General features: G+C 41.4%; 1 protein-coding gene across 1 annotated transcript; it reads right to left on the bottom strand.

Moving 5' to 3' along the window:
* Window positions 1–42,795: 42,795 nt before the first annotated feature.
* On the bottom strand, window positions 42,796–62,257 carry LOC147881404 (26S proteasome regulatory subunit 4 homolog A). The gene is made up of 6 exons (XM_087402266.1): window positions 61,692–62,257; window positions 61,338–61,583; window positions 60,381–60,550; window positions 59,929–60,145; window positions 59,613–59,753; window positions 42,796–42,999 (listed from the first exon to the last, which is right to left on the bottom strand). The coding sequence occupies exons 1-6, from the start codon at window positions 62,163–62,165 to the stop codon at window positions 42,916–42,918; spliced, it is 1,332 nt and encodes a 443-aa protein (XP_087258392.1). The 5' UTR covers window positions 62,166–62,257; the 3' UTR covers window positions 42,796–42,915.
* Between the last annotated feature and the right edge of the window lie 9,832 nt (window positions 62,258–72,089).

The raw sequence follows: 72,089 nt of genomic DNA, 5'->3' as shown, positions 1-72,089 counted from the left end.
GTCCCTATGGGCTCCATGTGAGGAGACTCTTGACTTTCTCAATATTTTAAGAGTCTTGAGCATCTTGTGATGGGACACATGGCAAGAGTAGCCAAAAAGGACATGGATGGTGACATACATGCTTATGTGATTGATGGGGAAAGGAACCTACAGGCAGCAATGGTAAATGGGTGAAGGAGGGTAACAAAATCTCTATAAAAGAAGCCCTCCTCTCCCTTGTTCATCAATCTCTTCCACCATTAGGCCTCATGTTTCTGTAGCTCTAGTCTCCCCAAGCATCTTCCATGAGCCTTCTCTCCCTCTTGTAGATATTCTCTTATGTAGACTCTTGAGTCCATCTCTCTCTAGTTTATTCTCTCTCTATGAGTAGTCTTGGAGCTTCCGCTCCCTCTTGTTTGTATGAAACCTCTTCTTCTCCCTTGTGTTTATAGTGTTGGAGTGGATTCTCACTTTATTTGTGAGGAAGGTCACTTCAGGTTCTCTCTCTTTTGAGTGTCTCTTCCCTTTTCTTTCTTTCAAAGCCTTAAAAGTTCTTTCTATTCGGCTGCTCACTGTGCACACATGGTCCATCTGTTCCTTGAGCAACCATGCAAACTTTTTCCCCTCTTCTAGGCAAAATCTATGAGGAGTGGATCATAGATGAAGGTAGATTCTTGAGGGAGCATCCTGCTCAGGCGAAATTAGCATGGGTGGAGGGTAGTTTTCATGATAGTTTGACCCCTTGTTAGTATTTTGCTCATAACTTTCTACTCGATAGTCCAATTTTAATTAAATTTATATCAGCACAAAGCTCTCTTTAAGGCGCATGTTTGTATGTGATCAGATCTTGAATCAAATACTACTGAAAAAAGTTATGATTTTTTGTGTCTGACAGTCTGTTTTTATGACAGTTTTTACCCCCGTCTAGTAAACTATCCATAACTTTTTGGCCGCTTCTTTGTTTCTTATGAAACATGTATCAGCGTGAAGCTCTCTTTAAGGCACATCTCTTTGTGTGCTTGAATCTTTGATATCATGTCTTTACTAAAAGTTATAGGCCTCTGTGTCTAATGACAGTTTGTAGAGTGTTTTGAGCTAAGTGTAAAGGTGTCTATGAAGGAGGTACAATGTTTCCTCAAAATCTACCCATCCGACCTAATCAGCCCCTTCAAACTCCTTGATATATATCAATTCATGTCATGTTGAGCCGCAAGATCTTCTTTCAACAACGTATCGCTCTTCTCTTTGGCACAGATCGGCTCACTGAGATTATGGCCTCTACTGATCCTTTCCTTCTCCCTATGCTTGATTACAACATCACTTGGGATGTTACCATCTTCATTCTTATCTGAGGGAGGAAAGTATGGTGTGGTATCTTGGCATAAAAGCTTCTTTCTAATGTCCCATTCTCAATGATAAATATCTTTGTCAGTCAGTTTGAAAGTAGCAGGAAGTGAAGAGGTGCGTGAAGTTTATTACCCCCAACTTCATGTCACATCTTTTGGTGGAGATGCCGGGTACGTTTGGTATTGGATTCATCCCACATTACTAAATGGTCTCGGGTGTACTTGATTGCATGTTATGCCTAGAAGAGGCATGTGTTTTGATGAGATAAAGAAGATGCCTGGAAGAACTCCGTTAGAAGAGATTGCAACCCGTTTAAAAGAACTTGAAGATTGTGAAGGTGATGCTCAAGCTATTCACACAGTCACCATGATCATATCTTTTATGTTTGCACTGTTGAATATGTTGGTGAATCAACAACACCGGCAGCAGGCACAATGATAGATTGGGGATTGTTCCATGCACTGGCAGCTTGGTGTGAGGAAGAGTTGAGTCTTTGGGTAGTTATCGACTATAATAGTGGAGTGGTGATTCTTAATGCTTTCAACTTCTTTTGCTATGCAAATGATGAAGAGTACAATATCTTGAAGCTTTTATGTGCACTTCCTATTGTGAGAAGGGTGATTCTAGAATGCATGTATACACAATGTTTTCATGGTGCTAGTTGGTCACTTATTTTTGAAGATTTTGTTGAGGATCACATTGTGGAGGGTTTTCAACAAGTGGTTATGCATAATAAGTTGGTCTTGGTATACTAAAGCTCTATGGGATCTTGTTCGGATCTTGTTTGGGATATTATTTGGATCTTGGTGTTTCCTTTTTGTGTTTCATCATGGTGAAGATTCCAGTGTTTCGAGGGACCCAAGGGGAAGACCCGGAGTCTTATCTTCAGGATTTTGTTCGAGGATGCCATATTTCTGGATGGTCCATGAAGGATCGGGCGGAGATTTTGCTTGATTTTCTTGAAGGTGTAGCCTTGAGTTGGCATGAGACCTTGCCGCACTCTACCAAGGAGGACTGGGATCACGTGGTGGTAGCAATGAAGTAGAGATTTGGGGCAGTGGAGTCACCAAATGCTTTGATGTTGTAGTTGGACTGGTTCTATCAAGGAGAGGGTGACTTGGTCTCTGTGTTGGCAATCCGATATGAAACTTTATGGACAAAGTATGAAAGGGCAGCTTTGCGAGCTGTGGCATCTACATCATCGGCCCCTCAAAGTCTCTCAGGGATGGAGCACTTAAAGATGAGCAAATTTGTTATGGGTTTGGAGCCTCGTCTTCGCTCAAAAGTAATGAGTAAAGATCCAATAACATACGTGGAGGCACTTTGCATTGCAACCAAGAAAGAAGCTTCTCTAAAGATCGAATCCTCTTTTGTGTCTTCAATAGCTTCAACTTCTCAACTTCTAAGGTGGAGGTAATGGGCACTCCTCAAGTACCAAAGTCCTCTGAGTTAGATCATATATCTCCCAATCGATGGTAGAGTTTGCTGATTTGAAATTGCATTTGGTTAATGCACGACAACCTAGAGCACCAAAGAGTGAAGATAGACCTCGAGATAGGAGTGGGGTCACTTGCTATGAATGTAATGAAAAAGGTCACTATCGCCCCGAGTGTCCTAGATTGAGAAAGAAAGAAGAAAAACAAGTATCCTTATTAGAAGCTTCTTCAAGGGATGAGGAAAGAGAGGTAATGATGGCTAAACGGGGGCATGGTAAAGCAAAAGAAGAAGAAGAAAGCAAGGAAGAAGTAGATGAGGAACATCAGGAAGAGAAACACCGTAGTAAGAAAAAGAAGGCATCTAGAAGGAGAATTAGCCAATCAAACTTTCCTTTAGGACAAGGAATTGGAAGCTATGACTTGTTGTCCGACCTTAAAGAAAAGGAAGCTCATATCACCTTTGGTCAATTACTTGCTTTGTTTCCAAAACTACGGAAGGAATGGGGAAAACTAGCAAGCACAAGAGTGTCAAAGAAGAAAAAGAAGAAAAGTGCCATTCCTATTGTTCAAAAGGTAGATATAGATGGTGATGATGTACCAGTGGTCGATGTGATCATTGATGGTCAAGTGATTTCTAATGTGTACATTGATGGAGGTGCATCAATTCATGTCATGAGTGAGGAGACCATGATAGATGCTGATTTAAAATACTCTAGTACTACCTCTCCTTATTGCATCACATCGGCTGACAACACTAGGGTTAAGACCTTGGGAGTTGTGAAGAATCTAGAAGTGGATGTATGTGGAATTTCTGTGCCGACTACTTTTCAAGTGATCCCTACCAAGCCAGATGCACGTGCCTATCCATTGATTTTGGGAAGGCCTTGGCTATGCAAGGTGAAGGCTGTTCAAAAGTGGGATACTGGAGAATTGATTTTGTAGGGAAATGATAAGAAGGTGCACTACAACATCAAAAGCCGCAAAAAGGAAGTTGGCAAGGAGGAGTCTTCAACATCAGAGAGTTCAAGCTCTGACTTAACCGATGAAGAAGAAGAGACAGGGTGTAGCTCTGAGGCATCCAACTCAGAGGGTGAGGTGGAAGGAGTGGCCTTTGGTCTTTGTCTTGGTGCTAATCGGGATGAGTTGGGAAGGAACAAGGTGGTGGTGCAAGAAGATCTTGTAGAGACACTTCATGTGGAGGATGTGGAGCACACTAGACGATGCCAATGCAATGAAGAGCTTCTTGGCAATTCTCTATCAGGTAGTGAGAAGCTCCAGTACTTGGATATGCTAGATGATTTTCCATGTCTCTTTGCAACAAGCTATTCACAGGTTCGACAAGTCTCTCTTGTGGAGCACAAGATTGAGTTGAAGACAGAAAGCAAGCCATTTGTGCAATGCTTAAGGTGGTTGGGGGTGATCCAAGCTAAGGCACTAAAGAAAGAGGTAACACAACTACTTGAGGTGGGATTCATCTTTCCTGTTGATGATTCAGAATGGATATCTCTTGTAGTTGTCACACCAAAGAAAGGAAACAAGTGACGAGTTTGTGTGGACTTTCGTCCTTTGAATGCATGCACTAAGAGGGATCATTTTCCTTTGCCATTCCAAGATGAAATACTAGACCAAGTAGTAGGGCATGAGATGTATTCTGTATGTGATGCGTATTCTGGGTACTTTCAAATTTGTATTCAGGAGGAAGATCAAAAGAAAACATCATTTGTCACACCTTGGGGAGTTTTTGCTTACAGAGTGATGCCTTTTGGGTTGACCAATGCACCAGCTACATTTCAAAGGTTCATGAGTCAAGTCCTGGAGCCTTACTTGGGAAAGTTCATACGGGTGTTTTTGGATTATTTTTGCATTTATTCTCGGTGCATAGATCACATGGAGAAGTTAAAGATGGCCTTAGCTAGGATTGATGAAGCAAAAGGGTGTCTAAATCCTAGCAAGTGTCATTTGGCTCAAATAAAAGTAGTCTTGTTGGGGCATATTGTGTCTCAAGAAGGCCTGCAAATGGATCCTGACAAGGTTCAAGTAATCATGGCATTGCTAAGTCCTAAGAATGTCACTAGTGTTCGTAGAATTATAGGAAAGAGTAAGTATTATCAATGCTTTTGTGATGATTTCACAGAGATAGTGCATCCCATGAACTTGTTGACAAGAAAAGGAGTTTCTTTCCAATGGGGTGTGAAGCAACAAGAGTCTTTCCAGCAACTTAAGGAGGCCATGAGTAAGGGCCCAATATTGAAGCCCCCTGATTGGTCTCAAGACTTTTATGTAAATCCAAGTGTATCTTTGCATTCAGTTGGTGCTGTATTGCTACAAAAAGGAGAGGCGGGTAGAATGCAACCCATCTATTATGCCAACTGACAGCTTACAGATGTGGAAACAAGGTATGAAGAAATGGAGCAGCAAGCTCTCTCTTTGGTGTTTTCTGTCAGAAAGTTTCGCTCCTATTTATTACCTCGACCATTTTTCTTCCTTACCTCTCAATCTGTATTAGCATATCTAGTTTGCAAGCCTAATCTTGGGGGGAGATTTGCAAACTGGTTGTCAGAGCTTCAAGAGTTCTCTTTCTCTTTTGTCACTAAAAATACCACTAGGTCCACTATGGCAGATTTGCTCACAGGATGGATCTAGGAGAAGAAAAGAAACGTAAGGAGAACATTAAAGATGAAAGTAATACACCACCAACAGCTTTTGTTTTGTATTTTGATGGGGCTTTTAGTCCTTCATGCCAACAAGGAGCTAGGGGGATAGTCTTGATGAATCCTGAAGGTCAAGAGGTATGGGCAAGAGGACAAGAGCTTCTAGGTATCACAACTAACAATGCAGCTAAGTATAATGCTTTGATTTTTGGTTTGGAGGGTTGTCTTCAAAGTCAAGTTAAAGAATTGGAAGTAAGAGAAGATTCTCAGCTTGTTATAAAGCAAATGCAAGGGCATTACAAGATAAGAAGTCCTCATTTGAAGGAGCTTAATCAAAAGGCTATGGCACTATGTAGTCAGTTTGATTTTTGCAAGTTTGTTCATATAAACAGAAAAGAAAATCAAAGGGTAGATGAGTTAGCTACTCAAGCCATTGTAATACAAGACCGGGGGGTGGTTTCTTTGGTAGACACTGGATGGCCAGAACTACAAGATTTTCAGCAATATGTGGAAGAAGGCATGTTTCCTCGACGGTTAACTCCACAACAGAAGCAAAGATTGGTAAGGAAGGCTTGTCCCTATACTATTGTTGATGACATTCTTTATAAATTGGGAAAAGATAAGGTGCTCCGTCGGGTGGTCCATCCCATGGAGACTAGGAGAATCCTAGAAATGTGTCATGAATGCTCTGGTCATTTTGCTTCAGCAAGTACAGCTAGGAGAATTCTTAATGTAGGATGCTTTTGGCCACGCCTCCATAAGGATGTATATGAATGGTGTCAAAGTTGTAAAGTATGCCAAAAGTTTGGAAGGCGACAATTGATTCCTGGGCCCTTGAATCCTATTCCAGCATATGGGCCATTTGAGAGGTGGGGGTTGGACTTTGTGAGACCACTCCCTCGCTCATCTCAAGCATTATTTATTGGTGGCCACAGATTATGCGACTCGATGGGTAGAGGCCAAGGCCACAGTCAATAGCAAGGCAAGCACAGTTGCAAAATTTCTCTTTGATCAAATTTTTTCACGCTTTGGTTGTCCTTTGGAAATTCTCACTGATGGAGGACACTCTTTTAGAAATGAACTAATTGAAGATGTGGTGCATAAGCTAAAGATAAATCATAGCATGTCCACGCCATACTATCCCCAATGTAATGGCTTGGTTGAGAAAACAAATGGATTGTTGTGCAATTCAATGGGAAAGCTTGTTAACACCAAGAAAAGGCATTGGGATAGGCACTTGGCAGAAGTTTTATGGGCTTACAAAACCACACACAAGCTAGCTATTGGGTTTACACCATTCCAACTAGTGTATGGAATAGAAGCCATTTTACCCATTGAATTCGAGATACATAGTCTTCGCACAGTTGTTGCAAGAATAGAAGGACAGAAGGATGCCTATGCTCAATGCTTGGTACAATTAGAAGCCTTGGATGAATGCAAATTATAGGCCTTACAAAACTTGGAATCTTCTCAAAAAAGGCGCAAGGCCCGTTTTGACAACAAATTACACAAGAAGAAAGATATTGCAGAAGGAGATTAGGTAATGCGATTTGATAGCCGTCTGGACAAGCGAATGAAACCTATCAGCTTAAGGAGGTTGATGGCATGGTGATACTCGGACGCACCAATGAGTATCGCCTTAAATTCTTCTATGCTCGACCACCTTGAGGGCCAGCAGACCCTCTCTGTACTAGAGAGGATCTACTGGGGTGGGAAAGATGTGACGCCAAATATTGATATTTTTAATTTGGCATTGGTATTGTTTTTCTCTATGTTTGATAAGAGTTTGAGTATCAAGTGATAGCCTAGCGGCTCTCACTTATTTCTATTTTCTATGATATTGTATGGGATGGAGAGGATGAGTGGAATTGCTCATTGTAAATACCATAGGTATGAATTATAAATACCTTGGTATGGGGTGAGAGTTATTTGTGTATGGAATATTATGGAATTTTTTAAAAAATAGGAAGGATGATTCATATAAAGAGGTGGGCTCATGTCCATGTGTTCCAATAATATAAGAGAGGCCACATGCCAAGAGTGTGGAAGGCATGTGGAGGAGTGTGAAGTCAAGAGGAATCCTTCTAGGACTCCTATGTGGAATAAGGAGGATGTGGACATGTGGAAAAGAGAGGATCCCTATGGGCTCCATGTGAGGAGACTCTTGACTTTCTCAATAATTTAAGAGTCTTGAGCATCTTGTGATGGGACACATGGCAAGAGTAGCCAAAAAGGACATGGATGGTGACATACATGCTTATGTGATTGATGGGAAAAGGAATCTACAGGCAGCAATTGTAAATGGGTGAAGGAGGGTAACAAAATCTCTATAAAAGGAGCCCTCCTCTCCCTTGTTCATCAATCTCTTCCACCATTAGGCCTCATGTTGCTATAGCTCTAGTCTCCCAAAGCCTCTTCCATGAGCCTTCTCTCCCTCTTGTAGATATTCTCTTATGTAGACTCTTGAGTCCATCTCTCTCTAGTTTATTCTCTCTCTATGAGTAGTCTTAGAGCTTCCGCTCCCTCTTGTATGTATGAAACCTCTTCTTCTCCCTTGTGTTTGTAGTGTTGGAGTGGATTCTCACTCTATTTGTAATGAAGGTCACTTCAGGTTCTCTCTCTCTTGAGTGTCTCTTCCCTTTTCTTTCTTTCAAAGCCTTAAAAGTTCTTTCTATTCGGCTGCTCACTGTGCACACATAGTCCATCTGTTTCCCGAGCCACCATGCAAACTTCTTCCTCTCTTCTAGGCAAAATCTATGAGGGGTGGATCGTTGATGAAGGTAGAGTCTTGAGGGAGCATCCTACTCAGGCGAAATTAGCATGGGTGGAGGGCAGTTTTCATGACAGTTTGACCCCCTGTTAGTATTTTGCTCATAACTTTATGCTCGATAGTCCAATTTTAATGAAATTTATATCAACGCAAAGCTCTCTTTAAGGCGCATGTTTGTGTGATCAGATCTTGAATCAGATACTGCTGCAAAAAGTTACGATTCTCTATGTCTGATAGTCTGTTTTCATGATAGTTTTTACCCCCGTCTAGTAAACTGTCCATAACTTTTTGGCCGCTTCTCTGTTTCTTATGAAACATCTATCAGCGTGAAGCTCTCTTTAAGATGCATCTCTTTGTGTGCTTGAATCTCTGATATCATGTCTCTACTGAAAGTTATAGGCCGTTGTGTCTAATGATAGTTTGTAGAGTGTTTTGAGCTAAGTGTAAAGGTGTCTATAAAGGAGGTGCAATGTTTCCTTGAAATCTACCCATCCGACCTAATCAGCCCCTTCAAACTCCTCGATATATATCAGTTCATGTCATGTTGAGTCGCAAGATCTTCTTTCAACAACGTATCACTCTTCTCTTTGGCACAGACCGGCTCGCTGAGATTATGGCCTCTGCTGATCCTTTCCTTCTCCCTATGCTTGATTACAACATCACTTGGGATGTTACCATCCTCATTCTCATCTGAGGGAGGAAAGTATGGTGTGGTATCTTGGCATAAAAGCTTCTTTCTAATGTCCTATTCTCAATGATAAATATCTTTGTCAGTCAGTTCGAAAGCAGCAGGAAGTGAAGAGGTGCATGAAGTTTATTACCCCCAATATCATGTCACAATGGTCATACAAAGAGATGAAAGGAATTTCACCAGAAGTGGCCATACACACGATACCTCTAAAAGAAGGTGCTCACCCTAAGGTATGTGGACCTTATCACACAAATCCTAAATATGGCACCATGGTTTATGATGAGCTAGAAAAACTCCTAAATGCCGGATTCATCTGCAAGATAGAGCACACTGATTGGGTTTCACCCATTGTCATTGTATCTAAATGCAACAAGAAGCTCAGAATATGCATAAACTTAAAAAATGTGAATGCTGCCACAATTAGGGATCACTATCCCCTACCATTAACAGAAATAGTGTTGGAAAGGGTGGCAGGATTCGAAATATATAGCTTCTTGGATGGCTTCAGTGGCTATAATCAAGTACAAATTGCTCCTCAAGACCAATCAAAAATAGCATTTGCTACAGAATGGGGTATTTTTGCATATAGATTCATGCCATTCGGCCTTTGTAATGCCACATCCACATTCCAACGAGTCATGTTCACAACTTTCAAGCCATTTTTGAATAAGTTTTTACAGGTGTTCTTGGATGATTTGTGCATCCATTCAAACAAACAGGACCACTTCAAATGTCTTGAAGAAGTACTAATCAAATGCAGGGAGTATGGCATCTCCCTAAATCCAACAAAATGCCAATTCATGGTCACCCATGGAGTTGTTTTGGGACACATCGTCTCTTAACATGGGATTGCAACTGACATGGACAAAATCAAAATCATCATGGAATTGCCTCCTCATACAAATTCCAAAGGTGTACAGGTCTTTATGGGACATGCCAGCTATTATAGAAGATATATATTACAGTATGCCATGATAGCTAGACCACGTTACAAATTATTAGTGTTCTTATGGATCGAAGAGTGCGACCAAGCCTTTGAGCTTTTAAAGTGGTGCCTAATCACAGCACCCATCCTTATATCTCCCAATTGGGATATTGATTTTCATGTACATACTGATGGATCCAAGTATGCAATTGGGAGTGTGCTTTGTCAACCTAGTGAACATAAGAAAGACTACCCTTTCTACTTTGCCAATCGACAACTCAATGATGCAGAGATCAACTATACAACCACAGAACGAGAAGCCCTAGCAATGGTGTATAGTGTAAAGAAATTTCGGCACTATCTCCTGGCAAATGATTTTGTCTTCTATACTGACCATCAAGCATTGCTTTATCTTGTGAACCATCCGTGTACCATAGGAAGAATAACCAAATGGCTCCTCTTGCTGCAAGAATTCAACTTCAAAGTCGTGGTCCGCAAAGGTGCCCAACACTACATTGCCAATCACATGTCTCGAGTAAAGTCAGGAGAAGAAGCCACTGGAGTAGAAGACGACTTACCAGATGCCACACTATTTCAAATAGATGCTGTTCTAGAATGGTGTGGAGATATCATTGGGTACTTGATGGTAGGAAGACCACCCCCTGACATGAAAGCCGTAGATGCCAGAAAATTGATTCTAAAAGCTGCACCCTATCAACTCACTATAGAACAACTGTACAAGATGGGCAAGGACCAGATATTAAGAAGATTTGTAATGCCTCATGAGATCATGCCAATCCTAAGTGAATTCCATGAAGGCATTGCAAGAGGACACTTCCAAGGGGAAGCCACAGCAAGAAAAGTTATCCTCGCAGGCTACTGGTGGCCAACACTGTGGGTAGATGCCTATGAATATGTAAAAAGCTGTGATGTATGCCAATGACTATTAAACCACAACATAAAGACTTCAATCCCCTAACACCAATTGTTGCACAAAAACCATTTGAAAAATGGGGGATTAACTATGTGGGTCCCATACATCTAGCAGCAAAAGGAACACAGGCATGCTACATCATTGTCGCCACTGATTACTTTACAAAATGGGCTGAAGCTAAAGTAGTCAGAAAGGTAGATGCTAGAAGCACAACAAGATTCTTATACAAAAATGTGATCACGTGATTTGGATGCCCCATTGAAATTGTGTCGAATAGAGGCACACATTTTGTCAATGAGGTAATCCAAGAACTCTTGTCTCGCTTCATGGTAATCCATAGAAAAAGCACACCCTACTACCCCCAAGGGGATGGACTAGCAGAATCCACAAACCAAATAATTATGCATTATGCTCACCAAGGTAGTAGAACCATAGCGTTCTGATTGGGTAGAGAAACTGAATGCAGCCTTATGGGCATACAGAACCACATTCAAGGTCAGTACAGGGAACACACCTTTTCAATTGGTGTACAGCCTTGAAGGTGTGGTCCCACTCAAATTTGTAATACCAAGTCTATGCATCGCAATATAGGAATGCATGGGTGACCATGAATCCTTGAAAGAAAGGCTCTATCAGTTGGAAAAACATACAGAGACAAGACTAGTCACCTCCATGCCATGACAATAGAAAAACGCAGAAGAAAGGCATGGTTTGACAGAAACCTTAAAGCTAAAGACATCAAGGAAGGTGACTTAGTCCTGTTATACAATGCCAAAGTACACAAGGGCAAATTGAAGTATCTAGGTCAAGGACCGTACCGAGTATGAAAGATGAATCCAATCGGAGCTGTGCTACTTGAAACATTGGATGGAGTCCAATTCAACACAACAATAAACGGGAGCCCCGACTAAAGCGCTACTACATCAACACGTAAGCCATCCCCGACAAAAATGAAGATTTGGGAAACCAAGTCTTCCTTAGTTAGGATTAGATTGTATCATGAGCACTCACTAGCATATGCATGTTTTTGGACATATAATTTGCACTAGATTGTTACACGCACTCACTGACATATGCACGTTTTTGCACATTTAGAAAGACCTAATTAATTTTGTATTGGGGATGTTTGAGTCTTAGTTTCAGTATTAAATCCCACAAATAAGCATATAGTTAGACACATCACATGCACTCACATGATTTTGCATAGGCACATAATAGATTGCATCAATAATAGTATCACACACTTTCATTCCATACTCTCAAAACATGCAATGAATTCACAAGCAGTACAAGAAGCTATGCCAAAACTCAAGATGAATTGGCAAAAGAGTCTGCAGCCTCCATAGCGAGACCCCCGCCAAACATCACATCCGTCTCCTATATGCAAAAATATTCGACTACTAATTATCTACAAGCTCAATGATACGGGTGCAATCGCATCCAACATGTATGCAAGATAGCAAGAAACGCCAGCTTCAACAACGAGACCCCCTCCAAACCTCTTCCCAAGAAGATTTGATGGCAGAGTCTGCAACCTTAGCAACGAGATCCCCTCTTAAATTCATAGCCATCTACCCCTCCTTAGGAGGAGATAAGCTTCTTGACTATAGACTACAAATTGTATGGTGCAAAAGCATTACAGCAGAAACGACTCGCATGCCACAAGTTAAACAACCACTGGATTATGCACATGGCATTCCAACTCTGAAATCAAAACAAGCCATAACTCGAGGATGGGTAATAAAATGGATCCGGGAGTATGTTGACTCTGGGCCAACATGAACTTATGTAGAAAGAGAATGTGTTACAACTTTGTGATACAACTTTGTGTTACAACTTCTACATGTAGAAAGAGAATGCGTTACAACTTTGTGTTACAACTTTGTGCTACAACTTTGTGATACAACTTTGTGCTACAACTTTGTGTTACAACTTTGTGTTACAACTTCTACATGTAGAAAGAGAATGTGTTACAACTTTGTGATACAACTTTGTGTTACAACTTTTTGTTACATGCAGAGAGAGAACCTCTCCAACTTTGTGTTACAATTTCTACATGTAGAAAGAGAATGTGTCACAACTTTGTGATACAACTTTGTGTTACAACTTTGTGATACAACTGTGTTACAACTTTGTGTTACAACTTTGTGATACAACTTTGTGTTACAACATTTTGTTACATGCAGAGAGAGAACCTCTCCAACTTGTATAAATACCCCATAATGGAATGAAGCCCACACTCTTTGGGGCATTGTGTTGAGTCTACTTTGGTATTCCAAGCATTTGTCTCAAGTGTCCATGCTTCCTTGCACTCCAGGTCCAAAAGCATGTCCTAACCTTGCAACTCCTCCTCCCTTCTCCTCCAACCTTGCAACCCACCCTCTCCCTCTCCTCCTCTCTCCTCCTCCTCCCTCCTCTCTCTTCTTTCCCCCATGCTTTTACACCTTCTTCCTCTCCCACTCCTATGCTCCCCTAAACCCTTTGTTCCTCAACCCTTAAAACTCCATGATCTACGAGGGAGATGAGTTCTCCACCATGTACTCTACCCTGACCTTGGAACCTCCTTCTAAACCCTCGAACCTCCTTCTAAACCTTAGAACCTCCTTCTAAACCTTGGATCCTCCTTCTAACCCTAGACTCCTTCTAAACCTTGGAACCTCCTTCTAAACCCTGGAACTCTTTCTAAACCCTGGAGCCTCCTTCTGAACCCTGGAACCTCCTTTTGAACCCTGGAACCTCCTTTTGAACCTTGGAACCTCCTTCTAGCCCTTAAACTCCTCCTAAACCCTACAATAACCAATGAAGGAAAAAGCCTTCATTACCTCAACAAAGATGATTTATGTTCCTTTTACACATGCATGCACTTTGTTTCTTACCACACTGAAGCCTATGTCTCTCACCAGAACACGAGTCGAGGTCCTAAGCTACACATATACTACAACTAACAATCCCAATACATCTATAGGTGACAAAAAGCCTCGGAACCCTGCAAACATAGAATACCCAGCTCTTCCTATGAAAGCAGTAGGAAAGAGCCAACACTCTACTGGAAATACATCTGGATATCGTTCACGCAAGATCCTCACTCCACACTCTGCCATTGTCCTAACCAAATTTTGTACACCGCTTTCACCATTGTTGAAAGCTGTCTCAATGATGTCCTGATCGACATTCATTAAAAAGTGTACATTCTTATTTTTCAGCACCTTCCTCTGAGTCTTACTGAGACCAAGTTGTTGAAACTTCCTCTTCTCACCCACATGAGCCATCTAATATGCAATAAGCTACAACACAGAATTCAAAAAATAATTCAGTGCCAGGTGCGATAAGAAACTGATTAAGCCATAACAATTAACAATGCAAGCAATTTCAAAAATGACCTAGATATAACCTCTCAACTCATGTAACTTTAGACATGATCACACAACTCTCAAGAGAGAGATGAGTGCTAGAATAAGTGGGCTTGAAAACATCTCTAAACTTAGACTAAAACACACAACTCTCAAGAGAGAGATGAGTGCCAAAATAAGAATCTATGAAAACATCACTAAGCTTAGACTGCAACACACGACTCTCTTAAGAAAGAGGAGTGCTAGCCCAAGAGTTCCTACAAACAAACATGTCTATACAAACTAAGACTGCAACACACAACTCTCTTAAGAGAGATGAGTGCTGGCCTTAGGTTAAAAACAATTATTTATATTCAAAATTGAAACTACAACACACAATTCTCGTAGGAGAGATGAGTGCCAGTTTCAAACATAAATAAAAACAAACATTACAAAAAAAACATTAATTAACAAAAAACATTAACAAAAAAAGATTGCAGCACACAACTCTCGCAAGAGAGATGAGTGCTAGTATACACACTAAAATACAATACAAAACAAGCATTAAATAATTTAAAAAGAATGCAGCACGCAACTCTCGTAAGAGAGATGAGTGCCAGTCCAAAACAAAACAAAACAAACATTAATTAATAACGAAAGACTACAACACACGTCTCTCACAAGAGACATGAGTGTCACTTGCAAATAAGGGTGAAGAAGATACCTATGAAAGGTGGTGAGCTAGTAGGTATCATAAGCAAGCAAGAGGTAGCAGGGCTGGCAAGCAAGTGGCTGAGGTGGCAAGGAAGGCAGGTGGCTGTATTCGTATGAATACCAAAAATGGGAGAGGCTTTTATACTAGTTTTATTCGTACAAATAAACTATGTTATTCATACGAATAGCCAATTACTTGTACGGATAGCTTATTCGTACGAATAAAATGGGAAAAAATGTTAGAAACATTTTAAATCATAAAAAATGCAAATTTGAGCATTTTTTTCGAATTAAAAAAAGCGCTCAAATTAATGCAACTTAGCATATGTGCAAGATTCATTGCCCATGCAATAATCACATATATGCTGAGGCATGTGCAAATTATTCTGCCCATTGGTTATGCTTTGGATGGTTTAAGTTGCCATAATAAATCCAGTTTTTCACCAAGTGTTATGCACACCCGTCAACAAACACGGTGTTATTTGTATGCACGCATACCCGATCGGCATAATACTTTGCACACAGCTCAATCCTACCTATATTGAGATGCATGGAAATTATCATGAACATTGGGTATGCTTTGAATGGTGGAAGTTGGCACAAACCCCATTTTTTAGTAGTTTTGCACTGTGTTATACACAACTGGTAAAAAATATGCTATGAGGTGTGTTATTCCAACATGATCATGCTCGATGAGCATGAAACTTTTGTTGAGAGAGAAGAAGAAGAGACAATAGACACACCAAATAGACTCCCAAATACTAATTCGTATTGATCACTAGTTACACATATATAGGTGAGACCTAGTTCAAGTTAGGGCAAGCTATATATAGCTCTAACACCCCCACTCAAAGAAAGGTCTCTAGCTACAGATGAACAAACCCTTGGGGAGCACAAGGGAAAGCCCCGAGCTCCTATATACAAGTATACAAGTTGATCATTTGTACAATTATTTACATGTAATGTAGATGTGCATTTATATACAAAAGGTCACCCATAGGTGTGTTACTCTTGGAAGAGAGAAGCTACAAGAACTCAAGTTCTGATCATAGCACTGTGAAGCATGTCTCACTAAGTTCTTTAGTGAGAATATTTGCAATCATCTGAGAAGTGGAACAATGTTCAATCATTATCATCCCTTTCTTCACTTCATGCCTGACACAATGGTAATGAACAGCAATATATTTGGATTTGTTATGCTGAACATAGTCTTTAGCTAGACTTATGGCACTTTGATTATCACATTTAAGAGGATTAGTGGATGATGGAGGATGACTAATATCTACAAGCAATTGTCATAGCCAAGCCAATTCTCAAGATGCTAGAGAAGCTACTACATACTCCAATTCTATGGTGGAAACAACAACACAACATTGCTTCTTACTTGCCCAAGAGACCAAGCAACCATTGATAAAGAAGCAATTACCACTTGTAGACCGCATAGAGAAGTAAGAGCTTGCCCAATCTAGATCTGTATATCCCAAAAGATCAAGAGACATCACAAAAGATGATTCTATATAACGTCGATAAACTAATCCAAAATCAAAAGTGCCTTTCAAATACTTTAGAACATGTTTTGCTACAAACCAATGTTGCATTGAGGGAGCAGCCAGATATTGACCTAGAAAATTGGCAGTAAAAAGAATATCTGGTCGAGTGTTCAAATCGACAAACTGTAGGCAACCAACAAGATTGGCATAGGGTTGATGTGAAACCTCAACATCATGAGTCAATCGAGTATTTTTGACACATTTTGTCTTGCTCCATAATTTTCTAACTACACAATGTATAAATATGAATTATATTTTAGGACACAGAGATGAGACCACCTCAAATCACATCGGAAGAGGGGAATCAAGAACCTTCATTGCATGATCATTGATGATAACTTTAGCAAATGTATTAGATGTATGACTCATCATAGGCATGAGATGGTATGCTTGCATTGAGATATTAGTATGAGAGATGACTTTCCATCATTAGCTATGAGTACTGGTGCTATGATAGAGACCTCTGGTGACTATCCACTTCCTTCTAGGTTGGCACGGCTTGTAAGGAGTTATGATCATAGAGCATATGGTGCTTGGCTATAGCATGACCTTCCTCAAGGACAAAGAGGAGTTCTCTGTTTGGGGTCATGGATACATGATAGCTCCACCTATTGTTAGTGGGGTGTTCATCGAGGATTGTATATTTTGTAGGATGTTCATGTACCGAGCGATCTTATAGTCACATTAATGCCATTTTATGGCCCCAAGTATTCATGGGGTTATTGGCATCTGCTATCTAGATATATGCTTAGTTTCTCAACATATGGCTTATGCATAAACACCACATCTCTTACAGAGGAGGGAGAAACTTACGCTAATCGTGTATATGTAGACGCAGGCACCTTATACACAAGGCAACATCATAGGATTTATAAATAGTTGCATGGGAGATAATGATAGGGCGAATTGTGTATGCGAGGAACGTGACATGAGTGTGATTATATGCATCATCTTATAGGATGATACGTGGTGGTTGTAGCCATAAGGAGCCTATTTGTAGGAGAAGAAGTGTTTATACATTATTCATTTTGTAGGGACATGATTTTTCCACTTGTCTTGAGCTGTTATTGGTTTTCCTTTTCCTTTTCCTCTTTTTCTTTAAGTTCTCTAGCACACGAGATTTCTCTTCCTCTGTCATGGTCCGGCTATCTGTCATGGGTCGGACTATTTGCTTTGTTCGAGCCATTTCTGTTGTACAGAACCAATCAACATTGTGTTATGAACATGAAAAAGAGTTTTGGGAATTTAAAACAAGGCAAATGCATTCATGAACGCTTTCTAGCAAATTCATGAGCTTTCATGAATGATATGCATAAGGTCAGACAAGTCAGCGATTGTCTACATCTGGCAAAAAGGAAAGCGTATCTTCACTCTGTGTGGCTGATCACATGAAGACAAACCTCCATGCCTCAATCAACCTTGCTAGAACATGGTCATAATATGACAACGACAAGTCAACCACAAAACAATTGTCTTCAATTGGCAACAACAAGGAAAGTGTCTCTTTGCTCTGTGGCCGACCACATGAAGACAAACCTACAAGATTCGATCAACCTTGCTAGGAAAGTGTCTACTGATATAGAATAAGAAGGAGAAATTGTCTCCTCTCTCCATGGCTGATCACATGAAAACAAACTTTCAAGGACTTGACTAATATTGCTAAGAAGGTGTCTACTTGCAAAGCAACTACAAGGTCACTGAACAAACACAAGGGGGACAAGAGGGCCAAGAAGATACAAGAATAGATATCTCCGATAAAAGGAGGTCGGGCAAGGAGCAAAAAGAGGAATCCAAGCTCAACACAAAAAGAGTCACTGCTCTAACCTACCCTCGCACACCCCTCAGAGTCACTGCTACTAACCCACATGGTTATACAATAACAAAAAGAAGGATATCCAAGTAGGCTAGCATGTCCCATCTCCTCCTTTGTAGGGTCCCATCCATAGTCCTTTGCCTGCATTAAATTGAAGATTATTATTTTCAAAAATATGGATTATTAAATTGAAGATGATTATTTTCAAATAATATGGATTATGAAATTGAAGACTATTATTTTCAAATAGATATGGATTATTGAGTTAAATAATATTTTTAAATATACTTATACTCACAAATTGAGGAAGAAAGGTTCACTTTCCTCCTTTGCCCAAGCGTTGCACTATCCCCTTTTCTACTCTTTTTCTTGATGCGTCCTTTGGTGTGTTTGTGTCTATATTTTTTGTGTGATAAAAAGGTAAATCAATTGTTGAAAGTATGGAACTTGTGATGTGTGTAAATACAACTAATTTCAAGATGCATATGTGATATATAAAATATAAAATGATGAGTTATATGTTATCTATTTGTTTCTTATCTATTTATGAAAGAAACCCCATAAGGCCTTGGATATACTCAAACGTCTTGTGGGATTTTCCACACTACTTTTCTCCTACATTCAATCATAATAGAAACTTGAAAATTATTAGGATGCTAAATGCGGGATCAGAGTGTTTTACATGACTTCCACATGAGCTAGTACAACTAGGAAAAAAAAGATGGCATTATAGAATATAGGTATTGTTGGATAGCTGAAAGGAAAGCAAAGAGTGGACACAAACTCAAAATACTTGCATTACTTGCTTGTAGAATGAAGAAGAGTGAGGTCCTTAAGTAGGCACCTCATACATGCTCACTGACATCACTGATGACTTCAGAGCTCCACAATCATCTCCTCAATCTGCTCCTAGATTCTCTCAATCATCCTATGTGGCTTTCCACCACCTAACTGTGCTTGTGGGCACCTAACTGTGCCTCTAGCACTCACACATAAAAACATAAGGTGTGCCTGAGGCATACACCTTGAGATATCCCAACAAACCCCCCCTCAAGGGAATGCCTCAGGCTATGTCAAGGATACATCTAGTCTCATAGTTTCTCATGCCATCTCATGGTGGTCAAGGATTAATCTATGGCTAGGTTCTCATGCTAGCAAGGGTTCCCTTGGGTGTAAGGTAAACAAAAGGGATACAGAAAGACATTCCAATGGTTATCTCCCCCGCATGTACATGCACACAATGTCTGCAGGAGGTACCATGGAGCAAAACATACACATGGCCTACATCATAAGGTGACCAGAGGTGTTTACAAAACACACAAAGCACAATAGTTTATTTCATTCATTTTGGAGGACTATCCAGGCTGAGTACCTTGACATAAAAAGAGAGATCCGGAGCATAGAGATGTTTTAAAATGCATAATCTTCATGGGATGCCTCATCTTGTGGAGGCAAAATATCCATGTCAAGGCAAGGTCTTACCACATGGGCAGTGTCTAGTGCCTTATAAGATGGTACTATGATAGAACAAGTGGATCTGAAAATCATATCCTTCAAGAGAACAATTATCTTGTCATCTCCATAGTTGTGTAGAGAAGCATATCTTAGGTATCTGACCTTCATCTTTTTCTTATACTTGGAGTCAAATAAAAGTGCCATGAGAGGGTAGATCTCTGGCTTTGTAGTTGCTTCCTATTTGGCAACCATTGTTTTGGCAATCTTCAACAAGGAAGTCAGGTTGACATTTTCATCCTTTGTAGCATAACAAGACATTGCTTTATGTTTTGGCTTTTCACATATTTTGCAAAAGCAAGCCATGAGAGGGTCTAACCCAGGTATTGGGCAGTGTCTTCTCTCTTACAGGGCTTCGAATAACAACTGAAATGCTTCAAAATATAAGCATTTAATGTAGCAAAGTCTTGTGACCAAATTTCAAACAATGATGCTTCTTCTTACATGCTTCATAGAAGTGGCTAAAATGAATACTTTCCAATCAAAACCAGGTCTAGCAATTCAAAACAAAACTGAAGCCACACTTGTACTAAAGTTATTGAAAGTTTCAAAAAACGAGAAATGCTAGAGTAGCATTTTATGTAGCATCATCTTCAAAAACTTGTCCAAAACTGTCAAAACCAAAAGGCTGAACTTGGAGGGCTTGTAGCTCACTCTTCAAAGCAAGGAAAAGAGGGCTTTTTGAAGCAAAAGAAAGCTCATTTACCAGAGAGGGTCCAGCACAGAGGTTGGACAAAATGGTGCGCACTTTTGCCCGGGAGAGTTGCTACAGTCTGAACCTGATTTTTGACGATTTCTCCCTCATTACTAAACCAAATGACTTGAAAAATGGCTCAAAATCTTCGTCTTGAGGTCGCCCATCTACTCCTAAGAGGGCTCAGGCAATGGCGGAGCAGGCAGGGAGTATTGAGCAATAGAAGAAATTCGCTCTTTGGAGAATGGCAGCCACCACAGATGTTTTTTCTTCAATTGCTTGCAGGTGGAAGTTCGCCCATACTAGAGGAGTTTCCAGCTCAGAGGGTTTGGGCAATGGTCGTTTGTAGGTGGAGAACCAAGCTCTCAAAGATTTTGGGAAGAAAGAGGAAAATGGATAAGAAGATGAAGAAGAAGATGATGATGATGTGGCAGAAATGGGCTCAAGGGGGATCAAAGGGCTCTGATACCATGTTGGATAGCTGAAAGGAAAGCAAAGAGTGGACACAAACTCAGAATACTTGCATTACTTGCTTGTAGAATGAAGAAGAGTGAGGTCCTTAAGTAGGCACCTCATACATGCTCACTGACATCACTGATGACTTCAGAGCTCCACAATCATCTCCTCAATCTGCTCCTAGATTCTCTCAATCATCCTATGTGGCTTTCCACCACCTAACTGTGCTTGTGGGCACCTAACTGTGCCTCTAGCACTCACACATAAAAACATAAGGTGTGCCTGAGGCATACACCTTGAGATATCCCAACAGGTATCACATTATCAATAAATTAAAGTTTTCTTATTTTTTATAATGGTTTGCAAACCTAGGATCTCAAGAAAATCCCATTTGCACTTTATCTTCATTAAAGTTCTTTTCCTAGCCTATGTAATGGTTTTGTGCTAAAACTAGTATGCTGAAATAGATTCTCATTTGCACTACATATTCATTAAAGTGCTTTTGCATAAATATGGTTTATAAAACTAGCATACTCGAATAGAATGTCATGACAATTTTATTTTCATTAAAGTATTTCTCATAGATTTCATAATGTTTGGAAAAGATAAGGTACTAATGTTTGGAAAAGTGTTATGGCATGTTTGTTTTCCATATAGGATATGGATTATTGAAATGAGTCATCAGGTACACCATCACCACCACTATACATGGGCTCTCTAGCACCCATGTCCCCCAGTAGCTACCATTACCATCTTCAATAGAGGAGGATTCTCCACCGTGAGATACCTAGTGCATATTTGAAAAAAAGAGCACAGGTTGGAGTGTAGACTGCAAAGGCCTTCTCCAGCATTAATTATGGATATGTGGCATTCATGAGATGTTTAAAGGTAGATGGCTAGGTGCACCAAGAGGTAGCCATGTTGCACCAATACCCATGGTGTATATATCTTTAATACATACTTTTAAGTTTTACATTTTGTCTTGCTCCATAATTTTCTAACTACACAATGTATAAATATGAATTATATTTTAAGACACAGAGATGAGACCACCTCAAATCACACCGGAAGAGGGGAATCAAGAACCTTCATTGCATGATCATGATGATATCTTTAGCAAATTTATTAGATGCATGACTCATCATAGGCATGAGAAGGTATGCTTGCATTGTGATATTAGTATGAGAGATGACTTTCCATCATTAGCTATGAGTATTGGTGCTATGATAGAGACCTCTGGTGACTATCCACTTCCTTCTAGGTTGGCACAGCTTGTAAGGAGTTACAATCATAGAGCACATGGTGCTTGGCTATAGCATGACCTTCCTCAAGGACAAAGAGGAGTTCTCTATTTGGCGTCGTGGATACATGATAGCTCCATCTATTGTTAGTGGGGTGTTCATCGAGGATTGTATATTTTGTAGGATGTTCATGTATCAAGCAATCTTATTGTCACATTACTGCCATTTTGTGGCCCCAAGTATTCATGGGGTGATTAGCATCTACTATCTAGATATATGCATAGTTTCTCAACATATGGCTTATGCATAAATGCCACATCGCTTATAGAGAAGGGAGAAACTTATGCTAATCGTGTATATGTAGATGGCAAGCCTTATACGCAAGGCAACGTCATAGGATTTATAAATAGCTTCATGGGAGATAAAGATAGAGCGAATTGTGCATGCGAGGAATGTGTAGGACATGAGTGTGATTATATGTGTCATCTTGTAGGATGTTACGTGGTGGTTGTAGCCACAAGGATCCTATTTGTAGGAGAAGAAGTGTTTATACATTATTCATTTTGTAGGGAGATACTAGCTGTGGGTGATGAGAGCTAGCAAGATTACCCCTAGATATTCCATTGGGTCATCGCCCAAGAAATCGATAGATTTTATGCTAGACATATGGATCTTCATAGTTATAACTCTCTTATGCAATGCAAAATGGTTTTTATTAATTAGCTATGAGTATGAAGGTAAATCAAACATCAAAATATTCTTTTTATCATATCTAAGTCTGTAAGAAATTCTAGGAATAGTTTTGATTGGTTTTAATATGTAGGTTGAGGATGAGGATAATGAGATGGATGGCAATCTAAATATAAGATGGATGGTTTTTCATTATATATGAGTCTCTATGAAATCCTATGAATAGTTTTTTGATTGGTTTTGTGATTGGTTTTAATATGTAGGTGGATAAAGATAATGAGATGGGGGGAAATGTAGATATGAGATAGATGGTTTTTCATGATGTATGTGCCTATATGAGATTATATGGAGAGTTTCTTTGTTGTTTTTGTAATCGGTTTAAATATGTAGATTGAGTATGAAGATAATGAGAAGGATGGAAATGTCAGTATCATCTCGCGTCCTCACCATGGACTTCATATTTCTCAATTATCATAGAAACATGTCAGGTTAATAAAAGAAAGGGGCTTCACTATACGAAGCACGAAGGTCGCAATTGTGGTCGTATAAAAAATGACAAATGATTTTCACATAAAAAATGAGAAATAATTTGTGATAGTCTTGGTCACCAGAGATACATCCCCCATTTTTGAATTAAGATCATACACACTTATGGAAGAACATATGAAAAGACGTAACTCTAATTCTTTGTCATGAACACGATTGTCCCACCGAAGGTACAAGATCACAAAGAGGTAAGGACAAAATTCAATATAATTCAAGCTAGAATAGTAATCAACCATCAAAAGTTCTTATTCTCAATCTCTTATAGTCTTGATAGGGATTCTCATAGTTAACATTCTTCAATATTTTCTTCATGTCATCATCATTAAGGTCATACCAATCAAAGTGCAACATAGAATCCTTGGGGAACATGTAACATGGTAGAGAAGGTTACCAAAATGAAATCCTAGAGGCATAGGTAACATGGCATAACAGGTTACCAAATAATGCTAAAGGAAAACCTTGGGAAATTGCAAGCATTGTGGAATTCTAGTTTATTGAGAACTTGAATGCAAAAAGAATAGAGGGATATTGGAAAGGAAAATATAACAACATTGGCAATCAATATCATGTGCCATTGATTGGTCTTCCATTACAAAATCTACCCCTCCAAAACATGGAATCTTGTGATGACTGGCACAGTGGTAGCTGCATTGCCACTGCCTCCTACCGTCTCTACTCAGACTCTCTACTCAAACTGTAGTAGCTATATGAGGATTCCTGGACTTTGAGTGAAGCAAATTCCAAGTGAATCCCTCTAAAATAAGTAGTCATTTACATGAAGGCCATCATCTAATATGCTTAATGTTTATGGTTTATGGATAATCAAACATGTGTTCCTCATTAGCCATATGACTTGAAGCTCCCCACGCCATAAATGATTTTATTTTAGCAAAAATGTAAAGGCAATGCCTTACCCATGTTTTTGCGAGACAATTTATTTGAAAAAAACAATCACACTCATGATGGCCAATGAAAAAAACTAATGACACTAGAAGCAAACAAACACATCATCTTATACACAACATGTGACTTTAAGATTATCGCATGATGAAACATAATTGATTCCTCGAACCAAATCAAATAGATCATTACTTTTTCCTCATAGAGGGAAAAAGCAAGCAACAAATTGGCCCACAAAAGGGATCCATGTTCATCAATAAAACATTTTCCTACACCAATCGCAAATGTGATCCATGGTCAATATTCACTCAAAGTCACACTCATCATCTATAAATATGTTTCTCCTCAACTGACGCTTTGGTTGAGTCTCCTCACAACGTGGATCATTAACCATGGCCCTTGCACTTTCCTCTACATAAACTGGCAACAAAATTTGCGAAGACAACATTAGAAAAACATCCACACTCAAATATTAAATTAGGCTAACAAATGGTATATTTAAAAGAATAAAAAGTCATGCATGTTCTATGTTTCACACACTCATAATCACATTTTAGGAGAACACAAAATGGTCAAGTTCCAATATGAAATGAAACCTCAAAGAAGCACCAAAAAATAATGTCCATGAATAAATGAAACACCTTCCAATGTGATAGAACGTGTTGAACCTCATCATCACCCTATGCTCGGATGTCCTCCCTACCCTTCTACTACTAACGCTAAGTAAAGGAATAACGTACAAATGCATCAGTCTATCATCCACATCTAGGGATGCACAAGGACATCCTATGCTAAGGCATGCCTTTAGCAATGAGGCTGTGCCACATCCTAGCTCAACAAAGATACCCTATGGAGCATAAAGCATCTCCAAAAAGCACCAGAAGAAGGTATGGATCCTCTCCATGCCTCCCCTCAAAGGCATCCCTGCCATGATGGTCCCTAGAGCATCGTCGGGGATGTTGTGGTACATCACATCATTTGTCGCTTGCATGCCGAGGGCCTCGAAGAATGGGGAAGCACGATCAGCAAAAGTCTGAGGGTGCATCCCTCAGTGATGCAGTAGAAATATGTGTGATGTACAAGCCTGCAAACATCAAAACCAAATTAGTTACCTACACAATCCAATGCAATAAGAAGGATGGAAATAGAGTTTGAAACAAGCATCACCCCAATGTGTGATCCAGTCAACTCGTAGGATCAAAAGGAGGTGTGATGCACAACTACAATGCGTCGTGCAATATGGAGCTCTGAGACTCAGCAGTAGCGCTCCACCCAACTAATACTCTCCCCTGAAAGCCAAGGTATTGAGACTATTTACAAACCATAAAATAAACACAAAGTGCTTGCAAAAATAGACTAATAACCATATAAACTACCTCCACTAGTTGCCATGATAGCCAATCATTTGATAGGGTGGATGTTGGAAATGATAACCCATAACACACGTGGTCCTCCAGCAAAGTATCCCAAAGTGGATGTGAGGGGGGCATGAGATGGTCCCCACCAAAGGGTAGATCCAAGAAAATCAAATCAGGAACCCAATTAACGGATCTTCCCTTCCACACATAAGACTGTCCTCTCGGTTTACATGAAGCATATGTGCATGCATGTCTACAAAGGATGGGATTCGCAAACCAGCATCAAAATCATGGCCAATGGCAATGTAATCTGCCACCACCGCCATGCATCGATGGTCCCCAATAAGGGGTGCACCATGACATGCATGGTCAGCCAAGTAAACAAATCTAAGTTGTTTTTTCAAAACAACTTTGGCACTAACTGCTGCGCGATCTGCATACAAATTTGAGAACCTCATATTTTAAACACGTACCACTCAATTATCACAAGCATACACTTCCACAGGACACAAACTATAAGATGCAATCTGAAAACCTCAAACTTTTTTCAACTTAGTAAAATGTAACTTTATACTTTTCCACTTAAATCATGTGAACATATATCTAATCATAAAATCCAAACTGAAAAGTGACTCACCTCTCCTAGAAACCACTACTTGCTTGCTAGAAGCAGAATCCTCTATCTTATGCTGTATTCTAGCACCTGCGAGTAGTCAACGCTTTTGAGAAGAGCAACCACTAAATGGAACACTAATAAAGAAGTAAAATAGATGGTTCTATACCTACATCTGGGGGTACTGTCATAGACGGAGAAGCAAGTCTCTCCTCTAGAGTCCTTCTCTCACTCGGGGTCTTCATAGTTTCTTCAACCTTGAATACCACCTGTAACCCCTCCTTCCTCTCCATGATAAAAGAGTCCTCCATATCTATCCACCAAGGACATGTATCCAACTCCCATTTGGTGAGGTGATGAGGTGGATACATGCAATTATCCTTTTTGTTCAATGCCAACCACACTGGCGAGCAAGAAGTGGTATACTTGATAGATGGCCCTTTTCTCTCATCAACGAAAAGAACCTTGAAAAAAAAAAAAGATTTTCAGAAAAACAAATCATTGCTATGTCCATACATACGTTGGGAAAATCCATTCCAAATCAAGGAGATTCAACTCAATACATAGGCTTCAAGCTTTCCAACATTAGAACTTTAACAAATGAAAGAGGTTGTAGCCAAGTACCTGAACACAAGCCGCTGCATAGCCATGTGTAGCCAATCAAGTTTTTTTAGCACCAGAGCATCCTCACTCTTGTTGTTTCTATCAACCCTGCACTTAAGATCAAACATGTGCTTCCTAGCATCGAGTTTTACCTCCTCATAAAATTGCAGGAAGAGACGCAATGCCTGGAATGTCATCAAAGTCCTATAGAATACGAAGGCCCCTCTGGTATATCTTTTCGAGAGTGCCTTCACGTTTCAACCATCTAAACCAACACAATTGATAATTACCTAAATGGGATGATAAAAAATAGAATCACAAACTCAAGAAAACAAGCAGTGTACTCACACTCTATATAAATGGTCTCCGCGAAGGAGACCATACAAAGACTTCATGGTTTTGCTAGCTTCCAATAAAGACAACCAAAAGATTTTTGTCTGGATTGGAGCCTCATGAAGTGCAATAAGGTTTAGCTTCTTGAGGGTGGCAAAACTTTGTGTGTCCCATCTCAACGACATTACTTTTGCCATCCACTCATCCCCGAGTCTCGGATCAATTATATTGAGAATCTAAGACATGCAAACAATTTAAAGAATCTTTTAAACAACCAACGAAAATGTGAATACTAATAAATAAAGAAACTTTATGTTAGAAAAGACCCAACAAAATCTAAACTTTGTAACCATCTTAATCTTAAAGACATAAACCCATAAAGAAACATGTAAACAAACACTTGACAATGAAATATAACCATAAACATGAACAGTCATGAACTATAAAATTTAAACTAACATAAACTTGTGAAAGTCGCTCCATGGACTAACTTAAGAACATAAACCCAGAAAACAGGTACACCATCATATGATTCATGTACACTATCATCAACACAAAAATTATGAAAAAGATAAAGCAATAGAATTGAGCTTAAACACTGTAATGTACTACATGCAAACTTAAAGTTAAAGTCTGCCATGTAAACAAATACAAAAACATAAGAATTCTAGGAGCGTGTTTTTTTACGAATGTGCATGACACTAGAGTAAAAATAGTATCGAATGCTCGATCGACCATGCAAAGGATATCTGATGGGCACAACACTTTTCCTACGTCGCAACCTAGGTGGCATTGAAATGTTCTCAAAGAGGCACACCCATCCTTCCCTCTACACAATTGAGGACCAAAAGACCCTCTTTAAACAAGCAAAGAGGACAAAAGGAGAAGGCACTCAATTGAGTTATGATGGTCCTAGAAAAATTAAAGAATTGAATCTCATAGAAGAGGGGAAGGATTCAAAACCCATTTATATTGTTGGTTATCCTGCATTGGAATGAATCCCAAGTATGCCATGATTGTAAGGGAAGAAATTCAGAAACTCATTAATGTGGGATTCATATACAGAAAAGAACATATGGAGTGGGTGACTCCAATAGTGATCGCAATCAAGTAGAATGGTAAAATTAGAGTATGTATGGACCTTAAGAAGGTAATTTGGCCACACGTTAAGATAACTATCCACTCCGGTTCACTGAGCATGTGCTAGAAAGAGTAGCTAGGCATGAGGCCTATAGATTTCTAGATGAGTTCTCTGGGTATAATGAAGTGTTAAATATTAGTATAAGAATGCATTTGCTACCGAGTCGAGAATGTTTAGGGTGATGCCGTTTGGGCTCACTAATGCTCCCACCACATTTCAATGGTTAATGAGAACAACATTCAAGGGTTACCTACATGTGTTCTTGGTAACCTGATCAGAAGAAAGATAATTCAAGAGGATGTCCCAATTTTAAAAAAAGAAAATGGCTCTTGTGTTGCTTCTACGGAAGTGAATATCCAGTTTATTCAACAACACTTCTAGCTGCTGCTGTTATCTTCTACAATCATCCAAATGATGACACCCAGAGAGCCAGACAACTCTGCCAAATCATTCGAGAGAAGGCTGTTAAATAGTATGATCTACCCTCTCCGGAGAAACCTTTTACAATTGAGGAATTGAAGGAGGCAATTATAGTTATGGCAAATGGTAAGACACTAGGAGAAGATGGGCCGCCTATTGAGTTTTAAAAGACTTTTAGGATCTAGTTGGTCCTTATCTTTTGTTATTGTGGCAAGAAAGCCTAAGGAAGAGTGCTCTCCCTTATATCAACAGGGGAATAATCAAACTTATTCCAAAAGAGGGTCCCAAAGATGAGCTAAAAAATCGAAGGCCCTTAATAATGTTAAATTGCAGTTACAAGATCTTTGCAAAGGCTCTAGACCTTAGAATAATACAAAGCAAGATGAAAGATTGGATTCTTCTTGAAAAAAAGGGTTTTATAAAGGGCATCATATTCTTGAAGCCATTATAGACATTTGGGAAGGGTTTGAGTATGCCAAAGAAACTAGACAAGATATATGCTTAACACTAGTTTGGTAGGACATAAAAATGTCCTAGGACACTTTTATGTCATGTTAACTTAGCAACTTCCTAGATTTATTCAAAAGCATCGATAAGGTATTTTGTGGTTTTGATTATTTTCCATAATATCTTATATGCTGAAAAAAACTTGGAATTATGATGGATTGGTACTTGCACCTATTAGTTTGAGTGCTACCTAAAGTTTTAAGGTCAACCTAACATCAACATTTGAGGCTATTTTCTCAGGTTTTAGATAAAATGGCAATACTTCTTGCTTAGAATGAGTTTTCTTAGAACTGGTAAGTCCTAGAGTCTAAGGATAACTATAACACACATGTTTATATTTCCTTGGAGCTAGATTATCATATTCATTATGATCTATGACCTTAAATGTAATTTTAGTGAATGCTGATGGTGAGGCAAAAATTGAGCTTTTACATATTCTTTGACATATCTAACAAGTTCCAAAATCAACCATACTTTGTATATGTCTTCAATATGATATTATTGAGAAGCATGAGTTTTTAGGGGACCTAACGTCATGTAGAATAACAAATATAAATCGTATATTGATTGTTCCTTGTGTTGTAATTCACGCTAAATTCAAGATACAAGGGTTAAAGGATATCGTAAAAACCTTCATATGTTTAAATTATACCTATAAAGTACCTCTAATCATAATGAGTGGTACCAATTAAAAAAAGTTATATGCAAAATGCTTATATACATGATAATTGAAAACTATAAAAGTGAGATTTCATGCAAAACCTGTTTTGGTAGTTGATATTAGGAGCACTTAATGTCTTTTAGTTTTAGCCTTTATTATGATGTGGTGACTTTACCTTATGATATATTATTGTTATAGTTAAGCTATGATGCTTTGTTGCTATTATGTGTAGTATATAAAGATGTTTATTTATGAAATGCAACTTATTATGCAACCTTCTAGGCTAACCACTCTTGTTAATTGATAAATTAATATTACCAAAATGATTTTTAAACAAGTTTTTGTCACTCTTATGTGTTTGATATACTCATAAACACTTTGTAAAAAATGCTAGCTCCTTGAAATCAATTTTATTTTTCAGGCATGCTAGATAAAGTTTCAAATCTAAGTAATGTTTGGGTGAATGACTGTGTTACCATACATTTGTGAGTATTTTGTAATCACATGTAGTAGTTTTTTGTGCTCCTTATATTTTTAGATAATAGTGCTATGAGTCTAGCTTAAGCTCAAGAGATGAAATAAATGAAAAACAAATCTACAACAAGTTGTGATTTTTTTGCCAAAACCTCAAAAGGACACTTTTATGTCTTGTTATGCTACCAAACTAGTGTTAAAGTTGATTTTGATAAGGCATATGATAGGCTACAATGGGTTTTTTTAATTCAGTCCTTACAAGACATGGGACTTGGTCCATCCTTTGTTTCCAGTGTCAAGCTCTTACTCACCAATGATTCATCTAAAGTGAATGTTAATGGGATGATAAGTGAACCTTTTTTTCTTGAAAAGATCAATCAGGCAAGGATTTCCTATAGCCCCTCTACTTTTTTCCATAGCAGTAGATGCACTTGGTTGTCTCTTTAGAAGTCAAATTGAAGAAGGTAGCCTTAGGGGATTGAGCTTATGAATGGTAAATAGTTAGTCTGTCAACAATTTGCAGATAACACCACACTTAACCTAAGGAATAATGAGTAGGATGTTAGATGTGTTATGGATTGTCTTGATGTTTTTTGCAAAGCCTCAAGTTTCTTGATTAATCATTCAAAAACAGGCTATGATACCTTAAGTGGCAAAGATTAATTGATGTTGTAAGATCTTGGATGTCTCAGAATAAAAAAGGGCATGGTTTGTAGACTATTGGGGCTTTGAGATAACAATGAAACAAAGGTGGGAGTGGTTCTTTAGATAGGTTTACAAACAAATAGATAGTGGAGAAGCTTCTAGGCAAATCTGGTAGGAAAGAGATTAGTGCTAAACCACTACCTTTATCCTATTTCTATTTTTTATCTATCTTGTTGGTCTTCCTCTAAAAGTGGATTAGATAGATTTATTAGGATCTGTAGATCCTTTTTGTGGGGTGGTAGCAACAAAATCTCAAGGTCAGATGGAGCTATTACATTAAACCCAAGGAAGAAGGGGGATTAGTGTTATAGATATTTTAGCTGTTGCTAAAAAGCTCTCTGCTACATGGGTAATCAAAGCTCTTTTAAACCCAAACAGTTGACTGGGCTCAGTTGTTGCTATTGCTAAGAAACATGAAACATGTTAGACCCTGCAGGGCTCCTGAATGGAGGATTTTCCCTCTGACTTCATCTATTGTCAATCCTGAACCCTGCAAAACAAAAGGAAGCTCGTTGTGGAAATCCATTTGGGGTATTTTTTAAGAGATAAAAGCCTCCTATTTGCAATTTTCTGGCAAAGGTGCTTTCATGGCCATTGATTTAGTTTGGGCTTTAACAATTTTCAAGTACTTTATGCTGATTGATGAGCAATTTAGTATGGCATCTTCTTTGTTTAAGAAGGGACTACAATCTTGGGGTCCGATATGGAACAGAGACCTTTTTAGATGGAAGACATGGCAATAAATCAAAAGGAATTTTCTCTCATCAATAAAAACTGGCTTATCATGAGTAGATTGGAATTATGGAAGGGAGAAATTAGCTGGAAGGGTGGCTCTGTCTTAATTATACATAAAGAGTACAGTTGGGTAGGGTGCTCTTCTATCCTTCCCATACCAACTCCAACTATTGTTGCCAATATGGATGACCTTTTCAAAACTCTTAATGATAGATAGAAGCTGAAGGATAGTAGAGATGCATGGTGTGCCAGGTTTGACAAATTATGGGTTAAACAAGTTGCAAAGAAGATGTCTTATCTTTTTTGGCTTATTCTTCACAAAGCAGTTTGGACTAATGCTAGAGGACTCAGAATAGGGAAGGGAGATGGAAAGTGTAAAAGACTCCTTGACACTATGAAGGATATTTTTCATCTTTTTGTTGCTTGTCCTCATGCCAGAAGAGTTTGGAAATTCATACAGATAGAGTTTGGAGAACCCATTAATTGGAAAGCTATTTTGCTAGGAGATGCATGCAAAATAAGGCATGAGCCTTGGTTTCAAATAAGGGCACATGCTCCATGGTTCATATGGATCTCTAGAAATAATTTCAGCTCAACCATAAAGATATATGTACTGATGTCTTGTTTGCTTCATGGTTGGACAGGAAAAAAGAAGACTTGATTTTTTGATAAGTGCCTACAACTTGGAACACTCAAGATTGAATGCTGACATTGCAAAACAAAAATGTTCCTACTTCATTTCAGATGAACACACTAAGCTTCCTCACTTGCTACAGAGAAGAGCTACTTCAGTTGATCCTAACCATGCTGCTATTGGCCTCTCCACCTAGATCCCCTCTCCCAAAGATTTGATGATGCTACTCCCTCTTCTCAGATGTAGGCTACTAAAGAGATGTCTGCTCAACTTGCCCAAGGTGAACTTGCTGCTGTTCCTGGTATTATTGTTCCTACTACTACTAACCCTACTAAGGACTTTGCTACTTTTTACTACTACTTCTCTTTTTGTAACAGATTAACTCTGTTTGAGGATAGCTCACTGATTTTGGATGAACTCTACTGATGTACAAAGGTTACACATGATAATATAATATATCTTTTTTCTACCCAAAATAATTAAATATAGAATTGCTTGATTGTCTATTTACAAAGAAAACAAACTTGTTGGCCAACAAGTAATGGCAAAGTTTCTTCACTGTGTGAACCATAGCAAGCCCTTCCATTTTTGTCATGGGAGAGTTCATCTCTACATCATTCAATTGGCATCTTGCAAAATAGATCGGATGATCTAAGTTAAACTCACCAAGCTATGCCAACACAACCTATAGTGAAGTTTGAGGCATCAACATTTACATGAAATATTAAATTCCAACCTAGTGCCCTTATGACATATGGAGGTGCCAATGCAAGTTTTAAAGTGTCAAACACAATTCGACACTATTTGGTCCATACAAAATCCACTGAGTTTAATACGTGGTGGGCAATATGTGCACAAAAGATAATGAGCCTTTTATAATCACCCACATGCTTGTTAAAACATTGAACACCCTTGGGGTTTGTAGGAGGTGGTAGCTCCAAGATGAGCTTATTATAGTCCATGGAGATTCCATTCTTTCTTAACATTTTAATGATTCCCATAAAACTTTTCTATCCACTACTAAGTTGGGGGCATACAAAAAATCACATGAAAAGTCGATCTCCTTGATAAAGCATTTAAGAATCACCCATCTATTATGCTCATCTATGGTGACTTGAGTGACACCTCCATTGTAGTGAGATAAGACTCCAATGGCTATCCCACCCTTACCCTCCACATGTGAGGTGAAATACCATACTCTTCTTTTATCTATAGCTTTTATCCTAGCTTCTAGAAGACCTCCACAAGCCTTGACTTCTTGTAATGCTAGAAAGAGAGGTGATAAAGAGTTAGCTCTCAACTAGAAAGCTAACTCCTCACTTCTACCAGGGTCCATTAACCCTTTAACATTAAGAGTCAAGAAGGGAAATTTTTTATCTGACATTCTTCTTTTACCCCTTCTTAGCCCTAGGTTTGGGGCTATTAACTTTGTCTCCCTTTGTGTTGAGCCATAGTGAATTCCTTGCGTTGGCTAGAGTCATCTTGATTTGCTGGAGTACCCTTCAACTGCTCTTCTCCTGATTCCTCTTCACTCTTCTCTATCTCTTCCAGGGCATCCTCTTTGTTGACATCCTCTTTAAATTCCTTTGACCAACCTTGCACTTCTATATTTAGTAAAGAAACCTTGGATGACTAGACAAATCACATAGTGAATGCTAATTTTATTAGAGACCAGTGATTAGAGGTGATTAGGCTTCATGATTTACTACAATAGTTGTAGCCATGGAAGGAGTATAGTACAAGCTCAGGGAGTTTGAGCCCAAATACTCCAAATGGTCACAGGTTGTAGATTCCAGCTGCAAATTTCCACAAAATGTGGTTAGTGTGGTTGTGTGCCTCATGGGGTCAAGCCACAAGTAGCCCAAGATTGTCCTTGCCACTCCGAGTTTTGAGCCTCATACAGGGGGTTTGAGCACCAAATAGTTTCGGCCTTGGAGGCTCGAGGCTAACACAAGCGCTATTTAGCACTCTAATTGTTGAGATATCGAGCTCCACTCGTGATATGCTAGGTGACCGTTATGCATTTATGTTACCGACTTGTTAGCTGCAGATGCGGTTGGTGCACCGCCCATGAATAATAGCTAGATGACAGCTATCCTTCTGTACCCTAGTTCGTGGCTCAATTAGTATGCCACCTTAGTTAGCTGAGTTTGGTTTGAGACCCACATATAGGGTTCTTTTATTTCTTTGTATCAGAGTTCTTTTGGCTTACACAACTAAGAAGAGGAAAACTATTTTCAGCCTCCACCTTTATGTGTATTCCCCCATTGTGTATGTGAGAAAGCCGCAAGTGAGACTCCTTCCTCCTCTCCCACTATCTTCACATGGTATCAGAGCCTGGTTCGTGGTAAGGAGCTCAAGAAAGCAAACCAAGTTCGTGGTGTCCTGGTAAGAGGACCAGTGTTGCTTTCCTTTTTCGAGTTTGGGAGCAAATCTCTGCAGATAGCACAATCAGAAAGTGCAAGAGTGCATTGTCTCAGATTGAGACGCCCTTTGCGGTGTGGCAAGAGGGAAGTATATGCTGTGGGAAAGGGCGGCACCCTTGGTGACTTTATTTTTCTGATTCGAGCCATTTCGAGGCCCGTTTTGGAGGCGGAAGTTCTCTGCAAGCACTAAGAAAAAGGCCCTGTTTTTGCTGTGCGACCATTGCTCCACAAGTTGATAAAAGGTTGCCATAGAAATTGCATCGTATGCCTGTGCGCAGCGATATTGGGAGTTACAGAATCATCCTTATTGCCTGTTCATGCAAAATCGTCACTAGGAAGTGACTATGTGGTCAAATACCACTTTTGTCAGTTTTGCAGATTTGCCCTTGTGAGGCAGAAGTTGTGTTTTTTTGCAGTGACAGAATATTTTACAGTGTTCTGTAATGGCGTCTGATTCTCTTTCACAGATTGTCACTGAAAAGCTTGACAAGAACAACTTCCAAGCATGGAAGTTTAGAATGATGAATTTCCTTATGGGAAAAGGCTATTGGGAGTTCATTACAAGAAATGAAGAAGAACCAGTTCTTCCTAATGTTCTCAATCAACAGAAAAAGCAGGCATTTAAAGGATGGCATGAGAGAGCCAGAAAAGTTATGTACTAGCTGTCTATCAGTATTTCAGATTCTATGATTGTGCCTAGTTAGGATGCAAGTATGCCAAAGGAGGCATGGGATACTTTGGCAAAAATGTACAGCACAAATACACAAGCCAGGAAAATGCAGCTCAAGCAGGAGTTCCACAATGTGTAGAGAGAAAATATGAGCATCAATGACTACCACATGAAGGTGAAGAAAATTGCAGATGCACTTGCTTCCATTGGGTCGCCAGTGGAAGATGATGATTTAGTTTCTGTGACCTTGAATGGTCTAGGAAAGGATTATGCATAGTTTCGGACATCCATTGCCATCTGTGAAAAATTTCATGATTTTGAGGAGTTGTTTGCTCTTCTAATTTCTAAAGAGCAGAGAAATGGTGGTGCATATTCTTCAGGAGGAACTTCAAAAGAAACTATCTTTTACTCAAATGCTGGAAGAGGAAGAGGTAGAGGCAGAGGTAGAGTAGGCTGATCTGGAGGCCAAGAAAACTAGTCCTATGGAGTAGGACATGGTAACTCTAGAGGCAAGGGGAGCCAAAGAGGTCGTGGTCGATGGTAGAGAGGCCAAAATGCAAACAGCAATGTTGAATGCTACTACTGTGGTAAAATGGGTCATATGGCTAAAGACTGCTATAAAAAGCAGAATGACATCATGAATGGAAAGGGAATTATGCATCTTCTAGTAGACAGGGTGATGACAGAAACGAGCATCTGTTTATGGTGTAGCACATGACCAATTTTGTGACCAATTCTATGACAAGTGCAGAAGAAAGCAATAATGTGTGGTATGTTGACTCAGGTGCGTCAAACCACATGACAGGTCATGCAGAATGGATGCAGGATGCAAGGAAAATGGAAAGACCAGGATTTGTGGAGACAGGTGATGATACTACACATCCTATTGTGCAGATTGGTAAAATTCCTTTGTTCCTACCTTTTTCTTTGTTGTCAGAGCTAATTAATGTTTGCAGCTAATTAATGTTGTCAGAGCTAATTAATGTTGTCAGAGCTAATTAATGTTTGCAGCTAGCAATTTTTCTTAGTTCACCTTTTCATTCTAAGTTGCATTTATCTTCTTGGCTATGAGGTTCCTAGCATGTGGGCATCTAGTCAATCTAGCTAAATCCATTCTCAGAAAGGAACATATGGAACACATTGGCCTTCATCATCAATGCTGCAATTTTGATCACATACCATTGGCCTTATAGCCATCCTCTCATCAAGAAAACTATCACATTCTATACTACTAGGCTCCTCTCTTTTCTCTTCTATCATTAGGAGGGAACAAAATTCTCTTCATTGACCATGACACATTTTTCTTGTATAGAAAAAGAGTGTGTGCATGTGTCATAACAGATCATTATTTCCTTTTTCTACCTACTTGTCAAACCTTGGCATCCATAACAAAGCTTAAAACTCGTTGAGATTTGTCTAAACAAAACATTGGTTTGCCAAGACTATTCATTCTCTCCCCATGGTGGTTATACAATTATCTCGTGTAAGTCTTCATGGCTTCTTTCTTTGCTTTGAACACTGTTGCATCTAAAGCGGGTAACATTACACACAAACAAGAATGAAATGGAATATTCATTTTTTAAAATCATAAATTTGATACTTTTCTTATCATAATTAAAAATACTACTTCACTGTGTCATTATAAAAAGAAAAAATGAGTTATTTTCATAGAAATTTTGAAAATCGTCAAAATCTCTGTAATTCTAAAAGCCACAATACATAGTCCTTATGGTTTGTGATCTCTTAATATTCCAAGAGATTGCAATTTCTTGGTAAAAACCTTAAAGTCCATGTGCACTCTCTCACTCTAGAGGTGCGTCCTCTTCTATATCAACACCTAGAATTTCATCATCATGACGGTCATTATCATGATTTGACCATTCCAAAAAGTGGATGACCCATCCTCCTCAACACTATCAATAAGAATATTCTCTTTGTCCCTACGAAGACCTAATGCTCCTTCATTTTGCAACGATGTGAGCCTAGAGGAGGCGGATCTAGTAAAATGTGTCACATAATATATGGAACATACTCACAGGGGATGTCTATTATCTTTTTTCTTAGGCGTCCATCATTTGTAAGTTGAAAATCATAAAAAATTATGCCTACTTCTTCAAGATCAAGAACCTTCATCAATGGCTGGATTTTGGTGCCGCTTCTTGGTGTTTTCCTTTTTGGAGATGCTCTTAACTTAGGAGCAGATTTCCCTTTTAGTGGATTAGCATGCGTAGTCCTAAACCATTGCACAACAATGGAATTTACTGCTGGACCTTACATAGAATTTGAAATTTCTACCACTTTTATGTCCCAAAATGGATGTGTGAGAGGATACTCTTGAGAAGAGTTATAATCATAGATCCAACCTTCAAATCTTGCATGGAACCTACCCACATTTTAGTGAGCTCTTCTCATCTTTGGCAAGATAATCATGCACCAAGGCACATTTCTTGTGCAAGTACATTGATTAAAGATTTTACCTTAAGCAATAGACTCTAAGGTTGTCTATCCTATCTTGAAGGAGGAGAAGATGTTGCACATACAAAAGAATTACACAAAGTAGTAGTGTTACTCTTGAACGGATCAAGGATGAGGGCCTGGTCTTCAAAGACAGTATTTCACCACACGCCACTGTCTCCAATTCTAGAGTATGTCGTTTTCCTTCTCAATCAAACCTTTTCCAAGCTAGAAAGATAGATGTACCATAAGTCATTAGCTTTGATATAAGTCCACTCAACTTGCTTGATTTCTATAGGATCCCCTAAGAAAATAGACGTCCAATTAATAGGTTCACCTAGCCACATTTGGGGAGCATTTGGGTCACCTTCCAAACTCTTTTAGCATTACAATTTGTCGATGGCATTCTTCTCTTTACTTAATGATGACTTTGCGTATTTGACATGTTGGTTCTTCAATATAGAGTCTTCTTCTTTGTGCCCTAGCCTCTTGCAATGGTTACATTTTGGCTTGTTCTTCTATCTACAATCACTTTGATAGTGACCCAGCACTTTGATATTGACCGATCAGTCACATTAGTAACACTTCTTTGTTGTTTTTCTTAAGATATTGTTCTTCATGGTTATTGCTAAGTACCGATGTAGGTGTTGATGTAGATCCATCTAGCTCTCTCTTTCTCAAGTAGAGATCACACACAACCCTCAAACTTTAGATCTAGAAGATTCTTTAAGGTTGTTGTCAATGCATCATGTTCTTTACTTTTGAGGAAAATTGCAAGGGCATACTTTTCTCCTACCTTTGCATCAATGCCTTCCGATTGGGTCATGATGTTTTTTATTTTGTTCACAAATCGTGCCATGGATTCATTTAAGTTCATGTGTAATCCATAGAATTCAATCTTATGTAGCATAATTATGAAAGGTAATGTAATTGTAAATTTCATCAAAACAAAATTTTCAAACTTAGAAGTATGGAAAAATCAATGAAATAAAACCAAAAGGAGGCGTAATGAGAAAAAATGCATCATCAAGATGAAAAATGGTCCTCATGCACACCTATGATAATCTTGAGGGGAATTGATGGCTAAGTCGTCACTACTTGGATTACTTTGGCATGTGTGAGCTCTCATTGTCTACTATAGCTTCAACAAAAGTATTCCACAACCTCAACCCACAAATCCTCCTCATCTTAATTCCACAACAGCATCCCAATCCCATTAACAAGGTATCACATCATCACTAACACATAGAACATGGAAAATGAACAATAGAAAAGGAAGTAACAGCACAACGGTGATACCTCTTTAGTGATAGTGAAGAAAAAACTATTGTGCATCTTTTTAAGACTAGAATATATCCAATCGTACAAAGTCACAAAATTCTATGAAGAAAATAAAAGAGAAAACGAAAGAAAGAAAAATGAGGTAACAAAAAAATTATGAAAAACAAAAGGTAGACATACTTAGCAAGCAAAGAAATGCTTATGTCATCATCAATGCCCAAGAATAAGCAACTATACTACTGGGTTTCTAAGGGCCCGCAAAGTCCCTTGGGCAAACCCAGTGCTTTACTAAACTAGATCAATTAAACAAAATTGAAACATAACAAGAAAGGAAGAAGAAAGGAAGAAGGTGACTAAGCACAAATCAAGAAACAAAATCGACCAAAAAACACAAAAAATCTCTCTCTCTCTCTCTCTCTCTCTCTCTCATGGAAGAATCCAAGAAAGAATTTACAAAATGAATGAATTATTTAACACATTAAAAGTTAAAGGAACCACTTACACTTATGTACCGCTTCCTACTAAGATGCAAAATTACATTCCCAGCTTAGAAAGCACATGCATACTCAATTAAACTATTTTTTTGAAACTAAAAGAAAAACTTTTCTTTTCACCTTCTGTTCAATCATTCTAAACATGCCTAAGACCAACACATTGCAGATAAAAGACTTCATATCTAAGATTGTGCATGCTTTTTTCATTATTTTTATTGGATTATACCTCTTGTATATTAGCAAAGTGATCAAATTACTACATTGAGTGATAAAAGACTCCTTATTTGTATATAAAGGAGGGAGGATCTATGGAATTGGGCCATATTTTGGCAAACCAGAAATTTTCGAGTCAATGTGAGGCATTTATATAATGTGTAAACCAATATATTCAAGTTGTTCACGTTTATCATATATATCAACTTCTAATCCTACGGCAAATTGAGAGAGTCTAAGTTCTAAGAGTACACAAGAATCCACTCTTGAAGTGCAGTTAAGTCCACAAGAGTCACGAGGATATTTTCCTTCTCCAAAAGCACAAGCGTCTTTGTACATAAAGTCTTGAAAGTCGGGAACATATGGAATAAATAAATCATCAATAGAACTCCAAGAGCAAAGATCTTCAACACTTAAGATCTTTTTGTATCTTTTCTTTTTAGAATCAATGTCATGATGTTTATTAGCCACAAAAAGTCACACGTAAAGCGATTTTCTCAACTTTTAGCACTTTGCATCTATCTTATCAAATCTCAACTCAGAAACTTCAGGCATTAGCTCTTTAATTCTAAACTTCAGATCTTCCAAGTCGATCTTTGTATAAAGCATAGTAAAATCGTAGGTTTGAAGAAGAATAGGAGACTCTTTTTCTTGAATGCTTTTTAAGAGGAATTTAAAAAATTTACAATAGGACTCACTCCTATGGAGTCATTTCAAATCCAACTTGATTGTGAGGGGACATTTGCATCCTTTAATATGCCCCTCCAAAATTCATGGACACTAGTCAGCATGGCTTTGAAGCAATAGCTTAGCCATTTAGATGCATCTGTCAAAGTAGTCTTACAAGCAGTTGTAATCAATCTTGTCTTTTTTGGAATTTTGTGGAACTTCCAAGTAGCTCAAAGAAAAGGGATACTTGGATTGCAAACAAACATGGAAGGCTTACAAAAACTATGGTGTTTTGAGATCATATCCTTTTGAGAAACTAAGGCAAGGACGTAAGTTTTGGCATACAAGCTCACTTCTCTTAGAAGACATTCCATATAAAACTTTTTGCAAATAAAAACAAAGTTATAAGAACATTTGTCCCTATAAGACGTGACAAATTTTCTATGGAAGAGTTTCATCTTTTTTATGAAGATAATTACTTTGCTTTGAGCAATTAGCTGAAGAGGCTTCTTCTAGTCTCAAAGCAACTCTCCTCATAATCTTCCCTTTCCATTCTGATAAGATGTTTTGAACTCCTAAACTTTCTTTTGTTTGAAAAGAAAACTTTGAGATTTCATTATCAATGGCTTTTAAAAGGCAAGACTCTTTTGAAAAGTACAATCGAAATTTTATGCCTTTCATGAAAAAGTCTCTTAAAGTACTAGAAAGCAAAATGGAAGTATCAACAGTGACTACATGTCCTAAATCAACATCAATAAAGCTTTGGAATCTTTTACAACAACAATGTTCTCCAAGGAAAGAGGATTTTGAACGCTCGGAAAGCCATTTACCTCTCCATAGTTGAAGGCCTTTTGTCCTAAAGTTATAACATACTTCCAAGCTACTATTGTGCATAAAATGAGAACGATTGTGTGCTATCCACTTCAAGATTTCCTCAAAACAATACTAGATTTTAACTAACTTTTAAAACTAAGATGAAATTCAACCTTATAAATAAAAAATAATGATAATCTTAATAGAGATATTCTTATCATGAAATTAGACATCCTAATATATAAAAAACAATTGCTTTTATATATGGGATCTAAAACATTAATAGATAATTCTAATATCCTTTCTAATTTTAAGAACATAGAATCTAGATGTATATGAATTTTGACAACACTAATTCATCTTTTCCACCAATATTATGTCACGATCTATGACATATTCCTTTCCTAAACCCTTTATAGTTATGGATGGATGGATGAATGGACACTTGTGGAAAGGTATGCGCTTTCGACAGGACACTACCCACGAGGCACAACGCCTCACAACAGCTAGAACTCTTCCAAAGAGGCATACACTTCTGCACTCTCATTAAGGGCTACAACCTTCACAAGAGAGACACCTCTACATGCACACACCCATACCTTCTCATGTGTAGCCTCACTTTCAATATAAGAAAAGCCTCTTTGTATGCGTCACACTTCAAGCATTCTAAGCAATACAAAGTATTCTTGTTCTATCATTACAATCTTATCTTTGCTCCTTAGCTCGATGATGATATATCCCGTATTACAAATTCAGTTTTCCTTTACATCCAAAAAAACTCCCAGTATATTATAAGCTTGTATTCCATATAACATTGACTCTCTTTTCTATAGAATGCAAGATGAGGCCCATTACTGTGTGTTATGACGAACAAGACCACTAAAGTCAAAACGGATAAATTGAGCTTGAACATCATTTTGAACAAGACCACTAAAGTCAAAACGGATAAATTGAGCTTGGACATCCTTTTGATGTTCTAGCCAAAGATACCTATATCTTGTATCATTCTGTACTTTTCTAAAAGGGTTTGAAAAAGCACTACCAGGTCACAATCACCTCTTTTAGCTTGAAGAACCCTTTGTAGCTCTTGTAGACATTCAAAATTAGTTTACAATGCTAACATCCTACTCATATGTGACCCCTCTTTCTTGAAGAAATTAATGTAGCTTGTAAACTTTCACATACAATCAGATCAAAACAATTTCCTTTGAACATAGCAGGAATGCTCAGGAGCCAGAAATTGTATTGCTATGTGTGCACACATTTGCCTACATACATCCATCACTCCAAATAATAACAATGATACTTCTAGTGCTTCAATGCCCCATGCTTAACAGATGCAACAAAAAATTCTCGGGAACAGCCTGCTTGTGTTTAATTTAATGTTGAACACTTGATTAAAAGAGCAACTCTTTCAAAATGACAAATCAAGGGGTTTTCCAAAATCCACTTTGCTTGATTGCTTACAGGGCTATACATCATTAAATTCATATGCGTGTTTGTTGCAGTACTTGTAAGCTATCATATGCATCTCTACATATACAATCCCTCTGGCACACCTTCCTTCTTCTTAAACATAACCTTCTCCTTTGCCTTCTTGAAGTCGGCCTGTGTAACCTGCAACATAATGGAAACATGACACTTGATATACGTATGAAGCAGGACTGTACTCACAAATAAAACTCTACAGACTGGTAATCACAATTGAAGTTCATATGCTTCTAAGTACACGCACACTCTGTTTTCAAGCAAAAAACAGCAGCAAAGGCCTGTTGTCATTCTAATCGTTTCAATATTACACTGGCACATTGCATATGCACAAGGTGGTGTTTAAGAAGGCAACCTCACCGTCAGGCATTTTCCGAGCCTCTCCATTAAAGGTTGATTAAAAGAATTGCATTGTAATTTGCACACGTTGTGTGCTAGCTACAACAGCTCCGTGATTGTAATCTCACCTCAGCCTGTTCCAATCAGCCTCACCACCCCTAGCCTGTTCTGCTCAGCCTCGCCACCCCCGGCCCTTACACTCAGCTTCCCCACCCACCATCCACCTCCCTGCATACTCAGCTTCCCCACCCACCATCCACCTCCCTGCAGCACCCTCCTGGATGCTCCACCCCCTATCCCCTCAGCAATCCCGACCCTCTTCCGTGTTGTCCCTCCCGCTATGCATCCTCCCGCCTTCATGCTGCTCACACTCCCGACTTTAATCCTCTCTCTCTCTCTCTCTCTCTCTCTCTCTCTCTCTCTCTCTGTGAACTACAAGAGCTGATTCCAGAGACACTGATATGGGGGGTGATAAGCCTATATGAGTCAGTCAGAGGCAGAGTTCGTGCCCCAGGTGGTCTATCGGTTTGGGTCGAGAGTACGATCTGAGTGAAGCAGGGCTGCCTCCTCTCACCGACCCTTTTTGGGCTTTACATTGATGAGACCACTTCATAAATCGCCTAGGAGGCGAAGGATCGCTACTGGCTGATCTCATGATACACATATTGCTATACACTGATGACAGTCCTCTCATCCTCAGCGGAGGGGATGCAGAGACATTTGGAGGCCCTAGAGGTGTTCTGCAGAGAGAGAGACCTGATAGTCAACCTTGGGAAGACCAAGGTTATGGTCTTCAACACCTCACAAGCTGTGCTTCGTCAACTCAGCTTCAATTATCGAGATGAGCCAGTGGAGATAGTGCTCCTACACATATTTGGGAGCAGTCTTCACAGGACCCCTTTTCACTATGACACATGCAGCCCATGCACGACTCACACAGGGACGAGGTGCTCTGGCACAATTGGAAAGACAGTGCTTCCAAGCACACTTTCAAGATCCACCGACCAAGTGTTGGCTCTTCGATACCCCAGTGTGACCGATTGCCATGTATGCAGCCCCCTTCTGGGGTTGTGATCTACCGATAGCAGAGTGGAGGAGATCTAGTGGCTACAGGTGACTATGGGATCTAGGATGATTCGGAGCAAGCCCTTTGTCCCGCATGAGATCGTACAGGTAGAGTTCTCACCATGACACCACTACAAACTGATGCCATCTTCCAGACAGCAACATTCATTCATAGAGTCTGGGACTTACCCCACTAGAGACTACCGAGGCTAGCCCAAGAGTCATCCAGACGACTAGCTAAGAGCAGGGCAGACACATGGTATGCACGTATATCCACATGGTTTGCCAGACACAAGATTCAGATGGGCAGGCTCCCTCCCTTTTAGTACAGTATGGATGCACCCCCTGAGTGGATCTCACAAGATGAGATTAACCATATCATAAGGTTACATCTCCTCCAACTCCACACGTCTCGGACCTGGGGTGAAGTCAGGAGCTCCCCACCAAGACCCAACTCTACCGCGACAACTTCCTGAGGTCTCGGAGGAGGGATTCATCATCAGACCTCAATATCTAGAGGATAGAGGAGTCTCACATGCACTGAGGGTCGCTATTGGTGTAGAGAAGGGGTAGGGACAGATTTGGAGAAGGGGGAATAGAGGAGCAGAAGGGAGAGAGAGAGAGAGGGGAAGAGGGAGAGGAAAAGGTAGGAGAGAGAGAATGGGGTAGGAGAGAGAGGGAGAGATTGAGAGGGAGTAGGGAAGAGAGAGAGAGTGAGCGTGCGTAGGTAGGAAGGAGGAAGGGAGAGTAGATGGATTAGATGTCACATCAAAAAGTGCATAGTAGTGGGTGGATGGAGACTTATATAGTCCTTCCACATTTTCCACCTCAAGGGCCTCTAACTTGGCCTCTTTTTCCCCTTCATTACAGCCATCCCTTCCCATAGAATTTCGCCCTCAAAATTTCATATGCGAGCTGTTAAATCGGTGCAGCAACAACAAATAATAATCAGCCCGGTAGGAGATAGGGATTGTCCTGAACAATGATCTCTGGCTGCCATGAGTTCTCATCCTTAAGGAGTCCCTGCCACTTGATAAGATACTTGGTGTAGACTTTGTTTCGGAGTACGTGATCCCTGAAACCCATGATGCGCTCCGGAACATGGAGTATGTGACCCTCCTCATCCATAGGTGGTAGCTCAAGAAGGACTTGGACATGCTGTCCGACATGTGGCTTCAGCAAGGACACATGGAAAACATTATGAATCCTAGAGGTCCTAGGTAGCTCCAACTCATACGCCACCTCGCCAACTTTGCAGATGATCCTGTAGGGACCGTAATACCTGTGAGCAAGCTTTGTGTTGGTGTTACCCTTCAGCGAGGCATAACGGTTCTTATGGCGGCGTAAGTGCACATAATCTCCTTTTTCAAAAGACAAATCCTCATGTGTTCATCCGCATACTTCTTCTGCTTGGCTTGAGCATCCTGCATATTCTTTTTGGTCAATTGCAGAAGGGCATCCATACTCTCCAAGTCATTTCTTGCTTGCTGACTTTTCACAGCCATGTCTACAACTAAAGACGGCATACCCACTGTGCATCCATACATAGCCTCGAACGGGCTCATGCCAATAGAGATGTGCTTGGTACTGTTGTAACAAAATTCAGCAAGTGCCAGCCACTTATCCCAAGACTTCTGTGTGTCATGACAGAAATGCCTCAAATACTCCTCCAGCCATTTGTTCACCCTTTCTAACTGTCCATCCGTCTCAGGGTGGTAAGCAGTGCTAGGTGTAAGAGAAGTACCCACTGCTGTAAATAATTCCTGCCAAAAGTGACCCATAAATTTTGCATCTCTGTCGCTAACAATCTCCCGAGGGAAACCATGATGCTTAAAAACATGCTCGATGAACTGCCAAGCAACCTGTGATGCTGAATAACAGGTCTTAGTGGGTATGAAATGGGCCTGCTTTGTCATTCTGCCAACCATCACAAAAATGCTATCCCATCCTCGCTCTGTGGAAGGCAAACCTGTGATGAAATCCATAGCAATGTGAATCCATTTGCCTTCTGGAATAGGTAATGGCTGCAAGAGACCCGCGGGTAACCGGCTGTCCACTTTATTTTGCTGGCAGGGCAAACATTCACTGACAAATTTAACTGCATCCCGCCACAAGCCATCCCAGATAAAGCTCTGTTTAACCTTTTCATATGTCTTAGCAATACCCGCATGTCCTGCCATAGGAGATGAGTGCATTTCCTGTAAGACCAGCAGTCGGTACTTTGAATCTGGCACCAAATAAATTCTGTCCTTGCACCACAACAGCCCATTATGCAGCTTAAATTCAGCATGCCCCTAGCTCGATGGCCTCTGTAACTCCACAAATATGGAAGCTGCCTTAGAATCCTGCATGTATTCTTCCTGAATACCATGAATCCCCTCCTGGTAGATGGTAGAAATGGCAGACAAACTGCAAGCCCACATACGGGATAAGGCATCTGCAACCACGTTTTCTTTCCCCTTCTTGTACTCGATGTCAAAATCATAAGACTGAACCTTAGTCAACCACCTCTTCTGCTTCATTGACAAGTTGGGCTGCGTAAGGAAATACCTGAGTGTCCTATGATCTGTCTTAACCTTGATTTTGCTACCGTACAGGTAGTGGTGCCATTTATCGAGAGCATGGAGGATAGCCAACATTTCCTGATCATATACATGATAATCTAGTTCCTTGGCATCCAATTCCCTGCTTTCAAAAGCAATTAGTTCGTGTTCCTGTGTTAGCACAGCCCCTAATCCTTTGCCACTACAATAAAAGTACGTAAAAAATCAGGGCATACCAACATAGGAGCATGAGTAAGGGCAAATTTCAGGTCTTCAAAGCTGCACTGTGCATTTGTAGACCACATAAAAGCATCCTTCTTCAAAAGGTCTATCAGAGGGGCTGCCCGCTTGGCAAACTTGCAAATAAAGCCCCTGTAGAAGGAAGCAAGACCTAGAAATCCCCTCAACTGAGTAGGGTTGCGTGCCTGCGGCCAATCCACAATGCATTTCACCTTTGCAAGATCCACTCGAATGCCATCCTTGCTCACAATGTGACCAAGATACTCAACCTCTTGTGCCATAAAAGTGCATTTGCTGGCCTTAGCATGATGTCCAGCACTTGCTTGACATGTCTGATGTGCTCATGCTTATCCTTGCTGTAAATGAGGATGTCATCAAAAAATACCAGCACATATTTGAAAAGGAGAGGCTGCAAAATCTTGTTCATGAGTGCCTGGAAGGTAGCTGGTGCATTGGTCAATCCAAAAGGCATCTCCTTGAACTCATACAGTCCCCTCTCTGCGCGCAAGGCTGTCTTGTGCTCATCCCCAGCTTTCATTCTAATCTGATGATAGCCGGATCTCAAATCAATCTTAGTGAAAAACTGAGCACCCTTGAGTTCATCCAGCAGGTCATCTATCCTGGGGATTGGAAACCTGTTCTTGATGGTGACCTTATTCAAGTCTCTGTCGTCAATGCACATACGGTAAGAACCATCCTTCTTCTTCACTAGGAGCACAGGGGATGCAAAAGGAGAAGTGCTATGAGTGATGAAACTCTTCTGAAGTAAGTCCCTCACTTGAGTTGCCACTTCCTCCCGTTCTACCTCAGAGAGTCGATATGGGGCCTTATTGATTGGCTTACTTCTAGGTTCCAGGACTATGGCATGATCTACATCTCTTCTCAGAGGCAACTATGATGGCAAATCAGCAAACACATCTGCAAACTCTGAGAGCAATCTCTGCATATCACAATCATCAACACGGGGAGTGCCACCCTCTTTAGTTACTAACACATTTAATGCATATATGGCGCTGCCTCTCTTGAGCTCTTGCCAACTGCCTTGCTGAAATGACCTGCAATTTAGGAGCTGCAATACCATGCAATGTAACTGATCCATCCCTGTGGACAAAGCTGAGTGTTAAGGCATTGAAATCCATGCTGATTTTGCCCAGTGATTGCAACCAATCACAGCCCAAGACAACATCTATTGGGCCCATGTCAAGTGCCAAGAGATCACCTGCAAATGTATAGTCATCAGAGAACTTAATCCTTGCATCTTGGCAACAAGATCTACTGATCATATGCTGTCCATTGGCCACGTCTACTCTCAGCCCATGGTCTATCTCAGTAGCAATCAGTCCAACCCTCTGTAAGGTCTTGCAGTTAACAAAACTATGGGTGCTACCGCTGTCCACCAACACATGCACAATCCTGCCATTAATCATCCATGTTAATCTGATAGTATCAGCACTTTTGGCACCCATCAAGGCATGCATGGAAATAGTATAAAGTGTTGGCTGGGCATCCCAATAAACCTCATCCTCGTTCACAGGAGCATTACCACCTGGATCTTCACGTGCATAAAAAGGTACCGCATCTTGATGCTCCACAAAAAAGAGTGTTGGCCTACAGCCTCTCATGCTACTAGTGGGCAGAATCTCATACAAATGCGAAGCATAAGTGTCATGTGCAGTAGCACCACCACATCTGCATCATGTGTATTTGCCATCTCATCCTAAGACGTATCCAAAGAACCTGGGGCATCAAACAAATCCTTGTCATCTGAGAGATCAATGATCATGCTAAGCTTGGCAGTACCACTGTTGCGCATCTTGCACACATTCCTATGCTCAGGAGTCCATTTCTCGCCACATTTAAAACATAAGTTGGCCTTCTTTCTGCTGTCCACCAACACATGCACAATCCTGCCATTAATCATCCCTGTTAATCTGATAGTATCAGCACTTTTGGCACCCATCAAGGCGTGCATGGAAATAGTATAAAGAGTTGGCTGGGCATCCCAATAAACCTCATCCTCGTTCACAGGAGCATTACCACCTGGATCTTCACGTGCATAAAAAGGTACCACATCTTGATGCTCCAGAGAAAAGAGTGTTGGCCTACAGCCTCTCATGCCACTAGTGGGCAGAATCTCATACGAATGCAAAGCATGAGTGTCGTGCGCAGTAGCACCACCACGATCAAAAGGAAAGTCGGTGCCCTTCGTGGCTCCAGTGTTAGGAGCCTCATCTGCATCATGTGTATTTGCCATCTCATCCTAAGACGTATCCAAAGAACCTGGGACATCAAACAAATCCTCGTCATCTGAGAGATCAATGATCATGCTGAGCTTGGCAGTACCACTGTTGCGCATCTTGCACACATTCCTATGCTCAGGAGTCCATTTCTCGCCACATTTAAAACATAAGTTGGCCTTCTTTCTGCTGTCCATTATTGCCCGTGTATGCTGTTTTATATCAGCCTGCTCATTTCCAGCAGTAGGCTTGCCTCCAAGCTTGGCATCAGGATACCTGTAAGGCCTAGCATACAGCATCTTACTACCCGAGACAGTAGGAAAGCGAGGAAATGGTGCTGCTGCAGATTTCTTGTCAGTCCACTCAGCAAACTTAGGCTTCGACTCAGTGTCATACCCCATAGCATGCAAGCTGCCCATGGCATTTCTGTGCTTGCCAGCATATTTAGGCTCGAATACTTCTGCAAGCTGAGCTGCCCTCTCAATTGTTTGAGGGTTATGTGCCTTCACATCTGCAGCGAGAGAAGAACTTAACCCATGGATGAAACGCAGCAGCTTTCCCTTTTCAGATACATCCTGCACAAACAGGGAAAGCCTCCAAAAGCGTTACAAGTACTCTTGGACCGTACCGGTCTGTGACAAGGCATAAAATTCAGCCAAGTATTGATCCAATATAAGTGGAGATACAAATGTAGTGACCATCAATTCTTTGAAACCCCTCCAAGTGGTTGGTTTCTAAGGCGAATCCCTCATGTATCGCCACCATGTGTGGGCATAGTCCTGCATATGCATACCTGCAAAAATGATGCGCTCCTCCTCAGACTTGGCGTAGAAGCGGAAATAGTCTTCCAGCTTCGTGAGCCACTCCTCCAACTCATTGGGAGTGCGAGTGTCCCCTTTAAACTTATGCACTGTGAGTTTGTCCTTCATATCCTTGGCTGCATAATTCTTGTGTGTGTAACCTCCAGAAGTGCGGGCATCATCACGCTTAAGGTTCACATAATCGGAGAAAGGCATCTCAAGTTTGATGGCCTCAGGTAGGGCCTTGTATGAACCCAAAGAATCTACGAACATGTCATCAAAAGTGGCTTGCTGCCCACTACCAACCCCCTGCTGCGTAGAAGCTGCTGCCATCTGATGTGCTAGCTGCATCTGGCTATATGTGCTCGTTGGCGCAGCGATAGGTGCATGAACTCCGAGCTAGGTCTCTCTACCAAATGCATCTCTCCGCAGTGATGGCATATCAAAGGGCTGAGAAGAGGACTGACCTCTCTCCCAGGGGTGTGGGCTGCCATATAAACCCAAGCCAACTCCAAGCATACTCGCTGGTGTGGTGAAAGGAGCACTAGCCTGATGCACACCAACGGGTCGGCCCAAAAGAGACGGCTCAACTTGCATAGATGCAGAAAGCAGAGAGCCAAAAGATGGCCCGGCATCCTCCATACTATCTTGTTTTCTTTCTTGTGTACGAGATCCTGTTATCTGTTGAGCACAGACGTTGTATTATTTTCTTCCATGGTATCAGAGCCTGACTCTAACAAGAAGATTTGGTAGTGTGTTTTTGTTTGCGAGCAGATTATGAGAGATGGCCCAGCCTGCAAGACTACGAATCCCACCGTTCGCGAAAGAGAAAAGTTGGACGGCTCTAACTATCCTCTCTAGAAGTTCAAGATAGTCATTCGATACATCCCGAGGGACACGCTTCGGTGCCATGGTGACTGGCCCTGGAGAGAGGAGCTCGAATATAGGCAAGGGGAAATGGATAACAAAATCCTGCATAATGAGCACTTGAGATAATGCATGGAAACACGAAAATATCGATGGAGAGGCTCAGAAGAAGAGTAGTCAAAGAAGCTTCGAAAACGGGGTCCAAATGAGCCCAAATAGGGCTATGGAAAACCCCTAAAAGAGATTGGAATTATGAGGTTCCCCCCCCCCCTTTTTTTTTTTTTAATTTGTTTGCTAGGGGGGGGGTCTCTTAGTCACCTAGGACACTTGGGACTACTGACCTAAGCACTGGTAAGACAGTTCAGACATTGGCTTAGTCTAACCTAACCCTCCTTGTAACCCTAGTTAGTACTAACCTAACCTAGGTCCAAACTAACCAAACCTAAACCTAATTGACCCAACCTAAACCTACTAAACCTAACCCAACAAACTAACCTAGCCCAAAACTAACCCAAAGTAAAACTAACCTAGGGATACTGTTGACCTTAGCCTGAGCAGCACGGATGGATGGCACGATGACAACTGAGGGACGCCGACGAAACCACGTGAGGCAGATGACACAACGATGGGGATGGAACAACGTGAAGCGTGGCAAGCACAAAGCAAGGCAGGGGGGCACTGCAGATGGAACTTGAGGGGGGCTATCGGGACAGCGACGATGATGTTAGCTTTCCCGCAGACGAAGCCGTTGAAGGTGGTGCTGTCGACGAGGCTCGCTCGTAGTGTGGAAGGCTCGCATGGGTGTTCCGGCAAGAGATAGGCAACAGAGAAACGCAATGAGCAACCAATTCCACCGTGAGCAGAGATGGGCGGGGTGAGACGCGTCCACGTGAAGATGCGACATGGGCAAGGAGTGACGATGATGCATACGAGAGCGCTGGTTGCTCACGTCTTCTGGCCTGAGGATTGGCGCTCACGCTTTTTTTTTTCTCCATAGAAAAAGTTTTGATGCCCCTTTGCCTTTGATTCAATTCTCTTGTTCAAATGACTAGAGGTCTCTCTACTCCTGCTGAAAGGCTGCTGGACCTTCGATGGACGCCTTTCTTCTTCTTCTTCTTCTTTTGTTCGATGTTGCAGGTCAGGCCACACTCGATTCTCAAGGCTTTGGAAAGTATACAGTGACGCTTGTGTACGGGTTAGCGGCAGAGACATGGGCTATAAGTGTTGGTGAACCAGGTCCAAGAACGGGCTCTGATACCCATGTAGAAAAGGGGTAGGGACAGATTTGGAGAAGGGGGAATAGAGGAGCAAAAGGGAGAGAGAGAGAGGAGAAGAGGGAGAGGAAAGGGTAGGAGAGAGAGAATGGGGTAGGAGAGAGAGGGAGAGATTGAGAGGGAGTAGGAAGAGAGAGAGAGTGAGTGAGCATAGGCAAGGAGGAGGAAGGGAGAGTAGATAGGATTAGATGTCACATCAAAAAGTGCATAGTAGTCGGTGGATGGAGACTTCTATAGTCCCTCCACATTTTCCACCTAAAGGGCCTCTAACTTGGCCTCTTTTTCCGCTTCATTACAATTGGACAGCATCCCATCAGCTGAGAATTGACAGGGAGAGCAGCACGTATACCTAGAGAGCAACGGATCTGCATGCTATGCACATTGGGAGTGATTGAGACGAAGGAGCACTTTCTCTGCGCCTGTCCAACTATTAGAAATGACCTAACAGAGGATACGCACAGCGGAAGACTGATAGAATTGCCCAAGAGCTCACACAGTGTGGTGTGGGGTGTGGAATCACAAACTTCTTAACTTAATGTGCATAGAATAGATGTGCAGACTCATCAATAGACAATGAACCAGCCAAATAGAGAAACCACCAAAATAATATATTTCTGTCCAACGCTATGGACACAATACAAAAGAGAGAGATCCAGAGTCCCACCAATGGTGTGGTCCTTTGATCTTACCACAAGATACTCCTCCTATCCGCAAGCTATCTCTAGACTCGAGCCCGCATGCTCCACCTCGAGCATCTTTAGACTTTCCGTCCAGAATGATCCTCTCCACCTTGCTGTCTGGAAACCATCCTAGGTGGGCTGCCACTCAAGCTCAGTCTGCAGCTCCTTCAGGGTCACCTTCACCTCCTGTAGATAGGCCCAAGGCTAGCCTGCTTGCTGCTCCTGTCTGCTGTCAGAGGGCTGCTCCAGATGATGAGTAATGGAGGCCCAAGTGCCCCCTTTTATCGGCCCAAAAGGCCCTGAGAAATGGCCGACCCAGCAAGGGGATGAACCGACCCCCTCTGGCCGACTTGGTTGGCTGGCCCAACCCTAACCAGCCAACCTGCTGGTCGGCCTGGTTGGATGGCTCAACCAGCCCTATGTAAGGGCCCTAGCCAGGCTCTTTGGGCTGCTGCTAGGCTGCCCTTTGCTGCTGTTGGAGACCCTATTGCAGGCTGTACACCTGCCCACAGACCCCTGCCATGCTTGCGCCATGCTGCAGCCCTCTGCCGGCACCATGTCCTGCCCGTACACCTGCTGTGTGTACCCGTACAGGTCCGCACCATTGCTGACATCATCGTGCCTTTGTTCCAGGCTGGAGATGCTGCGCAGATCTGCTCTGTCCTAGACAGTCCCCTGGCCATTCTCTGCCAGATCTGCCCTCGAGGCAAGCTTCCTTCTGCTAGGTACTCTCCTCTTTTTGTGTGAGGTGCTGCCCATGTGGCAGCCCCCTCCCTCTCTCTTTTCTTTTGCACACATGGCAGCCATGCTGCTGCTCATGTGTCAGTCTCTCAAACCCTAGGTTCACCCCCCCCATGCTCTCCTCATATGGGGGCTTAGAGATGGGGAGGTGACCTTTCCAACACCAACCTACTACGAGATCCAAGGGCGATACCACTGTCTCTATTAGGATGGGAGTGGCTTCGGCCCACTATCCTGGTTGATCCACTTCCATGACCAGGTCTGCATTGGGCTCTACCTGCTTGAGATGCACCGACACAAGGAGACCCTACTACGACAGATCAGAGAGCAGCAGGAGGCGACCAGACCACAGGATACAGAGGCTGACGAGACAGTGGCGAGTCACAGATTTCTATGTATTTGAGTCAGCTCCAGGACACATTGGGGTGGAGGAGCTAGCTGATATGCGGGCACTTTGGATTACCGATAAGAGGTTTGCAAAGCCACCTGCGCCACAGAGAGCGACCATAGCACACTCAGTGTCACCATAAAACGTGTTTCTAGCAAGCGAAACACTTAAACGTTATTAGACAAAATGTCTATACACGTTGTCACCTATGTCTTGACTCTTTTGAGAGTGCTCAAATAATTGAGATAGATAGATGGATAGATAGACAGATAGATAGAGAGAGAGAGAGAGAGAGAGAGAGAATATGAAGATAATTATTTATGTTTCATATATAGCTCATATAAAATACATTTTTTAAACCCGTTTCTAGACGCAAAATCTAGAAACGTTTCTTGTCACACTGAGCACATTCTATTGAGATCTGACCTATCACAGCTTTCCTCAAAGGGGACCGCCCGAGACAAGGGGTCACTTTGGACATAGCTCAGCGGGTGCAGAGATCGAGGAGACCACGTCCCCCTCCGCCACCACAGCATGACATTTTCACCGTTCATTGACGAGTCACCACAGTACCAGGTTTCGGATTCTGAGTTCCGGCTCCAACTCTCAACCTACCTCAAATAGCACATGATATGCTTTGTACTTGATTTTTCTTGAGCTATTGAGCTCTTTATATAGCAGCCCGGAACCCCTGAAAGCCATCCAAGAAACTCTTGAGCAGGATACCAGGAGGAGAAGAAAAGCCCTGAACCTCAAGATGCTAGGGAGAGAGAGGATGAAAGCAACCCACTAGAAACAACCAAGGAGAGATTTCATGCGCACAGCTTTTGGAGTGGAAAAAAATCAGATTGAGAATACATGGAGGGTGGAGAAGGATGAGAAACCCTCGATTGTCAAGTTCAAGGATGTAGCTGTGAGATGGCAAGTCTTGGCAAAGAGAGCAACCCTAAGGAGCACCCAATCTTCATTAATGCGGATCTTGTGATAAGTGTGTGGAACTGAACAGAAAAGGGGGGAGCAAGCAACCACGCAGAAACTGAACTGCAAAGGAGAGAGAGACCGAGAGAGACTGCAAGGGATCTTAGGAGAAAACCCTAACTGCTGAGGAAAACGGAGGCAAGGGAAATGCTCTAACAATTGAGGGAGGGGGCCTATACATAGGCACTCCACCCGCTCCAGTCGGCTGGTCAAAGAAGCCGACCAGTATTTATATATACCTAGATGAATCCAAGAACATTCCCAAACTCATCCTCTAAAAACATAACATAGTGCAGTTTCAATCTCACGATAGTCACTCATAAGGTTGAAAACCATAGACTCCATCACGCATAGCAAGAACTAGCTACTATGACATCCCCACTGATGTCATCAGCGCCCAACAGTGGGAGTAGACCATAGTATAAAAATATGCTCTCACACATACAAATCCACACACCCACACATACTTGAGCATCCATTTATACAAAGTCTTCGTACTGAGTTTTTGTCGGCACTCCGGAGGTGAAGGGCAGACTCAGCCATGATGAAGGCTAGCACTAAAGGAGAAGGCTAATCAAAAAGTAGTCCAAAATCTCTTCATTCAAGCTACAATTGCAAATGATTTCGTTTTAGTCTCTCCCAAGCGGGCATCTAAATCTAGCAGATAGGGCAATGCACCATTTAAGATAGAAAGAATTGTCGCAATACCAGCAGGCCGCAACATGGGTTGAGTCATCAGCCTGCTTGTATTGTAAAATGGATAATCCAATTTCCCATCTGGTTGTGCTAATATGATCTAACCAGATGAATCCACATGAACATGAAAAATGACATCCCACCTTGGCTGTCTAAGAATGGTTGTTTCAAAAGCATGCTTCTTTAATGTATGAAAGGCAGTAGACCACTCAAGTGCCCATTGAAACTTCATATCCTTCTTAGTAAGTTCATACAATGGAGATGCTATCTTGGCAGAATCTCGAATAAAATTTAATGAAAGCCAACCCATCTCCTCCATAGGGCCAACCCCCTACAACATAGGGGGGGGGGAGGGCCAACCCCCTACAACATAAGGGAAGGGGGGGGGGGCACCGCCAGCAGCTCGATAAGGGGCTGACCCCCTGCCTCAAACAGGCCGACCAATAGCCTAGGTGTCTCACCAACAGGTCGGCCCACCTTTGCTCATATATAGCCTGCTAGAGGTGGGGCTGCAGCACCAAAGGGTGGCCATACAGGCCCCCCACACTGACGTGACCAAGGTGCCTCAAGAGGAGCATGGCGGCAGCAAGCAGGCCACAAAGGACCCCAAACAGTGCTGCAACAGACCCGTACCCTCCTGGGAACACCTTGCAGCATCATGGCAGCCTGCCCATTGGACCCCAAGCCATGCTGTGATCTGCCCACAGGGATATGGACCCCTACTGGCATAGGCACATGCCCAATCCTACACAAGACTAGCCTCACAGGGGGCGGGCACACCCACAACAAAACCATGGTACATCAGGCGATGCTGACCTCCAACAGATCTCACACATGCAAAAAGAGGGCCTCAAAAGGTTATGAAATCCAAGAAAAAGGGAAAGTGGGTTGTATACAGGGATGGAAGGGTCATCATCCGAGATAGGATCCCCAAATAGGGGTACGCAGCCTGTGGGTCCACCAGTGCTTTGTCTTTCAAATTTTGGAACTTTGTGGTCCTTGCCAGGCAACTTTATCAAGACCCTCTCAGAGAAGAATCATAGTGAACACTGAGACACAACAGACCCAGAGAGAAGACTACCAATAGGACATGGGTACACATGGAAGTCCGCATACTGGGGAAAGACCTGCAGAGATGGAGCAGTATGTGAATCGGGAGGAATGGCAGTTGTCTTTTGCTCCCATCTATAGGCGCATATCACAATCAATGGCACGGATGAGCATGCCCAGATCCACCTGAGGAGACTCCAGATCATTGATGTATACATTGCAAGCATGCTACTTCCCTCCATACAAATCAAATTATGGGATTGCATCAGGGGGAGGACAGACATCGCCTTTCTCGGAACCCTATGAGGACATTCAGACATACAGACAATTGGGTGAGGTTCTACTCATTGGGAACTAGGGACACACAGGCAGAGATATATACCTTCATAAGACTAGAATCTATCCAATCATACAAACTAAATTTTTTATAGAACAAGCAGAGATCTTGGATTTTCAGGGGGATGCCTTGGCAATGCCAAATCTTTACCTTGGAGAATTTAGATGGAGATAAGGACACACACAGGATCTTCACTTGCTAGATATGTGCACCATTCATAAGCTTCTCCAATATAATGGGTTATAGACTAGGCGAGACTCAGAGAGAGATTCATGCTGCCCATACAGACGTGGTCACATTGTGGTAGAGTACATAATGGGATTCCCTTTCACAATGCAGATATCTGAACTCATAGCACACCCCCTTATGCTAGGAACAGACCACTCACACTTATCTTTCAACTTGACCTCCCCCCAACCTATACAGGACAGCCATAGATCTGCATCTTCTATGTACTGCCAATACGACTTTGATGCATTCTCTAGATCACATCTATGGTAGCTATCTTCTCCTAGCACACATAAATGAGCAAGGACAGACGCCAAATTTCTTCTCTTCAATACCTCCAGCCACATCGCAGCTCAACGCTCCTTCCCCTGCACAACTGAAAACATTGGAAAGCCACCTGAAGGCCATGCAAAGTGCTAAGGCAATGCTGCCACTGTGAGACTAATCAAGGACAATTAACTAAGGACAAGCTGGGAACAAGTATCACCAGATCCTATAAAAAATCGTAGTCTTTAGAAAGCTTACGTGGGCATACTCTACGATGCTTCTAAGCCCATACCTAATCTAGAGGATATCCCCCGCCCAAATAATTCCACGCTCTTCACCACTGCCCTAACCCGCATGGGAAATACTTACTCTGCTCTTAGCCAAGCTGTTTAGCAAAGTTTTTTACAAAGGCCTCCCCACCTCCTGGACCACAAACACCATGATACCCATTCACAAAGCACGTGATCCCATGGTTGCAAGGACCTACCAGACTATCATAGTTGGCCATTTGATGGCCAAGGTGTACAATTCAGAGACACAGTATACTGCTGTTTTGTGGATTTTGGGAAAGGTGTGTACAATTCAGAGACACAGTATACTGCTGTTTTGTGGATTTTGGGAAAGGTCTTTGACTCTGTACCATGAGCCTGGCTCGTAACATGACTCTGAGCCTTGGAAATGGCACCAGACTTATATGTGGGGTCATGGCCTTGTATGAGAGAATTAGCGGTAGAGTGTACACCACAATGGATGTCCGAGGAGCCTAGAGGTGAGCTGCACAATCGGGGTGAATCAAGGATTCCTCCTTGCATTTATATGGATGAGCTGGCCTCCTTTGTAGACATGCTAGGAGATTGAGGATCGACTCTGGCACAATGTGGCATATCCATCCTGCCATAGGAGGATGATGTGTTTATATCAGACAGCATACACTTGATAGCCCTACAGGCCTTTTGTGAGGGCCGACACATGAAGGTCAACTTGGGTAAAACCAAGCGAATGATCTATTACACTGATGGGGCCAACGCCAATGGGAAGCCTTTACAATTGCAGAGAAGCAAGTACGATAGTCAGACTGCATTTTTACAAGCGCTAAGTCTACCATAAACTAGTGATGCTATCTCACATGATCCGGGGAAAAGAGGTGCAGCACATGACATCATCCTCGCAGACATTGCAGCGAGACTCCTGCACACAGCCGCATCATTTCAGATCATTGCATACCTACCTAGACAGAGACAGACAGACGCAAGTCCTTAGTCATCAAGGAGGGCCCTTTCGTCAGGGGAGAAGCACTGCTGGCACACACAAGTATCTAGATGGTTCCAGCCGCAAGGCATTTCTATTGAACACTTACCACCATACCAGTACTCACTAGACATCGCTTTGTGTGCCTAACATGGCAAGAGATTCATCAGATCATTCTGTCACAGGAGACATCCAGATGTATCCAGATGGTTCCAGCCACAAGACATTTCTATTGAACGCTTACCACCATACCAGTACTCACTAGACATCCCTTTGTGTGCCTAACATGGCAAGAGATTCATCAGATCATTCTGGATGCTTACAGGACTTCATACACAGGCCAACAGTTCATGCTACCTTTTACAGTTGGGCTAGGCCACATGTCCAGAGTGCAGTGGTGGCCATATAATCTATGTCAACACACACACACCTGGACTCATTTACTGCCCTCAATAATATCCATTCTTCTCCCTTTCCCCATCTCTCTCATGTGCATGTATAAAATTTTAAAGCAGAAACTCAAAATCTCAGCACGGGCGCTCTTACATACTCCATTTCTACAGTTCACTCTCATTCCATAAAATTGTGTCACTGTTTTCTCTTCTCTGTAGTCCCATGCATAACATGCATTGACTAAAGAAGTCAATTCAGGAATCATGAAGCACCTCGAATGCTTGGATACATACATGGAGTTTATTGGTACTTAACAGCAGCTCCTATTAGTTTGGATCACACAACTTTTTAATCTGAAAAGAGGAGTGCACCTTCATTCGTCGTTCTCTAAGAGCAAGCAGCCCTGCCTCAGTGCATATGGCTTTGATATCAGCTCCAGAAAATTCATCCTTGGTCATGACAAACTCTTCAAGATTGACATCTTGAGCCAAAGTCATTCTGGAAGTATGTATCTGCAGCAGAACATAAAAGTAATCTTCAGTGAATACCGTCCCACCAAAATTAGAACCGAAAAGAAATTAAATCGTTACTCCTAAGAACCCAAAATGATGATATTACCACCAATCAAACAGCAATCAAATTTGAATATATTCAAGTAATATCGAAAATCCACAATGGCATAAATACTTGGAAAATGCGTCTTCTGGTTTTAATATCTGGTAATGGAAATTCAATCTTTCTGTCAATTCTGCCAGGTCGAAGAAGTGCAGGATCAAGGCTTTCTATGCGATTGGTAGCAAGGATAACTTTCACATCTCCTCTCGCATCAAATCCATCCAGCTGATTTAGCAGCTCCAACATCGTACGCTGAATCTCGCGCTCACCACCAGAATGGGCATCATAACTGAAGCAACAGAAGTTAAGTACGGGCAATCCTTCCAGTGCACTCTCACATAATTGAAAGTCAGAAGGTAGCTTAGCCAGACATAGCAAACTAGATACAAAATTGTCGAAAAAGACACAAACAGTAGCAACATGAAATTTTGAAGGCACTCTTCAAATATTTCCGTTATGTAGAAAGCAGACAATTTCTAGCTTTTTTAAACATCCTAAGGAGAAATCATCACAAGCATGCATACCGCTTTGTGCCAACAGCATCAATCTCATCAATGAAAACAATTGAAGGGGAGAGATCATCCGCCACCCTAAAAAGCTCTCTAACCAATTTGGGTCCATCTCCAAGGTACTTTTGAATAAGCTCGCTACCAACAACACGTAGAAAGGTAGCTGATGTAGAATTTGCAACAGCCTGCAATTAAGGCAACAACTCATGAGATTTTAAGTGAAATGACCTTCAATACCCCACTGCGTTGGAAGCTAAGAGGATTGCACAATTTTTAATCCTATCAGACACAAAGATAGTATGTCTAATTTTTTTGCATCGCAAGGATATATAATACACAGAAGGTCAATGGGTTTATTTGAGGATCTTGAAGACAGGCTCAAGCAGATTGGGAAGAGTGTCTAAATGTCACAAAAATCTATAGGCATCTGATCATGTCTAGGGCATCCTACAGATCTAGGGCAGCCACAAGGACTGCCAACAGCTAGGAGGCAGAAACTCGAGCGGTTTTAGCTTGGGAGCAGCAGCCTGTAGATCTCAACACCAGGACCAACAGCACAGCGGTTCATCTTTTCCAGCAGGCTCTCTCTTGAGAGGGAAGGCATATCACAATTTGTGACTTCAATCATTTCCCGACACTTACGAAAGGGTCTGCCCTTTACACGTATCCTTCACAAAATGGGAGACCATATGGAAGTGACTCTCTTCAAAGCGACACATGTTTCTCATTATATGCTTACGATGTACACCATCATATCCTTCACAAAGGAATTCACAATTTCCGCAAGCCGCTGGCAATATTTTGAAGGAAAACAAATAAAACGATGAAAAACATAAACTAACCCATTCTCAGACCCGCTTCCTACAAACACAATTAGAGAACGCTCTGACATTACAGAATTGATATCCAATCTAAGCCCCGATTCCTTCAATATTCAGCATGGGTCCTGACCAGAAATAGACATATTATTACCTTGGCCAGCAGAGTTTTCCCCGTCCCAGGCTCTCCATAAAGTATGACACCTTTTGGTGGTTTAATGCCAATGTCCTCATAGAGCTCAGGATGTGTTAAAGGAAGCTCAACAGCCTCCTTTATCTCTTGAATTTGTGCATCCAGACCTCCTATGTCAGCGTAGGACTCAAGAGGTGCCTTCTCCACCTTCATTACGGAGACCATCGGATCTACTTCGTCTTGCAGCAGACCTACAACCGAGAGAACCTAGCCAAATCCACAAAAGTTTATATACGTCAACGGGGCATATCGCAATGGATAGCAAAACGTATTTGACGTTGTCCTTTCCAGTTGTAAAAGTCTGAAGTAGCTTACTTTATTGTGCATCAAGATTGCGCATCCAGGCTCCAATTGATCTTTATCCACGAAAGACAGGATATTCACGTAGTACTCAGGCCCAACCGACGATGAAACAATGGCGTGATTTTCATCGATGATCTCCTCCAAGCTGCCGACACTCATGGGCGACCCACGGAGATCGTCGACCTTGGAGCGATCCTCCTCGTTGCGGTCCTCCTGGGGTTTGAGGCGCTCCTGGTTGGAGACGAACTCTTCCTCCATGAGGAGGTAATCCTTGACGCGCTCAAGCTTAAGCAAACGGAGCTTACATTTGGTGGCAGGAGTGACGACGGGGAGGCGAGCAGCGGCTTCGGGGCCTTTTTGCTTACGCTGCTTACGCCCAACACGAGTGGGGGGGGCAGCGGGCTCGAATTTCTTCTCCTTTTTGTCGTCTGGTTTGCGATCGCCGGGGAGACCTCGGGAGGCACCGCCAGAATGTCCCTGTCCCATGGCTCTGCTCTCTCAGTAGATTTCTGAGGAAGAAGCAGAAGCCAGAAAACCTCACAGACAACACGCCTTCTTTATTTTTTGGAAGACAAGCTTGCCTTTAGTAAATTTATATTAGTCTATCCCTTCTTATTAGTATGTCGCTTAATTTCTTTCATGTCACTTACTAATAAGCTTGCCTAATTAGTAATGTATGCTTCATTCATGTCGCTTAGTAAGCTTGCCTTATAGTAATGTAAGCTTCATTCATGTCACTTACCTTCATTTACATTAGCTATTCCCTTCTTATAGTTATCTTAATTCATGTCACTAGTTCGTTTCCATTAGCTCCCACTAGAATTCTCTCTACCCTCTCCTTTGCTTCGGAGAGAAGCTGCCAATCATGTTGTTTTAGTAAGCTGTCACTAGTTCATTTACATTAGTCTAACCCTATTGTCATAGCCCATGATCATAGGCTTCTACTCCTCCTCTAGATTTAACCCCCATTTGATAGTATTATGGAACTATAGACATGTTCACATGTCAACTTAATTACCTCTACCATACAAAGAAATATTGAGCATAGTCCTTGAACCTGCCAATTGTTAATGGTTCTTTGAAGCGAGACGATATCTCAAATTTTACACCACTTTTCAACCTCAGGAGGCACCGCCAGAATGTCCCTTTCCCATTGGGTCTAAGTTTCTCTCTCAGGCTACAGCTCTCAAAGAGAAGAAGAAGAAGAAGAAGAAGAAGAAGAAGGAGAAGAAGAAGCCCACACAGCCTCAAAACAAGAAGAACAGAGGAGAAGAAGAAGTCATAAAGCCTCACAATACAAATTTCTTTGCTTGGGAAAGAAGCTGCAAAGAGCCTTGCTTGCAAACCTCATGTGATCAATCTTTCCTCTTTAAGGGCCCTTGTTTTAGTAAGCTTAATTACGAGTTAATTAGGCTAACCCTAACAACACAATCCCAAGGCTTCTACTCCTCCTGTCCCATGGACTTTGAGTTTCTCTCTCAGCCTACACCTTTCAAGTCTTGAAGAAAATAGAGGACCACAAAAAGCCTCAAGAGGACTTGGAAGAAAAGAAGAAGAAGCCACAAATTACTTAGGAGAGTGCAAAGCTCATGTGACCAATCTTTCCTCTTTAAGGGCCCTTATTTTAGTAAGCTTAGTGTAACTCTTTCATTTATATTAGGGCAACCCTAAAAACACAATTCCATTTTCATGATGATAGCAAATGATCATAGGCTTCAGTTAAGGATCCTCTTGGTAGTCTCGAAGAAATGAAGAAGAAGCCGCAAAGCCTCCAGAGAAGACTTGGAAGAGAAGAAGAAGAACACATAAAGCCTCAAGAGAGAGAAGTGAGAAGGGAAAAATACATTTCTTTGCTTGGGAGAGAAGCTTGCTTTCAAACCTCGTGTGACCAATCTTACCTCTTTAAGACCCTTATTTTAGTAAGCTTAGTGTAATTCTTTCATTTATATTAGGGCAACCCTAATAACACAATTCCATTTTCATGATGATAGCAAATGATGATAGGCTTCAGCTAAGGATCCTCTTGGTAGTCTCGAAGAAATGAAGAAGAAGCCGCAAAGCCTCCAGAGAAGACTTGGAAGAAAAGAAGAAGAACCCATAAAGCCTCAAGAGAGAGAAGTGAGAAGGGAAAAATACATTTCTTTTCTTGGGAGAGAAGCTTGCTTTCAAACCTCATATGACCAATCCTACCTCTTTAAGGACCCTTATTTTAGTAAGCTTAGTGTTACTCTTTCATTTATATTAGGTCAACCCTAACAATACAATTCCATTTTCACACTTCCTCCTTGGGCGGAGGGGGGGGGGGGCGGGCTCTCCGTCGTAGTAAACTAGATCCCTACTACCAGCCAAGCAGCTAAGAAGAACAATTATCAGTTTCCAAACTTGGATTCTATGGATTGTAGTCGCTTACTAGCTTCGTATGTTGTCGTTTTCCCCCTAACAATTGCATTTCATTCCGCTCATGATGATAGCAAATGATCATAGGCTTTAGCTAAGAATCCTCTTGGTAGTCTCGAAGAAATGAAGAAGAAGCCACAAAGCCTCCAGAGAAGACTTGGAAGAAAAGAAGAAGATCCCATAAAGCCTCAAGAGAGAGAAGTGAGAAGGGAAAAATACATTTCTTTGCTTGGGAGAGAAGCTTGCTTTCAAACCTCATGTGACCAATCTTACCTCTTTAAGGACCCTTATTTTAGTAAGCTTAGTGTAACTCTTTCATTTATATTAGGGCAACCCTAACAACACAATTCCATTTTCATGATGATGGCAAATGATCATAGGCTTCAGCTAAGGATTCTCTTGGTAATCTCAAAGAAATGAAGAAGAAGCCGCAAAGCCTCCAGAGAAGACTTGGAAGAAAAGAAGAAGAACCCATAAAGCCTCAAGAGAGAGAAGTGAGAAGGGAAAAATACATTTCTTTGCTTGGGAGAGAATCTTTCTTTCAAACCTCATGTGTTTAAGGACCCTTATTTTAGTAAGCTTAGTGTAACTCTTTCATTTATATTAGGGCAACCCTAATAACACAATTCCATTTTCATGATGATAGCAAATGATCATAGGCTTCAGCTAAGGATCCTCTTGGTAGTCTCGAAGAAATGAAGAAGAAGCCGCAAAGCCTCTAGAGAAGACTTGCAAGAAAAGAAGAAGAACCCACAAAGCCTCAAGAGAGAGAAGTGAGAAGGGAAAAATACATTTCTTTGCTTGGGAGGAAAGCTACCAAGAGCTTGCTTTCAAACCTCATGTGACCAATCTTACCTCTTTAAGGACCCTTATCTAAGTAAGCTTGGTGTAACTCTTTCATCTATTCTATTATTTACCAGGCCTGACGACATGGCACAAATTTGGAGGTTCGGGGGTAAATTCTAGAGGTTCGGAGGAGAAGGAGGGACGTTTGAGAGAAGAGGAGGAGGTTTAGGGAAGACGAGAGAGAGGTCAAATCCATGAGAAATCCATGTGGTAGGAGGTGGAGGAGGGGAGAAACTATTGCCTGCCATGTGGCACGACACTATGAGAGGATGTGGCACAGTGTGGGGCGACATGTTGCATTGCGAGAAATGACTTGGCGCAACGCGAGAAACGACATGGTGCAATGCGGTAATGTAGCAGAGGCTATAAGATAGATGGGTAGAGGGGCAGACAGGGACAGATGGGGTGCCATTAGCCACATGGCACGCTGCCATTGCCTTGGCACCGTCGGCACCATGTGGCAGGTAGGCATAGCTCTGGAGGGCACATCACATACCACTTGGATGATCGCAGAGAGTTGACAACGACTGGGTGAATGGCACGTGGTGCAAGTAGTCGAGTCGCGTGGAGTAAATGCTCGTAGTCAGAGGTACACGTGGCGATGAGCAGTAGGTACACCAAGGGTAGCGTAGGTCAACAAATGCGTGGGCATTGCATGGTGCAGGGTGGGGGGCAGAGTGCCACATGGCAGTGGCGAGTAGAGGCTGACACACCACGTGGCACAAGGGAGACAAGAGACAAGCACAGAGGGCTCTGAGACTGAGAGAGAGAGAGAGAGAGAGAGAGAGAGAGAGTAGACTCCAGAGGGCTCTGATGGTGCGAAACCAAAGGTGGGGTAGGCGTGGCTCGAGCTTGGGTGTGCCACATGGATAAATGCGTGATGGCGGCTTTAGAAGCGTGGGGATTTAAATGGCGTGATGGCCATTTTAGATGTGCGGGGGCCGAGGCCGACACACATCAACGGCAACATTAGAGACACGCAACACTACGCAACAAACAGGGTGAGTGGGATAGAGGGGCAAAGAGCAAGAGAGAGAGAGAGAGAGAGAGAGAGAGCTAACGGAGAGAGACAAAGAGAGAGACCACGTGGCGAGAGTCTGAGAGATGAGAGAGAGAGAGAGAGAGAGAGAGAGAGGGGGGGGGGGAGGGGGGGCACACACACACACACACACACAAAACCATTTTTGCATGCGAAGACTCCTTCACCTCTTTACAGAGGGGGGGGGAGAGGGAGAGAGAGAGAGAGAGGGGGGGGGTATGAGAGAGAGAGAGAGGTATGAGAGGTATGAGAGAGAGAGAATAGTAGAGAGAGTGAAGAGAGAGAGAGAGAAGAAGGAGGGGGGGAGAGAGAGAGAGAGAGAGAGAGAGAGCTGACGGAGAGATACAAAGAGTGAGAGCATGTGGCGAGAGTGAGAGAGATGAGAGCAAGAGAGAGAGCGAGAGAGAGAGAGAGAGAGAGAGAGAGAGAGAGACATACAGAGAGAGAGAGAGAGAGAGAGAGAGAGAGCTGACAAAGAGAGAGAGCACATGGCGAGAGTCAGAGAGAGAGAGAGAGAGAGAGAGAGAGAGAGAGAGAGAGCACATGCCAAGAGGCAGAGCGAGGGGTGAATATATATGTGTGTGGGAGGGGGGGGGCAAGTGGCATTGCAACTGACTACGTGCTTTTCGTAGAGTCTTGGAATTTTTGATACATTGTGTAGCCTTTGGAGGTCAAGTTGAGGAGCATTCACATGAATCGAAGGTCTAGACATCTCCCATTAGGCATCTGACTACCATCTTGGCTATTGCTTGAAGTTTCCTCCTTTGGTTACATCTTCCTTGCCAAATTGTATAGTTATTGCCCAAATACAGTCAATTCTATCATCCCAAATTTTGCCAACATTATAAGGCATTTCTTGTCCTACAGCCAAACATGTATGTACATTTTTCCTAAGACTTCATCCCAAAAAGGGAGAGGCTTGAGTTTTAAGGGAAAAGGGTCATTGCCTTCCCCTCAGTACCATTAGGTTTAATGTTTGAAAATTGTTGAAAAGACATGTGTTCAGAAAGATCTATCCCTTTTCTCATATTCCTTTTTAAAATAGAGGCCTTAGAGAGAGAGAGAGAGAGAGAGAGAGAGAGAGAGAGAGAGAGAGTCTATAATATATATAAGATATTTAAATATGTTTTACATTTTGTGTTAGTTTATATATGGTAGAGTGTGCAAAGCTGAAGCAACTCAAAGAAATGATGTGGCCACGAATCCTTGTGCAAAGATACTACATGGTGGCCAAGCATGACACATGGACAATGAGAGAGAGAGGGAGAGAGATTATATGTGTGTGTGTGTGTGTGTGTGTGTGTGAGAGAGAGAGAGAGAGAGAGTTTATGCAAATCGTTTATTAGGGAAGAGTTGACATGTGGTAGCCAAAGGGGAGAGCGTAAATTTCAATGTTCGTGTATGATGTCTCCTAATTTTAAGTGTTTATGTATGCATATGTGCATGTGCACATGTGTGCGCGTGTGTGTGAGGGAGAGAGTCACAAGAAAGAGTTTGTTTGTGTATGAGAGAGAGAGAGAGAGAGAGAGAGAGAGGAAGATGTTGTGTATTGTATTAATTCGCACGTTTTTTTTTAAATTCGAAAAAAACGTCCAAATACGCGTTTTTTGCAATTTAAAACGTTTCAAATGTTTTTTGATATTTTATTCGTACGAATAATCTATTCGTTTGAATGAACAGCTATTCGTACAAATAAAGTTATTCGTATGAATAGCTCAGTTTATTCGTACGAATATACATAGTATAAACTTGCAGCCATTGCCATTTTTGGTATTCGTATGAATACATCCACTTGTCTTCCTTGCCACCTCAGCCACTTGCTTACCATCCCTGCCACCTCCTGCTTGCCTACCTGCTACCTCCTACTTGCTTCCATACCTACCAGCTCTCGTCATAGGTACCTTACTGCACCCTTGCTTGTGTTATAGTCTTTTGTTAGTAATTAATGTTTCTTTTGTTTTGTTTTGTTTAGGACTGGCACTCATCTCTCTTAGGAGAGCTGTGTGTTGTAGTCTTTTTAAATTGTTTAATATTTATTTTGTATTGTATTTAAGTGTGTAGATAGGCTGGCACTCATCTCTCTTGTGAGAGTTGTGTGTTGCAGTCTATTTTTATTGTGTGTTGCAATTTTAATTATAATATAAATAATTGTTTTGTACCTAAGGCTGGCACTCATCTCTCTTAAGAGAGTTATGTGTTGCAGTCTCAGTTTGTATAAAAACGTTTGTTTATAGGAACTCTTGGGCTGGCACTCATCTCTCTTAAGAGAGTTGTGTGTTGTAGTCCAAGCTTAGTGATGTTTTCATAGATGCTTATTTTGGCACTCATCTCCCCCTTGAGAGTTGTGTCTTACAGTCTAAGTTTAGAGATGTTTTCAAGCACTTAATTTGGCACTCAATTGTCCCTTGATAATTATGTGTTGCAGTCTAAGTTAGATATCATGTGACGTGCTCTTAGACAGTTAGTCTAACACTCAACTATCCATTGATAGTTGTGTGTTGCAGCCTAAGTTAGATATAATGCGATGTTCTCTTAGACACTTAGCCTAGCACTTAATTGTCCCTTGATAGTTGTGTGTTGCAGTCTAAGTTAGATATCATGTGATGTGCTCTTAGACACTTAGTCTGGCACTCAACTGTCCCTTAATAGTTGTGTGTTGTAGTTGAAGCCGTGTTAGATGGTCAAGTCCATGATTAGGTTATACCTAGGTCATTTTTTATGCAAGTTACACGCTTATTTTTTGTGTTTTGATTTTTTGTAGTCTATTACATGATGTGAGCTTGAGTTGAGAGGTTATATCTAAGTAATTTGTTAGACTGCTTGCATTGTTAATTGTTATGGCTTAATGAGTTTCTTATTGCACCTGGTACTGAATTCTTTTTTGAATTTTGTGTTGTAGCTTACTACATATGAGATGGCTCACGTAGGTGAGAAGAGGAAGTGTTAGCAACCTGATCTCACTAAGTTTCAGAGGAAGGTGCTAAAAAATGAGAATGTACACTTCTTAATGAATGTCGATCAGGACATCATTGAGACAACTTTCCAAAATGGTGAAAGCGGTGTACGGAATTTGGTGAGGACAATGGCAGAGCATGGAGGGAGGACCTTGCGTGACTGATTTCCACACAGAGATGGGAGGGTCGATGATGCCTTGGTCAAATAGATCAAGACATAAACTCATGACACAAAGTGGGAGGGTCCTATTGTAGATGCCAGGGTCATGTACATCAAGAATGCGTGGCGAGGTTACAAAGGCAAAGGAGCTGCCTCGACCTCCCTTCCATCAATGCATCCATGCCCCCAAGCATAGCCGCAACCACAAGCATCAATGCACCCACGCCCCTAGTTAGACGTCGCATTGCATCCACCGCAACCAAAAACACCAATGCACCCATGTCCCCAATCACATGTTGCATTCCACCCAACGCAGCCGCAAGCACCACTATAACCACGCCACGCGAATGCACCAGTGCATCGACCACAACATGTCTTTCCCCGTATCCCTTTTTTCCAAGATCTTCCATACCAAGAAGAAGTTCTCCTCCTGGTCCACATCTCCCACCACATGCATGATCACATTTCACCACATCTTTTGCTTCTCCATTTGTGCCTCCTACTGCACGCATAGACCGGTTTCCATCTCCTGTATACTCGCTTGGACCACAAATGCACAATCTATCTGCACAAGCAGATACATTCCCATATCCTTCATTCTCGCCTGCACAAGCACCACTCACATCACATGGCTTGCGTGATTGTGTAGCAGTGCCAAGACCCATGCGGCCCATACTGCTTCAGTGTGACGAGACATCTGATTCACGCCTAGTGTAGCTGTGGGCACAGGCACGAAAGGAACAGTCAACATGTGCAATATCCTTGTCACTCCCTTTGATCTGCACAATATTTATGCATGTAAGGTGCTAAGGGTTTCTGTGCCAACTAATGTATTGAAGGCTAAAGCACGTGCTTGGGCGATGTCATACATCTGGGCATCATCCGAGCAATAGGTCTAGTCCATGACGATAACCTAAAGATACTATTTCCGTTCTAGAATGGAAATCATTTGGAAAGATGGCTAACCTACCTTGGACATGACGGAAAGCGACCATTTGTGATTGGGGAATGGTGACCCCATGCAGCACTAGAAAGCACTATCCTGCATTACTCAGTGACAGCCCCAACACTGTGCAGAGTTCCATTGCTAGGTTTCGTCACATTGCTCCAGAGTGCCTTTGCACCCATCCCCCACCTTTCGATGTTGCACAAGATGTGTATGCCATGTCTCATCACATCTTGAAGATCTTGGACATTTGTGCACTATCGCCAAGTACACGACTCGCAAAAGCTCTAATCGGGTGTCTACGATGATTTGCGATTCAGGGAAAGTCAGTCGAACCGAATAGATGTCCAAGTACTGTAGATTTTTGTGGGGTTTTTGACATTGCTTCAAGATGTGGTATACAACTCAGTCCAAACCAAGGACTTAGACTAGCAAATGACTGAGTCTTTCTTGGATGGGATGTAAGATGAGTGACCGATCATGAATACTTGTAACATTGTTATTTTTATATATCATCCAAGTTTGGATCCACTCCATTATTCAAGTTTGTATATTTACAATGACATGATAAATGATGCGATAAAAGTGATAATCCAATCGTTAAATATGATAAATGATGCAATAATTAATGTTTAAATATTATTTGTATAAGTGAATGATGCGATAAAAATAATGATCCAATTTTAAAATAGGATAAATGATGCGACAATAAATATTTAAATATTGTTTGTATCAGTTTAATATTGTTTAGTTGTTTAATATTATTTGTGGTTACAAATTAATTCTATCTCGTTGTTATTTTTTAGGCTAAGTATGAGCATGGAGGGAGAGAACTTAGAGAACATTCTCCCACAAGATCCTCCCCAACTAGAGCAACCTCCAGTCCAAGAGGGGCCACAAGGTGCTTTTGTGCCTCAAGAGGCTGATTTAGCAAACCAACTAAATCACGCCGAGGCTCAGGCTATCTTACAAGTGCAAAGAGAATGCTGGGCAAAGAGGGGCTAGGTATTTTTGCTGCTGCTAGTCCAGTGGATGACAATACCATGCAAGGTGACCTAGTATCTCTTCGACAAGTATAGAGACTATGTCCATCAGAGTTCATAAGAAACACCTTGTAACTTTGTTTAGGAAATGCTAGGAATGAATATGCATGGCCCAAGTTGTCAGACTTGTGGCACAAAACCCTAACCTGCATCCTTCACCAATGATTCATAGAGGTGGAAGGAAGCATCTCCAACAACCAGCAAATACCCATGTATTTCATTCAACATGTGTATGTCTACGACGTCTTGCATCGTCGTGTGGATTGGAATCAAGCATCACTTGCCAGGAACAGGAAAGGGACGTCCTGCAGAGCGCAAGCGAGCAAGGATAGGAGAACAAAGAGCCCGTGTCTCAGAGACCTCGTGTGCTAACTCCCCAGGCACATAGTGATCTTGTTGACTTGGCCACATTTGCCATACCTCTCCGTTAACAAGGTGTTACTGCTACTGAGGAGTTACAAGATCAGGTTGCATCACAAGCCAAAGAGATTGAGCACTTGTAAGCACACATACAGACGTTGGAGTCTGAGCTTGCATGCTACAAATAGTCCTTTGGAGACTTGGATACAGCTGAGGATACTAACATTTTTGGTTTTGAGGACCTCACTAATATAGATTCGCAGGGTGTAGGACCAAGCACTCAAGGAACGGTAGATGTGGATCCTACTGCATAATTATGTACATTGTAAACTTTATATATAACTTTATAATACTCTTCTTCTGCAATGATGGTTCAAGTGATATAAGTGAGTTAAGTGATTCAAGTGGACTAAGTAATATAAGTGACTTAAGTGGACTAAGTGGACTAAGTGACTTAAGTGATTTAAGTGGACCAGGTGATTTAAGTGGACTAAGTGATTTAAGTGGACTAAGTGATTTAAGTGATCTAAGTGAACTAAGTGGTATAAGTGATTTAAGTGGACTAAGTGATTTAAGTGAACTAAGTGAACTAAGTGGTATAAGTGATTTAAGTGGTTTTCAATGGATTAGGTCGACTTGTAAAGTTAATGCAGAAATATTAAAAT

The sequence above is a fragment of the Dipteris shenzhenensis genome, chromosome 31, assembly GCF_047967505.1.
Source record: "Dipteris shenzhenensis isolate YYH24624 ecotype China chromosome 31, Dip_SZ_1.0, whole genome shotgun sequence".
Lineage (NCBI taxonomy): Eukaryota > Viridiplantae > Streptophyta > Polypodiopsida > Gleicheniales > Dipteridaceae > Dipteris > Dipteris shenzhenensis.
The sequence above is the reverse complement of the archived record's forward strand: the minus strand, read 5'-3'. Positions and strand labels throughout refer to the sequence as shown.

Bases quoted from the DNA above. Each gene is read 5' to 3' on its own strand.
- LOC147881404 (XM_087402266.1), bottom strand. From the start codon at position 62,165: ATGGGACAGGGACATTCTGGCGGTGCCTCCCGAGGTCTCCCCGGCGAT. The intron at 60,146-60,380 runs GTATGCATGCTT...CTGTTGCTTCAG, and splicing joins GATGCTGTTGGCACAAAGCG to TTATGATGCCCATTCTGGTG. The intron at 59,754-59,928 runs GTATTTATGCCA...GTTCTGCTGCAG, and splicing joins CCAGAAGACGCATTTTCCAA to ATACATACTTCCAGAATGAC.